This window comes from Propithecus coquereli, unplaced genomic scaffold, assembly GCF_000956105.1.
Source record: "Propithecus coquereli isolate 6110/MARCELLA unplaced genomic scaffold, Pcoq_1.0 Scaffold179, whole genome shotgun sequence".
NCBI classification, from domain to species: Eukaryota; Metazoa; Chordata; class Mammalia; order Primates; family Indriidae; genus Propithecus; species Propithecus coquereli.
In genome coordinates, this window is record NW_012142634.1 from 4,376,266 (window position 1) to 4,439,769 (window position 63,504).

Below are 63,504 nucleotides of genomic sequence, written 5' to 3' on the forward strand. Positions count from 1 at the left end.
TGCCTGCCTTACTAGTCTTTGCCAACCCGAACCCTGCTGACTACTAAAGAGACCACAGTGTGGACTGAGAGTGCAGACGGATCTCACATAGCAGGCTACAGTCTTTGGGTGAAGGAACAAAAGAAATGTCTGCGTTTACACAGTTCCCTTGTGCCACCCGTGGTGACGAGGTCTTATAGAATTAGGCCTCCAGAAAGAGGAAGTCCGCAAAGACACTCCTTTTCTCCCCATCTCTGTCCATCTCTCCTCAACGCCCCCTTCCTCCCAGCGCCAGACCTGATATCCTCCTCTTTCCCTCTAGATACTTTCCCTCTTCACGGCTTATCCTGTTCCCCAAACCTTGCTGATTTTTTTCGCTCTGCTTATTCTATCAGCTCCTGAGAAGTGAGTCCTCAAATGACTCTGGATTTGTCTATTTCTCTTATTTCTGTCAACTTTGTCATATCTTTAAGGCTATGTTATTTATTAGGTGCTGGACATCATTTGTGAAAATTATAGCTATCATTTGAGGCTCTGGATGATGGTAAGATTTATTTTTGCCTCTGGCAGGCAGTTAGGGTCGACAGAGACACCCTTAATCCAATGGTTTTCAACCAGAGGTGACTTTGCCCACCAGGGGACATTTAGCAATGTCTAGGGACAGTTTTGGTGGTCAGAATTTGGGGAAGGACAGTGCTACTGGATCTGGTGGCTGGAGGCTGGGGACGCTGCTAAACATTGCACAGGACAGTCCACAACACAGAATCACCTGTTCCCTGATAACATCAGCATCAGCGTCAATAGCACCGAGGTGCAGAAACCTTGCCTTAATCTAATGAAAAATTAAGCTGAGGCCGGGAGGGGGGCGGTTCATGCCTGTAATCCCCACACTTTGGGAGGCCAAGGCGGCAGGATTGCTTGAGCTCAGGAGTTCAAGACCAGCCTGGGCAACATAGTGAGACCCTGTCTCTAAATAAATAAATAAATAAATAGCCGGGAGTGGTGGCACACGCCTGTAGTCCCACCTACTTGGGAGGCTGAGGTGGGAGGATCACTTGAACCTGTTAGCTGGAGGTTGCAGTGAGCTGTGATCATGCCACTATACTCCATTCTGGGCAACAGAGTGAGACCCTGCCTCACCAAAAAAATAAATAAATAAAGATGATTAGAAGCTGGGCTTCAATCTTCATGAGGCTTTCTCTATTTCCAACCCTACTCCTTGGGCGCAGCCTTGTGGAAGTCCCAGATGAAAGCCTGAGGTGATTACTTGGGCTCTTCCTCCTTGGGAGCCCTGAACTCCAATTTTTGTCCCCCTACTACGAGACTGCTGGAAGTTTATCTGCCTCTTAAGCTGGGCAAATGCCTCAAAGTTCAAAGCTCTGCTGAACTTTCTCTCCAACGTCTTGGCCCTCACATCCTCACCACGTTGGTAGCTCACCTTGTTTCGCCCACTTTTCCAGCTGTTCTTGATCGGAGGGCTGATCTGCCAGTCTGCACAGCAGGAGGAGGTTTCCTCTTAGTCTCTTCTTGAGGCTTTCAAATATGCAGGCTTCAGGCCTATTACGACGCTAATGAGTTTCTTCTCTGTTCATACTTTGCCATTCTGCATGGAGGGGCGGCTCTAGTCCCACGAGAGGAGACATGATTCTCATCTCTGATAGTTACTGCCACCAGCAAGAGCTACGGGGTGAGGAAGAGGCGGGTTCTCATTAGTTATCTAAGAAACAAACGTGCCTCATTCTTAGTTTTTCCTTTCTTATACAAAGAATCATATTTTTCCTCTAACATTATTTTGGTCCCACTCCTTAGGGAAGAATAAACATGTCATTAAAGTGCTGAGAACATTGGTCTTTCCCCCCAAAGCCTGACTTACATTGCTAGAAAACCAGCCCGGCGGTGACTGGGCCAGATCGCAGATGCGTGTGGATTCGATTATTTCTGACTCACAAATTTCCCCAATTTTAGAAAATGAGGGTGTCTCATTTAGTCGTGGAATGAAGGAGTGAAGGAATGCTGGCTGCGTTCTAGTCAGCCAAGATAAACACCTGACCAGACCAGCACCACGTCCCGTCTTTGCTTGCTTTACTTGGTTTTCAAATAAAGTCTTAGTCTTTGTTAGCGTATCCCTTGTATTATAAGAAATACAAAATAATGAAAGATATACTTCTTCAGGTGATTCATCCTAAAATGGAGCCCACGATCGGCTTCTCGAGAAAGCAGGAAAGGATTCCTCCAGGCAGAGGTGAAAAATAGAAGGCACAGTCATGATTCGCCCCCTACTGGTCAATGGGGTGAAATCCCTCACTGCAGATTTTCATAATTGCTGTTGAGTTCTTCATTAAGAATCACAGCACTGAAGCCGAATTTCATTAATCCAAGGGGAAGCAGCTTGCTAAAACAAGTCACTTACGGGGGAGGCTGGGATGAAAAGCCGTATCTCAGGACTCCAGGGCCAAATTTAACAGCCACAGTCTACCAAGGTCCGAAGTAGCCTTAACCTGTACTCATAAATCAATCCCTCTGGAGATTTCAAACCTTCAACTAGCTTTGGGAAAGCCTTAGCTCTAAAGAAAGATTTTGAGTTTCACATTTCAGTGGATCACAAAAAAAAAAAAAAAAAAACGAATCACATCTATCCGAAATCAACCATTTACATTTTATAGTAATTAGTAAATTACTCTTGGGCCTCATGTTCTTATTTGTACCATGTGTGCACTCTCTTTCATTCTAAGCTGAAACTTTACCCTTAAAATTGTTCATGCAATGATTATATGTAATTTTATTTTTAAACTATATATTTTCTTTCATTAATTTCTTTAATTTTTAATTTTTTTATTGATATATCATAATTGTGAATATTTTAGGGGTACATGTGATATTTTGATACATATATACGATTCATAATGATCAAATCCGGGTAATTGAGATACCCATCACCTCGATATATTTCCCGATATCTTGATCATTAGGATGAAATATAATGAACTAATAATCAATATGGAGGCATTACCATGTTTTTAATATTTTTAAATCCTGATAGTTTAAAATGTATATATTTGAGATAAAGATCCTTTTGTCTTTTTTGTCTGAAAGAAATCTGTGACCCAATAATTAGTCAAACTCATCTCCAAAAAAATGTTAATGTAACTGGGCACCTATTGGGAGACATTTTAAAATGATGCCAGCTGCTTCTACTCAGAAGGTAGACAGAGTCATCTTAGAGCTTTCATTATTCGGGCAAGAGCCTTCATGTGGATTCTTTTAATTATGAAAACTTAGGGCAAGCAGGCACTCGTTGCGCTGAGTGAAAACTGACATAAAATGTTTTTTAAAGGGTTGATGAAGCCTGTCCCTCCCTTAATACCTCTTGATGAGCAAAGCTTATTGTCAAGGAAAAAGGGTTTGAACTTGTCTAACAGTCCAGGAGCCTCCCGGGGGCAAAATCTGTGGATCCCAGGCTTTGCTCTCTGGGATTCAAAGACAGAGAAACTCGTTGGGATGGATGGAAGGTCATTGATGGGAAAGAACGCAAAGGCCCCAAGGGGAACTGTGGGAGAAGTCTAAACTGGAGAACAGCGGTGTTGGGGGGTAGGGGTAGGAAGATGGTAGGGGGGGTTAATGAGAGTTCATGGGAGGACATACCCTGTAGGACCAAGAGTGGATGGCCACAAGTGAGAATTAGTTGACTGCATTCGGCTGTATTCTGTTAAAGTTGGCTAGGACTTTTGTCCAGGTGAAGGTGTTCAGAAGAGTCTTGTTATGGTGGTAAGCACCTCATTTGCATCACAACTGGGTGAGGATGTAGTGGAGGCTTCCCAGTGCCATTCCTGGGTTTTCCACTTTCCACATTCTGCGAATTTGCAGGCTCTGATGTTAGCAGAACATTCTCTCACCCTTCTCACAGCCATGTTCTTTATGCTAAGTAAACTGCTTATTTGTTTATACTCACAGGTGTGTGAGTTTGCAACCCAGTGAACTGGAAGGATCCACGTCTGTCATTCTTGGACCTCAAGCCTGGGCCTCAGTCTTCATGGGGAGTACTTGCTGGTTCCAGCATAGTGTGTGGCTGAGGAGGGAGCTCTGTATCCAACTGCTCAATGTATCAGTGTGGTCCAAGAGGGTGCGGAACTCAGACTGTGGAAAGTGGCCCCAGGTGGCGGCCTTAGGGATCCAAGCCAGGTCAATGCCAAAGGGGAAAGAAGTGTCCATCTGACAAAGAAGGGCCAGCTTTCAACAGCAACCCTGTGGGTGCTTCCAGAGCACTGGCTGGTGAACCAATGAGACCTTCCGTTCTGTCTCTCTACCTGGCACCTGCAGCAGGATTGATTCCCACAGACCTGAGTGGGCTCCTGAAGTTCCTGGACAGTTCAGGGAGGAAGGGAGAGGCCTTCAGATAGAGGCCCTAGACTTCTTGTTAATAAGGTCATGTAGATGCTCCAGCAATTCATTGGAAAAATTAGAGACCTCGCTGTATGTTGGCCCCAAAGTGTTGGTCGAAGCAGATCAAACTAGTTACCAGGTCTCCTGATTTGCCTTATTTAGAGTCCCAAGGAAAGCAATATATCATTTTATTTTTTTGGCCAGCTGCCCTCCTTGTGCGCATGGCCCTGAAACGAAGCTGGCATCATCCTCAAGTGCTCTGCCTTCAGTGAATCGTGTTGTTCAGACCTCTTCTCGTCTCCACAAGCTCTGCTGGAGGGATAGGCGTTCAGTAGCCATGTTTTGTACCACATGACTCTGCTCTGTCACTCTGGCCCTCGCTGATTGGGCTAGGGGTGAGTACCTGCCCCAAGGCAGGCAATCCATGAGCTAGTCAGTGAACTTTAGCACCTGCTGCTAACAGGTGAGTTGTCAGTTACAGCTATGATTTTAAACACTTAACTAAAATATGTAGAAAATGAGATACGAAAAAATTAGAACCTTCCTATGCTACTGGTGGGAATGTAAAATGGTACAGCCACTTTGCAAAACAGTCTGGCAATTTCTCAAAAGGTTAAACACACTTAGCACATGACCTAGCAATTCCACTCCTAGGTACATACCCAAATCAAATGAAAACATATGTCTGTACAAAAACTTGTTCAGAAATGCTCATAGCAGCATTTATAATAGCCAAAAAGTAGAAGCAACCCAAAAGTCCATCAACTGATGAATGGGTAAATGAAATGTGGCACACCCATACAATAAACGTTATTCAACAACAAAAAGAAATGAAGTACTGCCACATGATGCAACATACATGAACGTTGAAAACATTCGCTTAGTGGAAGAAGCCAGTCATGAGACAAGATTATTAATATCATATGATTCTGTTCACATGAAAAGTCCAGAATAGGCAATTCTATATAGAGAGAAAGTAAATTTGTGGTTTCCAGGGGCTGAGGGTGCAGGGGGGTTAGAGGGAAATGGAAGTAAATGCTACTGAGTTTCTTTTTGGATGATGGAAATGTTCTAAAATTGGTTGTGGTGATCGTTGCACAACTCCATGAATATACCGAAAATCATTGAATTATACACTTTATTTTATTTTCATTTTGTTCTAGAGATTTATTCTTAAAGACACCGATTATCCTGTTTAAAAGTTCCTGGTGAGGGCACTTGACTGGACTGTTATTTCTCTTACGTTCTAGAAACCAGCTCCCTTCTCACCTCAACTGTATGATCCTTTCTTAGCCAAACAGGATTAAGATGGCCCATCCGTCATTTGTCAAGAGGAAGTCTGAATTCCTAGGAGAGGGGAACTTGGAATCAGTTATTTGGTCGAAGTTTGCACAAATCATCTGAAGATGCCCGGCGAGGTTGCCAGAAACCCAGCAGTAAGACAGATCAACAGAAGAGGTGATGGCCCGGGGAAATCCTCACTAAGGAGTTGTCTCTCTGTCCCAACAAATAGCCTGGCATCCGGACACTTCCTAAATCCATTTCCTTCTCCTCAACTCAGTTCAGATTGCAGGGAGCTGCATCTACTTGGGGGAGACAGAGACAGGAGTTCCCAGGAGCTAAAACAGACTCTGGCAGCTGCTGAGGCTGTCTCTCGCTCCCTCACCTCGAAAAGAAGTTGCTCCCACCTGTGAAGACCCACAGCTTTGACCCAGAGCTGCTCCCTGCCTCTTCCAGCAGTTGTGGGGTGCCATTCCACTCGGGTGCCAATGGGTCCCACCCAGGGACTCCAAATTGTGTTACCGAAAGTTCGGCATTTGTCCCCAAGGCTGCATCAGAAGAATGAGCATAAGTGGTTTGAGGAGAAGGAAAGAGGAGTTTATTAATTTGCCAGCAAAAGAGGAGGTTGGCAGACTCCTGTCTCAAAGTACCAACGCCCTGAATTGTACACTTTAAATGGGTTAATCGTATGGTATGTGAATAGTATCTCAATAAGGTTGATGTTAAAAAAAAAAAGACATGTAAAGGATAAAACAGTGAACAGTGGGAGAGGAAGCTAAAAGGTTCTGATGTAAAGAGAGACCATTGCAGCCACAGAGAGCCTGTGTAAGCCAAAGTTCCTAGTAGACAGAAGGTGTATCTCTAGGGAGGGATTGAAGGAGGAGGCAGGTGGTAAGGTCTTCTAAAGCTGTCTGATTTTACAACCAATGCAGTTGCCACCATCTCTAAAGGCTCTTCTATGACCTTCCAGAACTCTCTGCCTCACACAGCTGCAAGCCAGCTGAAACACATCCTTGTCCTGAAGAATGCAAGAAATCAGCATCAACAGCATCCAACTTAAGAGTTAACAGCACTGTTCTCTTTATTTGCACATTGCAGTGGTCATTTGAAGCTAAGTAGTTCCAAGAATCTATAGCTCATAAAGAGCCACATGATAGACATTCCTGGAACTTGTCTGCTGGGAATTTCCATGGAACTGATTTCCAACCTAGTCCTTTCTGCTGGAAGTCTGTGCAGGCACAGGTACTGTGATATTGGTATACCCTTCCTGTATTAGTGGGAGCATGGTAGGAAGGTGCGTGGGCATCTGGGGTTTTGTGGGACTGAGCACATGTGACTTTGAGGCTCTAGGACAAGAGCTGGCCCTTGAATCTTCTCTGTCTAGCCCAACACCCCATGACCTTTGGTTGAATTTTCTTAAATTTTATCTAGATATGTATAAAAAGACACCTGTTTGTGCCTTGATTTTGGAATTGGACTGGCCTCCTTGATCATTAGGCTTCCAAATATATAATGTTGAGGAACCCCGAAGGGTGACTGCCATGGTTAGGTACCAAATGCAAGGGGGATTAAGGGTCAGTGTGCTCGTGCAACCCCCATCTCTGCACTTCCTTGTTTTACTAACAGCAGGTTCCAGCTCCCAGAAACCATGCTGCTTCCTGGTCTCCCTTTGCTGAGGTCATTCTCCCTAAAGGCCCCATCTCGTGGGAATGGCTAGTGGTTTGCCAATTTGAGTTTGCCTCCCTGATGGCATCATGTGCCCTGATTCTGATGTCCTAATCATCATTGGGAGAGAAGAGCAACTTCAGGAAGAGCTGGAGGCTCAGTTTGATGGCGGCTCCTTGGCCTCCCTCGTGCTGCCCTCTCTTCAGCTCCTCTCCCCTCAAGGCCTGGCCTGGGACTTTCCTGGATTCCAGGGCTCAGAGATCTTTGCAATGAACCCCACTGATTGAGGTCCTTTATGGAGGTCTCTGTTCCTGCCTGTCCCAGCCACAAGATCCCTGCTTGGACCACTGTAAAAAGATGCCATCCAGACTTGAGTGGCAGGGAGGTTATAGAAGTGGAGAGAAGAAACCAGAGTGATGTGCTATTAGCCCTGCCCCGGACCTGCCCAGATGCCACCTTGAGGTTGGAGAGCTCTGGGCCTGCTTCTTGCCCCTTTCTCCTGGTCATGGGGTGGTATGAAGGGAAGAATTGGAGAAACAACGCTCCCAGTTATTGACTGTCTTGGCAAGTGGGTGTACTCAAAATTACATGTGCTACTTCATGTAAAGTACTCTTACTGTCGCCATTTACCTAAGGGAGAAACCGAGGCTCAAAAAGGTTAAGAACCTGCCCAAGGTCGCACAATCATTGAGTGAGGAAGCTGGAAACTGGGATTGAAACCCGGCCTACCTGACTCCAGAGCCAACCTCAACCACTACCCTTAAAATTCCTGTGATGAACAGGCCAGCAAAAAGAGCATGAGGGTTTCAAGGCGAGTTTTGTTTACACCAGGGGATCCTGGAGGCAGCCCACTGACTTCTTTAGAATAGAGGAGTCAGGGCTGGGGACTCCGAACGAGCTGCAACAGGGTGCTCTTGGAGATCTTTGAGCAGGATGAAAGCCTTGGGTGGGGGTGTGGGGACAGAAAAGGGTTGCAGCCAGAGGGAGAGGTGCTGCCTCTCCCAGCTGCCTTTTCTCCCGGGCCTTCATCGGCACCTGTCCCCCGCCCAAGGCAGGTACAGCAGAGTCAAAGAAGCCCAAGTCACAGCCCTTGCCCTTACAACGCTCCCAGGGGTAGCAGGAAGGACAGGAGGGACTGGAGACAGAATTAAATATTTATAGCTCAGTGGGACTTGGAACTTGCTAACTGGCAGCCGGGAGGCTGAGTCTGGCCTGCAGATGGGTTTTGGTTGGGCCTGCCTGGTTTTAAAAAACATTTAAAAATATTTAAAAATTGAGAGATTTCACAGGAACAGATTTCTGGTCTTTCTTGAAGATTGGAAAGCGAAAGCTCTTACAACACTAGACCCCTGTCCCCGCACGTCCCACCAGCTGGGGCTGGGTGTCATGTCTGCCTCCGTCCCACCCCCACTTGTGACAGCTGGCTCTGTCACTCCTCCACCTGGCTGGCCTCTATGAGCTTCGCGATTGCACCCCATGGAAGGCTTGCACTGGGCTAGAGCTGACTGGGTGCTGGGGAAACCCTGAGGGAACCCCAAGATTTGCATTCTAGCTTCCTGGATGCTATCAGGTGCATGCTCACCTTTCCATGTGCCCTGCAGGCAACTGCGAGTTAAATTTTGGGTTCAGGAGAAAGAGGGTCCTAGAAACATAGACCCGGAGGTGACTGGGGTCTGGGAGGAGGAAGCTGGGGAACCAGTGAGAGTGTGAACAGCACGTATCAGCCAGGCTTCTCCAGAGAAACAGAACGTACCTATACTCTGTGCGTGTGGCTTTTGGTAAGGAATTGGCTTACACAATTGTGGAGACTGACAAGCTGGAAGTCTGTAGGGCAGGGCAACAGGCTAGAAACTCAGGCAGGAGCTGATGCTGCAGTCTTGAGGCAGAGGCAGAATTTCTTCTCCAGGAAACCTGTTTTTGCTCTTAATACCTTCAACTGATTGGATGCGGCCCACCCACACCATGAAGCATAATTAATCTCCTTTAATTAAAGTAAACTGATTGTAGATGTTAACCAGATCTACAAAACACCTGCATGGTAGCATCTAGTGTTTGATTAAATAGCTAGATACTCTGGCCCAGCCAAGCTGACATATAATACTAATCGTCACATGGTGGTGAGCACAGTGGGGTGAAGGAGGAATCTGGGAGACCTTTTAAGAAAGGGAGGGAAAAGAGGGGAGTCCAAAGGGTCTGATGGGAGGAGAGCTGGAGAAATTGTGTACCGACTACAGCGACGTGCCTGCCCACGGGAGGTTTCGGCAGGGGCGATGGGGTGGATCACAGCGGGTGGCAAGGGGGCCTAGCTGGCTGTTTCTCCATGTCTGATAACAAAGTGGGTAGGCTGGGAGGGGCGAGAAGGAAGTGGGTTTTTCCGGTTCATGCTTCTTGTGTGCTAAGGAGAAAGAAGGGGCCAGTTGAGAGAGAAAGAGATGACAAGCAAGGAACAAGCAAGGGGCTGGTGGCAGGATCGCCCCTCTTCCGACTAGAGACCTTCCCTCCACATGGCTAGCCAGGTCCTCAGAGCAAGCTCTGGCTAGGGAAGCTGGGACAGGAAAAGGAGTATTCTAGAAAACGACCCTTTCTACCTGGAATGCTTTTTCCAACTCCCTCTGCACATCCTTCAGGCTGCTGGCTTCCAAGTGCACCATGAACTCTGGCCCTGCTTGTCTTGGTCCTCCCCGTTGGGAGGACCTGTGGCCGCCTCTTCGTCCCCTCCACTGAGGGTGGGATGGCAGCACGGCGGGCTTCTGCTGCGCTCTCCTGTGGTCCTCCCCTGGGACTGACACAGCTCTTCCTGGTCTCCACTGGTTCTTACTGGGCAGCGCTGGGCAACAGAACAGGAAAGCAGGGACATGCCCATGACTGGAGGAATCACATAACTGGAGTTTTTAAATTTTTTTAAAAGCAACAAAGTATGACATGGGAAATTCAGATCTTCCTTACGTTTCTTTTGTGGATTACTATTTTGGATTACATATCGATAGAGGCACCAGAGTTTTTTCCCACACGCCAGGCCTCCAGGGGCTTCTCCAGCCCTGTTCTCCCCGCTCCGCACGCACACTTCCCAGAGCCCAGAGGAGGTGGTGCGCAGGCCGAGACCGGGAGAGGCGCTCAGGAAGAGCCAGTGTAGTCACAAAGGGGGGTGTGCCTGTCTGAGCTTTTTTTATGCTGCCTGAGAGTTCAAAACATGCTGGAACACGGAAAGAAAGGTATCTGCCCAAGTGACTAAGACATGTTCCAGCATTTTCCCACAGGCTCCTGCGCATCCTAAAATAACTACAACCCTGGATGCTGTCCGCTGGCATATGATTACACTTGTATAATGTTACAGGACAGTGGGCAGACGGGCCACACTCACCCGGGGCTCACAGGACACACAGCCCACGGTGGAGTCCGTGCTATGCTTCCTGGCCCGGCATAAGGAAGAAATACCAGGGGCAGAGACCACAACAGACACAAGCACGGACTTACCAGAATCATCCAGACCACCAAGAGGGGCCTTGGTCAATGCCCACCTTTCACAGATGGGAGGGGAAAGGCCCAGAGAGAGGAAACAACTTGCCCCAAATTACGTATCTGGGAATTACAAGGGAAAGCTGGTGAAAGAGCTGCCCCTCAACTCCATTTCCTGATGGTGGCATTTATTTCTGAAGGAACGTCCATTTAGCCTTGGAATCGTGACGTCTTAAGTGAGGGGGACTTTTAAGACCCTCCTGGCCGTTCCGGGTCCCTGTGTGCCCAGGTCTGGACAACACCGTGGGAGTAAGGCAAGCTCGGGATGGCCCTGCCACCCTCGGGGGACTTACGGTCTCGCTGAGGAAATGACTAAGGATGTTGAGAGTGCTGGCAGACTGAAGGGCACCAGCAGTTTTGGGAAAGGAAAGTCTGAGAAGGAACTCGGTTCAAATGGGGGAAATCTCACAAAAAGGGGGCCCCACGGGGGGCAGGATCTGGACACACTGGCAGGGAGGGCTACTGAAGGATCACAGAACCGCTGACACTCAGTAGGTATCTGGCCCCCCAACTCCTGAGGGGCCAACAGTTATGTTACTTAGAGCCTTGCAGCCAGCTCCATGCCCTGCCCCCGTGCAAGGCCCAGGGGCCACCGACACAGGCCAGGTAACTCCTGTCCTGCTGCCCGTGCTCCATCTACTGTGGATGATTGAAAATATTCCAGCTACACTAAAGAGCAACTTATTGATGATGTTTAGTGATAAAAATACTATCAACCTAATTCAGGAACCACTCAAGGAACTCTAACGTTGTTTGAAGTCCATTGAGAACAGACGCCCAAGTCCCAAAAAGAAGTGGTTATATTATCTTTGGTTCATTTTAAAAATAGTCCAGTAGGCCTTTTTTTTCTATTTACATGTTCACATTTCTAGAATTAGTGGCATGTCGGCTTGTATTCCCCAAATGAGTTCACCCAGGAATGATGTTGGCAGACTCCCATCGGAATGACTTCAGCCTTTCTCAGCAGGCTAAGAGTGGCAAGTACACCAGTGTGTATTTTTGTGCAGCACCGTCAGGCACCAATATTAAACTCAGTACAGTCATGAGAAATTCAGCTCAGGGGCTTTTAAGTCAGCATTCTCACTGGGACTTCCAAGGTCTCAGGCCTTTTCCTTTTCCCTTTCTTTGGCAAGCAGTGAAGAAAACCAAAATCCAGCACATCTCCACATTTTGGGGCTGTGGTCCTTCCCAAGCTTTAAAAAATCACTGGCACAGAAACAAGGATCTTGTACTCAGTGGCTTCTGAGTGCCTCTGGTCCCTAACCCCGAAGGCTTCTAGGAACCCAATCTGGGAAGACAAACCCGGTCCTGGTCTGGTTTGGTGACTCAGAGGTATCAGATAAAGATGACCCCAAGACTCTTAGAGCACATTTCCAACCCTCAGTGACCTGGACTCCAGGAACACTTTGGTCAGTCTCGGGCAATAGTAGGAACTGGCCTCCCCGAGAACTTTCCAATTATTCCAGCCTCCTGGTGAGGTCTGAGAGTAGCCCGAGGCCAGGTGGGTAGAGATGCTGCCTAAGTGGCACCTTGGCTGTTGGCTGGGGCAGTCTGAAGGGGTGCAGCAGGCACGTTCCCATTACCTGAGTGCACGGCCCTGAGTCTTCCCAGGTTCCAGCTGTAATCTGAGACTGAAAAGTGGCCAAGACAAATCCCTTCATGAGCCAGGCTGGTAGAGATGTCGTGAATCCCAGAGTAGGCTTGTAAATTCATCTGCCATTTATTCTGACTGAAGCCAGGAACAGACAATCTCAATGCTACCACTATTTTCAAAGGTTTAGAAACCACAAAACACGTTTTGAGTTATAGTATTACTTTATTTTCCTTTTTTTAAAATGTAGCATTAAAGTCGTCCAACATACAGATAATTCCTATGGCTCCTTACACATTGTGTTCTATCTAAAGTTAGGTATTTTATTTATGAGATGAAGAAAATCATCCCACTAAATGGCAACATTTCTGAAAAATAAGTCTCATATTTATGTGATGGGAAACTGACTCCCCATCTCCCCCCACCAAAAAACTTCTTCAGTCCAGAGCTACAGGAAGACAGCTCACGGCCACAGCTAACATGTGGTACCCATGCACAGAGAGGGCCCCAAAACAATAAGCAATGGAGTTTAACTTCTGCAACAACAAGCGACTTCTTTCTTTGTACAGAATAATATAGAAGAAAAGCATCATTTTCCTTTTAGCCCTTTTATTAGTGTGTTTTGCCTCCACCCAAGTTACTATGTACCAACCTACAAATAACAGAAACCAACCGACTTCAAGTCCCTGAAATACATGCAACTTAAAATTCCCTAAAGCTCACATCGGTTCCAAGTCTCTGAGTCTGGTTTGTACGGGGCAGAGACTACGGTGCTGCTGGGTTACCAGCTGTGTCTGTCGTGCTGCTGGGGTTTGAAGTTGCTGCTGCTTTGGCTTCTGGCTGCTGGGTTTCCGTTTGGGGACCTTCTCCGCTTCCGGCACTTTTCTCCCTCTTGTCTGCTGCCATCTCTATGATCGCCTGCAGCGGCTGATCGGTTCCAAGGTTGCTGGGCTGGAGTTCATAAACCTGCACTTGACCTGGGACATCAATTGCTTTCTGTTCAAGTTTTTCCAAGATGGTCTGAACCTTCCTGACACCATCTCTCCTGGCTTGACGCACATCAGCTCGTCCTTCAGGGTCCACCGAATCCAGGGCCAACAGCTCTTTGGTCAAATACTCTTCGATCATCAGGTACTTTTTGTCAGTCTTCTTGCCTTCGAAGTTGTCTACAGCCTGCTCCAACCCTTGCACCTTCTCCAGGATGGCTTCCACTTTCAGCACACCTGGATGTTTTGGGGGGGCCTCAGCTTCTGCTGGTTTTAGGGGTATAGCTTCTGCAGGGGCAGGGCTGGGGGCTGCCCTCTCTTCTGCAACCACATTCTTGGGAGAAGAGGGGACAGCAGAAGGGCCAGGGCTGGGAGGAGGACAAGGAACTGGAACTGAGGGAAGCTTTACTTCCACCTTCTCAGAGGGAGGTGGGGGCTTCTGAGAAACAGGTTTAGAATCCACCTCCTTGCGGATCACTTGAATCGGGATGTGTCCAGGATGGAGATCTGGTCCAACTGGGCCTGGCTTACTTTCTGGTTTGTTTTCAGGTTGGGGAACAGGTGGAGATTCTCGATGGGTCATGGGCTGCTGAGAGAAAGAGAACAGGACATAAAGATGTTTTTAATAACTGGCTGAAAGTCACTGACAGTTGTTTGTAGCTAATACAGATTAGAAAGAAAACTGGGAAAACGGATTTTTTTAAAAAAAAGTTTAACAGTATAAAGATTTTCAAAGTCAACCAATGGGCTGTTACAAAATAAAAACATGATATTAATTACGCAGGTGACCAAACCATTAGTTAGGCTTCCACTGTTCACCTTGGGTACCAGTTTGTTACCTCTCACCAAATATTCTTAAGGCAATGAAAAGAAAACCAATATAATTTTCAAAAAATGGAAATAACAAAAACTCATGCTGACTGCCAAACTAGGTTAGCTCAGAGCAGAGTCCTGAGTGACTCCAGCCTCAGGTGATGCAGCCATGGACTGGCTGACACTGGTCCTCCCTCCTTACGCTGCGTAGACAGTCTCTGCTCACAGTGTGACCTTCTCATCTCCTGTTTCAGAAAACATATAATCGTTTTTTTAAACCTATGACAGCCTAGTGGTTTAGGCCCAGGCTGATGTATTTTTTGAGAATAAGCAAGATGCTCAAAATAGTTAATACTGTAAGAATTTCGCTTCAGCACGTTTGTGCCAGAGCCTAACACTCAGCTATGATGCAGCATCTCCACGCCGACCTCTGGCTGCAGTTTCTCATGTGACTGTTTTTTAAATGAGCTATGCTCAAAACAGAAATATCTTGGCTCTTCTAGCATATCAAGGACTACCTAAAACCTCTTTAAAAATCTCACATGCCCTAATTTCATCAACTGGGAAAGAGTCAGACTATATTACTTCTAAAGTACTCCCAATTTGAAATACTAAATTCCACTATAATGTTCAGTTAGGTCACAAGTCTTTGAAAGCTTCCCAAAAGGGATCTTTGAACAAGCTATAAAAGGGAGGTTACTATAAACAAGGTTAATGGGGGTAAAAGTAGTAGTAAATATTCTTTCATTGATTATGAGAATAATATGTGGGAAAATACCTCTGTCTCTACAAATAGTACTTCCTTCCTAGGATTACTGAACCCAAGTATGGACATGGTATGACCCTTAGCTATCTAAACACAAGCAACCTCCCCTTCCATCAAATCTCTTCTGCCAATCAGATATCCTCAACTTTGGCCATCACCACTCGCAAACCAATCACACTGCCCTTCCTTGGGGTTTACAAACAATGGCTGTGTAAGAAATGACTTTGGAAAACACTTAAGAGAGGGTGCCCTATGGCCTGAGCTCTTCAAAAACATCAAGGCCATGAAAGCACAGAAAGGCCAAGGGACCGTTCCAGACTGAAGGTGACTAAAGAGGAGCGACATCTAAATGCAGTGCTCGTGACCCTGGATTAGATCTTGGAATGGGAAAAACTGCCGTAATGGAGATTTGAAAATGGACTGTGGATTGCATAATAGTATTTTAAGAGTGTTAAATTTCCTGAATCTACTAATTCTACTATGGTTATGAATGAGAATGTCTTTTTCTTGGGAAAATATATGCTGAAGTATTTAGGGGTAAAGGATATGATGTCTGCAACTAACTCCCAAATAGTTAAAATACACAGAGAAGAGAGAAGAAATGACAAAGCAAATGCAGCAAAATGTTAACAGTGAACTGGGTGACAGGTATATGGGACTTCTTTGTATGATTCCTACAACTCTAAGGTTGAAATTATTTCCAAATAAAAAAGCTTAAAAATTTTTAAAAGGAGGTGCTCTGATCCAGGGCCCTGGACAGTATCAGCATTTGTAGTGATACCCTACACTTGTTCATAGGGAGCTTTCCTTTAAAAAACTGTGGCAAAGAATTAATTCAGCTGCTCAAGTTGCAGCCAGAGGGGGCCCAGGGCTGCCGAATGTTCTGCTACTAAGCTGCTAAACTAAATGACTTCCTCCTCCAGGAACCAGCATCCCACATCTCCACTGGAGAATAAGCAGACCCGTGCCCACAACCTTCACCAGGCCACGATGGCTTCCCAGTCACCACAGCCAGCTGATGCATCAGCCAGGCAACGTGGTACCCAACTGCAAAGGGAGGAGGAAAGTATAAGACATGGTCCCTGTGGTCCGGTTCAGTGCTGAGCTGAAGAGATAAGATGAACACTTTTGAAATGCACAGAATAATCACATGTTGAACCACAAGGAACTCATACACGGCACCCTGAGAAAGATAAGAAGGCTTCATGGAAGAGACAAGGGCTCTTGTCCCTTGGAGGAGGACAGGGAGAACTTGGATTGTGTGGGCCTTTCAGGGAGGGGCTGAGCATGATCAAAGACACAGCGGGGGTAATGAGCAGAACGGGCTTCCGGAGTGGAGGAGTAACAGTGAGGAAGGAACCAGAGAGGAGACTGTGGCTGGAGCGTGCATATGGTGGGAAGAACCCTAAAAGGGTGTGGTGGGCACTAAGAAACCTGGTCCCAGGTGTGTGAGTTCTGCCGAGCCATTTCCTCTGCCCCTATAGCCACTGCAATGGAAAATGATCAGCCAAGCAAAACTGCAGAAAGTGCTCAGGGCTCAGAGCCCTCGTCCTGCATTTCTGTTGATGACCAGCAATTTTCTAAATCTCACTTTCCTCCAATTACACATAGGCACAGCTACGGGGAATCCAGGGCACTGCAGAGCTTCTCAGCCCCTGCAGAGACGCCACCGGAGCCAGTCTGCTGACACCTAACTTCCATACCTGAGGCCTGTCGACCATGGTGTGCACACGGATGGGTGACGGGGAGTGCACCGGTGTGCTGCCCCTGGCTGGCGAGCCCTCCCGGCTTGATGCGCCCCGGACAGGTGACCTGAACGGGGACGCTGCCCGTAGAGGCCGGGGCTCCCAGTCATCCCCCTGGATCTTGTGGTACACAGGCTGGTGGGTCTGGTATTCACCCTGCTGCGCTGGGTAGTGGGTCTTCTGGGCTTGGTGGAAGGAGGGCTGAGCTGCTGGCCGGGTGACGTTCTGCTCATGTATCACAGGGATGGGGATGTAGCCCCGGGGGAGCTGGTGACTGCCCAGGCTGCTCCTGCCAGAGGAGGGCAGGCTGGCAGAAGAGGACGAGGACGAGCAGTCAGAGGCAGCTGGAGACTGGGACCGCTGCAAGACACAAAAGGTAGAGGGCATGGCCCCATGAACAACCTCTCTGCCTTGGCACTCCAAGTGGGCCTTCCACTGTGCACCTGCTCAGGGGAACACATTTCCTAAGACCTGCCATCAGTAAATGTTTCAATTTTCCAAATGTGGGGTTAAGACTGAGAGGTTCAAATTCTTCATAGCTCTGTAGCTTTTCTGAGCCTCCTTTGATATAGGAAGAGTGTCTCCCCTTCCTCATTGGGCTGCTGTGAAGATTAAGTAAAATCCCCTGTGTACATGCCTGAGCATGAGTCCAACACACAGGAAGTGCACAATACACTGTATTTGTTGTCATTATATGTCATCTCTTTCCTCGTTCCTTAACCCTTTCTCTACTAATCTACAGAGAACGCAGCTGAGTGAGTGGGAGCTGCTGCATCCCCAGCCTCCCCGTGTGGCCTAAGGCAGGCCAAGCCCCTTTCCCTCCTGCGCCACCTTCTATTCACCTAGAAAATGAAAAAGACGTTTCCCCAGCTGGCTTATAAGGGCTTTGTTAGCTTAAATTTGCTAAGATTTCTCTCTGATTGATGTGTCACATTGATTTTTTACAGTAAAAACACTATAAATACTGCTTTCTCCAAGAAAGGAAAAAAGCCTCCCAGTATCCCACATTAACTATGACTTTTCATTCCCAAGCAGGTTGTGAAACTAAACAGATTCAGAGCAGAGCCGAGAGGCAATCATGACTCTGGGTGCAGATAGGAAATGAGAATTCGTGCTGGAGAGCAATGCCAGTAGACACAACTGCAGGCAGCATCTGCAGACAGGAAAATGAAGAGGACTTACTGCTCAGGAATCCTATTAGGGACTCCCCAAATCTCTGCTAAGAACCAGATTAAGAACTACTTTTTAGCTATTAATGCACTGAATCCATCAACACACCCTGAAGTGTTTGGTTTCAGGAATAAAACCCCATCTTAAAGCAGCTGCCTTGTTGACTCATTTTTTTGGTTTTTTTTTTCTTTTTTTTTTGCATGAGGGTCTCACTCTGTCACTCGGGCTAGAGTGCAGGGGCGTCATCATAGCTCACTGCAACCTCGAACTCCTGGGCTCAAATGATCCTCCCGCCTCAGCCTCCCTAATAGCTAGGACTACAGGTGCACACACCACACCTGGCTAATTTCTTCTATTTTTACTAGAGACAAGATCTTGCTCTTGCTCATGCTGATGACTCCTTATTTTGAATTTCCTTTTTAAATGTGGTACACTGTGAGGGCAGGTATGGAGTCTCATTTTCATATCAACATAGCTCCAAGAAGTTAAGCTTTATCCATAAGTACTGAACTGAACAAAATAATACACAACTATCTCTGTGTTTCTGAAATAGAAAGCCCAGTGTGAATAAGGAGCAGTGAAATTAGGAGCTAGAAGGCCATATCTCTGGTCCCTGCTACTCCCATCAGTGTGCATTTGAACCAAGCAGTTTACAGTTTACCCTTCTGAGCCCCAATTCCATAACTATGAAAATAAGCCATGTAATTCCTGCCTTGCTCACCTGAAAAACACACCAATGAAATGTTGGGGGATAACGTGGGACTGTCCACCTGTCTTTGCTGGGTGACCTCTGACGCTGCAGGCCAGGCCCAGCTGCCCAGCATGTTAACAGGTGCCTGGCCCAGGGCACTGTCCTCAGGGGCGGGGACCCAGCCTAAGCAGCACAGCAACTCGCTCCCACCCCCGGCAGGCCTGCCTTACCTCAGGTCCGTGCGAGGCTGGGGGCTGGGCTGCCTGGGCTGCCGCAGCTGCTGCCACCTGTCCACACTGTTTGTCTGGCTGGGTGGCTTCTGGCATGCCTCGCAGAGGTGACTGGGACCTCTGAGGAGCCGCCGCTGCCGCCTCCGTTCGGAATCGCTGTGTCCCAGGCTGGGAATAGGCGTGGAAAGGGTGTGGCTGCCGGTTCTCAGCACCTTCGTGGAGGACGGGAATGGGAATGTAGCCTGGTCGGAGCTGGGGGTACACAGGGTGGCCTTCCCTAGTGAGCAGCAGCCTGGAGCCCTCCCGGGAAGGGCCATTGGCAGAGGACGCAGTTTCCTGAAATAAAAAGAAGAGAAATTCAGACCGGTTTCTTTGGGAAGCCTGGGAAGAAAACACCCCTGGCAGAGGAGAGTATGACACTCTTCCAGAGCGATTTGGGCCCCACGGTGCCAGCCAGGAGGCCAAGCACAGGGAGCCCGGCTGCTCCACAGCCCCTGCTCCTGCCAAGCCTCCCACCCATGCCCCCCCAGAGGCTGCTGCTTGGCTGGCAGCTAAGAATTAGGGGCATCAGGAGAAGGCAGGTGAGTCAAGGTATCTGCTGAGCACAGAGAGGTCCCAGTTTCCCAAACTGGTAAGACAAGTTTCTTCTCTGGGTGACAAAGGGCAGCAGTGTATGTAGGAGAGCCACTGACTGTCTCCCAAATCCTCACCGACCCAGATCAGAAGGTGATCCCCAGGAGCAGGGTTCAATCCCAACTACTGAATGACAGCAGGCTTCTGCTTCCAAAAAGGCCCTCATGTTTCCCAACAACATCGATTTGTATTGGGCCCAAACACAGAACACAGTTTGGATATCGGATCAGGTTCCTCATCCTCCACCACCCCTTAGGTGATGTCTGGTCACCCTGGCCTATCTTCAGCAAGAATCCTGTTAAGTCAGTTCAGCCAGAATCCTCCTCACCCCTGAAGTTTCCTCTTAGTAATTTTCCATCCACTGACCCCTCCCGGCTCCTTGGCTGTAAATCCCCACTTGTCCATGCTGTATTCGGAGTTGAGCCCAATCTCTCTCCCCCACTGCCAGACTCCATTGAGGTGGTTCCTATACCTATCGCAATGGTTCTAAGTCAAGTCTTCATTAGTGCGCTTTAACGAGCATCACTGAATAATTTTTTTCTTTAACACAACAAAGCCTGTTCGGGAGAGAAACAGTTGGGGTCCCCCTCTTATGTCCTCTCATGAAGTTCTCCCTTCAGTGGCCTGGCTATTTTGGGACCCTTCAGAAGGCCAAGTTCCAGATGTACCACAGGGAAAGATCTTATTTCAGACAACAGGGCTGGCCAGTCACTCACTGGGCAATGCCATTTCTCACCAAGCAGAGGCCACACAACAGAAGTCCTGTCTCCTGAACACTAGAGGGTCCTTTTACAGAGAAGGGGACCTATTGATCTGTGTCACTTGTACATATCTGAGTAGGTCAATTATTAAGGAGAGCGATCCTTCCTTAAAGAAGCATCTCTCTGAACAGCAAACACCAAAGGCAAAGAATCTATGAGCCTGCAGGGTACAATTTCTACTGCTGCAAAATTGGTCAAAAGTAAGGACACTGAAGGCTGATCTGCATTTTGAGTAAACAGACCATTAATTTTGTGATGTTTCTATTTGTGTGCAGGTGTGGGCACCAGGCGGCTGACCCTGGAACTTAGCCCTTTTTGGCCCATCAATTGCCTCCCTCCTGCTGAGACCCTGCCCCTTGGAGGGCCTCCAGCTCACAGGAAAGGCAAGGGTGTCACCGTGTCCTTGGGGACATGGGCAAACAAGCATTCTCAGATTAGAATACCCACGTGCTTAGGGTGGCAGCATTATGTTAGCCTGCTTAACTTTCAGGTCACCCAAGAGCAGGGAGTGGGTCCAGGCCTCACATTCAGAACCGAATTCCTGCTATGAGGCAGACACACTAGGAGGCAGCCAGCAAGAGGTGGATTGAAGAAACCCTTTGCTACTCAGCGCTGAGTCAAAACATGCCTTGGGGCATTTTGTCCACTCACCAGACACCCTTCCTTCTAGGTGAAATCGAGGCCTGTATAAGTCCTTTCGTGTCACCTTTGCTGGCTGTCCTGGGGCCTATTGTTTCTTCCCAGCCATCTGCGCACCCCACCTAGCGGACCAAGCAGTTAGCAAACTCTCATCCACTGACTACCCTGGGCGCACATTCTGCCTCCGTGCTGGTGAGTCCCACGAGGCTACCAAACCAGCAAGGAAGGCACAGTCCCTGCCAACAAGGGGCTCCTGCGAGGGCTTAAGGATGCGTGAAGGGGGCGCGGGGCACTGAGGTACTGGGAAGGGTGGAGGCTGGCCTAGATAGGGTCTCAGTTCTACTCTTAGCCCTGCTGGGAATCTTCTGTGAGCCTGGATAACTCTCCCACTTCTGTAAGCCTTTATTTCCCTTTCTAGAAAACAGAGCTGGCATCACCCGCCATGCAGAAATGCTGTGAAGTTTTGTAAGAGCACATCAAGAGGGCAGCCCGGAAGGCTGGCAACAAATGAGAGTTTCCTCCCTAAACAGGCACAAAATTATGCTCTTTAGACTACAAAGTGCCAATGGAATCAAAAGTGAAAGACAAAATTAATCAATGGTGACACAAGTCAGAACGGTGGTCACCTCTGGAGGAGATGGGAGTGGCTAGGGAGGGTCTTGAAAGGACCTTCTGAGGTGACGGAAATACTCTCTCTCTGGGTGGTGGTAAATGTGTGCGTACCTCTGCAAAACCCATCAAACCGCACACTTCCCTGAAGCCCACAGCACCAATCCCCTGCCACACCCCACCCACACTATCCGGTTTTAACTGGAGACAGCTTCAAGCACAAGTCCATCTCCCTGGCAGCCAGATCCTTCCAGGGCCTGGAACCCTTGGACAGGCCTGGCTGAGGCTTGGCTCCTCCCGGGGAGGCCCCTGGATCCAGAAGGCACTGAAGAGCTGTGCATTTTATGCATCTCACTGAATCCATTTTGCACCTCAATTGAAAGAGAAAAGGGAAGAAGAAAGAAGAGAAGAAGGAGGAACAATCCTGCATGCACAAGGAACTGTGGCAGCCAAGCCTCTTCCTGGAACCATATTCAGCCTGGATCTTTCCAGTGCCTTGTCTGGGTCAGTGAACAGAGAACGTGGTCGCTGTAGGGATGGGGTGGTGCTGTTGGAGCAGCAGCCAGAAGCCGAGCTTGAAGGTCAGCACTAAGCTGAAGATCGGGCTGGAGGCCCCAGGGCCCAGCTGGAAGTGGGGACCAATATCCACCCTCCTGAGTGTTCTGACCACTACAAGAGATGCCCCAGCAAGGTGGGAGGGAGTGGAGAGGAGAACTAAAACATATCAGGCAGTGAGGGTGAAGTAGGACTGAGGAAGTTGAAGGGAAGGGGCCCCCAGGAAGACCAGTGGGGCAAGGAAGCCTCCAAGAGACTCATGTCTGAGCATGGGGTCCACTGAGACCATCGCCGCCAGTAGGCACAAGCTGGAGGGCAGGGATGGTAGGATGGGCACAGGTGGCCTGGGATGTTCTTCCTACAATCCTGAGATCTGGACTCCTGGGTCCCTGTGAGTTAATGACCCACAACGTCATATAATAAAAAACCACATGTCTCACTGTAAGCATTGCATCTAAAAGAAGTTCAAGGCTCCCCTTCCACTCTGGTGGGGTTTTGTTTAGAAAAACACTGCTTTAGGTAAGTTTAAAAAAAACATAAATTTTGCAAAACAGACAATTAAACACTTCTATATGAATGAATAATTTAAAATAAAAATTAAACTCCCATCCATAACAAGGTCTGTACTGGAAATGCAGATGCCACCTTCGAATGTTCCTACTCCACTATCACTAGAGTCATGACAGCAAATGCTTCTGTTTTTGCTAAGTAAAAAACACTGCCTGGAAGAATTAAATTGCCCTTCCTCTCTTCTATGGTGTTTTCATCACAATCTAGCAAAAAAAAAGACATTATTTAAATGAAAAAAGTAAAAGAAAAAAATGTGTAATATTTATAATTCCCCTAGAATGTGACTAAAGCATGTCTCTTTAGTCCATTAAGTGCTCTCAAGTTCAAACACAAGTCCAGACGCTTGGTTACATCAGCATCTTTGTGATAAGACTCCACTACTTGCCCCATTGTGACTTTCGGGGACCTGGGAATCCGCTCCCTCAGGGTGGGGGCAGCTCTATGTGATTGCATGACAGGGACAGGGATGCAGTCACGGTAACCAAGCAGATCTCTGCCGCCACCTAATCACAGCCGCAGCAGCTCAGCTCATTATCCTTATCTCCGGGTAAAGACATCAGGAATATATATTACACAAAATCCAATTAGGAAATAAGAGCCCAAGGGCTGAGTCCTGACTTCCACTGCTTATCTCACTACATTCATCAATTCATAAAATGAGTTGGTTACTTCTTCCTCCTTGTTTATGCATTGCATTAAAATCCTCTGAGGTGCATCTCAGGGTGCCAAACAACTCCATGAGATGGCCAAGATAAAAACTAAAAAATTACCCCAGATGAATCAAAATTTGCCCTATTAAGTTCAAGATATTATTATTAGAGAAATCCTGAGGTCAGGTTTTGAGCTTTGGTGAGCTGTTGGGCTTGTTTGCTCAAGAGCACGTCTAAACTGTGTGACTTGTTTTTAACAGAAACATGGGCTCCATGGGGACAAACAGGAGACCTGGGGAGGGCTGCACTTGGTTCTACCCCTGGCTCTGTACCTAAATATGAGTGTTATGCAAGCAGCTGGCATTGCCCCTCTGGACTTTAGTTTTTTCACCTGTAAAATGAAGGGGAGGCCCAAAAATGTTCTACAAAGCAGTGGTTCTCAAGTTCCAAGGGGCACTGGAGCATCCAGGAAATGCAAAAAAGAAAGGCAGACTCTAAGCCCAATCCCAAGAAAGCCTGATTCAGCAGGTGTGTGATGAAGCCCATAGAACTGCACTGAGAAATGGTGATCGAAAGTTCCTTCCAGCTCTGACACTCTCTGTGGCCTGATTTCCAAGGTCCCATCTAGCTCTAAACATCTACACAAAGCCTCCAAACAAGGAAAAGTTAATGTCACAGAAATCTAAAAATGACCACTTTTAACTGAACTCAAATCATATCAGAAATCGCTGGAATCCAAAGCACCCCGAAGTTTTTCATGTCCCAAATAAAGAGGAAGCTGCTGACCCCAACCCCCATGCCTTTAGAGCAGAGCAGGAACAACAGCTCTTGGGCACCTGCTAGGTGTCTGCCTAGCTAGGTACACCATGGGCACACGCACATTCACAGGACAACCGTGGAGAAGGGTGTGCCTTGACCCACCACAACTGGTCCCCTGTACACTGAGCGGCCTCCCTCAATCTTGGCTCAATGGCACAGCACTCTTTGAAAAGTGGGCTCAACATCTACAAGCTGCAGCTCCACTCGCTTTGGTCTGAATTAAGAGTAACGGTAATGAAGGCAACTCTGAGGGCTGTCCCGTAGCACTTCTGACTCAACAGCCCTGGAGTCTTAATTAAGTAGGACACAGACTCTATTAACTGGGTTTTTAGGCCAGAAGAGCCTTCACAGGGTCAGGTGTTGAGCTTTACTAGCAATACTTCAAATTGTCTAAAACAAAGAAAAAAGATGGAGGAAAATAGGAATCTTGGAACTTGCATATGGCCAGGACCCGGAGCAACAATAGGCGGGTTGGTTCAGCTCTATCAGGGAGGAAACAAACAAAACGAACTTTCTTCTAAAGCACAAATAGAACTGAGCTTCAACACCCTACGAAACGTTCTGCTTGCTATGACAGGCCATGAGTGAATTAAGTATTATTGCCCATTGGATACATAAACAGCCATTTGCATCCCTATGGCCAAAGTCAAAATTCCTTCAGTTCCCACTGGATTGTGATATAGAGTCTCCCCCCGGCCCCCTCCAGCACTGTTTTGGGCTCATAATAGATTCTGGGCAAATTCTGAAAAATAAGTTAAGTCCACATTCCACCAAAGTCCATTTATAGCACATCCAAGGAGTTAGGTTTTGTCATGAGACTCCTGGTGAGACCAGAGGTCTGTGCTAACCACAAACTCTGTAAGCAATCACAAGTCACAGGTTATTGGAGGCTTTATCTGATACGCCTGTTATTAAAACACATACATTTTATCCTGGGATTAATGAGATGGATGTCCCTATGTATTTCTACTGGAGAAAACTTTTTTCAAAGAAAAAACGAACACTGCTTCTCTTTGCAGCTATGTCCTAATGAACTGGGACAAACCAGCATGAGCCCTGGTCTCTGAGCTGCTACCTGGGTTCCAATCCCTCCCTATGCTCACCAGCTATGCGGACTCAGACATGACTCCCTGCTACTAAGGCTCAGCTTCCCCAGCTGTAAGAATCCCCACACCTCCCAGAGATTTTTGCAAGATGTTAAGTGAAATAAGGCACGAGTCTTTGTAAATTCCGAGCTGCTCTGTGCTCTAGACAATCATGTTCCTTCATTCCACAAATAGTTACTAAAGGATCCAGCTTTTCTGGAGCAGTAGTTAGTTGGGCTTATTGTTTACAAAGCCTAATTCTTCAGTGGTTCTAAGTTGGTTATAAGCAGGTTAGAGTTAAAGCCCCTTTATCTGAGAGTCTTAAGAGCACTAATTAGCAAGGATGCTACTTTCCCTACTGAGGACTATGCCTGAAGTTTCACAACCTGGAAGCAAACATAGCCAAAAACAACTCAAAGAACTGAGCCCTAAACTGCCCTCTCCCTTCAAAAGGCTCATCAGCTGCTCTGGGGAAGGGGCCCGCACCGCAGACAAACCCACTGCTGAGGAGCAACACCCAACTGCACCTATTGTAGCTCCTTGCACATAGGGGAGAAAAGCCAGGCCAGGCTGGCGCACAGGAGGATCTGCCTGGCAGCAGAACACCTGCTGGTGTCTCCTCAACATCCTCATAAGCGGTCCCCAGGCCAGGCACGTTGCAGCTGCTGGGTATTTCCCCTGCTGGGGGTGTGCTGGGGACTCCAGGCAGCATCCAGCCTCTTCACAGGCCCCACCCAGCAGCCCTCAAGGATCCCCTGCAGCAGAGGAGGGAACCGGGATGTGGGCCAAGGTCACACAGGAAGTGAGTGCACAGGCAGCAGCTCAGGGCAAAGTAGAAAAGACCTGCCGCCTCTTCAGAGAGAAAAAAAAAAAAAAAGAAAAGCAGGGCCACCTGCTTTAATCAATCCAAAGCCACAAACCACAGATGGAAAAGTACCTGAAATTTCCATACCAGGAAGCAAACTCTGTCTGATTTTAGACAGAGCCCAGGAAAAGAGATTCTCCCCATCTGGTACCTTTCCAAGGATTTGTCTCATACTAAAAGCGAAAACACTGGTCAATCACTTGGCTATTCCATCTGCTAGACACCAACCACCCAAACGTTTGTGAGGTATCAGCGTGTAGGGCACCAGTAGGTATGCATTGTGTATAAAATACAATTTTCCAAAAGGAAAAAACCTCTAATTCATCAGCTGCAGCTCGGGCAAGGGTACCCTCTCTGAATGATGATGAGATCTTTGGGGGGAATTCCTGGTGGGAATCCTCTCCCCACCCCAAGCAGCTTCTCAGTGCATTTCTCCCACAACTACCATATTCCCCCCAAGAAGGGCAGTGGCAATTAGAAAACCCCTCCCTCTCCTTCCATCTGTGATGACATTTATAACCCTTAGAGCTGGGTCCAGAACAGCTGTGCAGATGACCAGCTCCTCATTACGGTGGCCTGGCTTCCTCCCAACACAGACTGGGAACCGAGGCCCTGCCTGGCACTGTTCTTGGGGCTGTATAGCCATGGGTGAGAGACCACCCCCATCCCCAACTCCTTGGCTTCCCCACACAGTGGGCTGTTCAGGCTCTACATGGATCTTGCAGCTCACAGATAGGCCTGAAGTCTTGTTTCTTAGGAGGAGGTGGGGTGGGGAGCAAACACAGCACTCCATACAGCACAGTGCAGGAAACACAATCTCCCCAGCCTGTCCTGGGCAGAGGATGGGGCTGGGGGCCTGATCAGGTCCAGAAGGCCCACAGCCTTCATCTGATCCCCGTGTGTGTGTTACTGCCCATCTACACACTACACTCACAGGGGGCACAGGAAGCCCCAGGGAGGGCTTCTGAGGACCATGTGGACACTGGTCAATGGGAGTCAGTTAAACTTGGTACAAGGGGGACAACAGGAGGCCTAGCTTCTAAGATACAACACTTCTATCTGAGAACTGCGAGATCCATGTACAGCCTGAACGGTCCACTGAGCGGGGAAGCCAAACACCTATCCACCAACACCTTTCCATTCCAGAGGCGGCTGTGTTTCCAGGGGTCATACACATGCGTCAGCTCAAGCTTTGGACTAATCACCTTCCACACGCCATCTCCCCTCATCTCCCAACCCTGCTGGACAGGACTGCTGCTATGCCTATTTTATAGGAGGGCAGACTGAGGCTCAGAGAGGGTGAGTGATTTACCTAAGATCTCTAGAACCCAGGTTTGTTTGATGATAAGGCCAGGTATATGCTAACCTTCTTGCTACTCCTGTCACACCTGTACACTGTGTGACAACATTTGTGAGACTAATGTCTTCAAAACCTTCATCTTCCCGGGGTAAAATGCAGCAGGGGGAAAAGCATTTCATTTCGCCCAGCCAAGCTGGGCTGAGGCTCAGACCTGGAACATTCAGTTCAAGTGTGCTCTGGGTCAGGGAGCCAGCACAGCGCTCTGTGCTGAGTCATCGGCCCAGCCAAGGCAGGGCGAGCGAGAGTGAGGGCACTCAGCTCCAATCTGAGTCACCACAGCCGCAAGACTGCACCCACGCCCAGCATGGGGACACTGTCAGAACGGAGCCTCCGAAGGGAGAAGACCCCATTCAAGTCACATACGAGAGCTGGCCCCACTCAGATGCTAAGGGTCTGCTGCACTGATCTAGAAGTTTCGACCAGGGAAGTGGCTGCCTTTTCTGCACATGCAGGTGGTTTCCTACCCTCCCACTATGTGGATATTTAAACCATTCATTCATTTATTCATTGTCAAAGAAGAATTTTTTAAATAACTGAAAAAATATATAATTCTACTTTAATGAACACTGAGGAAGTTATTTTGAAATAGGAAATGTTTGTTCTCCAGTAGGAAGCTACGGAATTTTCAGTGGAAGGTCTCACCTCAACTCACTAAGGGCACACCTCTGTGCAGGGAGCTCTTGGGCAGCTGAGCCGTTTACAGGTTCCTGACGCAGGCAGTGAGCAATCTGCAATTCTAGAATTTTCTGAATTGAGAGTGAATAACAAGCCTCATGTATACAGTGTCCAATCTTACTGCCAGCCACACAAAAACAACATCTTCAAAGAGACTCCTTTCCCAGCACTGGGGACTGCTCTCTGTGGCTACGGATCAGTGGTGTCTGGCTGCTGCCAGCTCCCAGTCTCTCCCAGGCCTGCTCGAAGATGCTGCGTCACTGGTGGAAGCAAAAAGGAGCTTTTCCAGACCCATAAGGATGAACTTAGGGAATCAATACTTAAGTCCTTTGTGCAGAAAAGGCCATTCAGAAAGTGATAAAAAGGAACAGGCCTCTGGGGGACATTCAGGAGCCCAGGATAACACTGCAGTCTTAGGAACCAACAGAAGGCTTCCTGTGACACAGATCCATCTACACTCACTAAAGGCAGCTTTTCTTTTATTTATTTATTTTTTATTTTTTTGAGACAGGGTCTCACTGTCACCTGAGCTAGAGTACAGTGGCATCATCATAGCTCACAGCAACTTCAAACTCCTAGGGCTCAAGTGATCCTCCTGCTTCAGCCTCTCCCAAGTAGCTGGGACTATAGGCACACACCACCATGCCTGGCTGATTTTTCTATTTTTTGTAGAGATGGGGTCTCAGTAGGTTGCTCAGACTGGTCTTGAACTCTTGGCCTCAAGTGATCCTCCTGCCTCAGTCTCCAAAAGTGCTGGGATTACAGGCGTGGGCCTCTGTGCCTGGAAAGGCAGCTTTTCTTTAACCAGCCTGTACGCTCTGGGGCCCAGGCCTACGTTTTACCCTTCTCCACAGAGAATCATTCGTTCAATTTTTTCCGAGCCTGTAGACCCTGCCAGTCACCAAGAGGCAGAGAGATGAAACAGATAGACTCTACCCCCAGAGCTCCCAAAAGGGAAGGGACCCCAAAGTAGAGCAGGAAAAGTGCTGAGCTTTGAAAAAAGATTCAACTTAAAGTCACGAGTCCAGAGCAGGATAGCCTGCTTCTGACCAGAGAGAAGTAGGACATCCTTTGCGGTGAACAGCATTCCAAGGGGGCGGAGTTGTCCTCTCCATGGTGTTTGACACTGTGACTTGCACACTGTGGGCACTCAGTACATTTCAGATGAGATGAATGAGTGAGTGAAGACTTCCGCCCATCTCCCAAGTTCAGATCCAGGCTCAGGAAATGGGCCAAAATTTCTGCTTAACTGCACAAAGATGAACTCGGTGCTGTTTATTACTTAGGGTGGTGCCTGGGGAGCCTGAGTGGGAAGAGCCAGGCCCATTACAAGCAAGGCTGCCTGGCACCCCTTCGGGAACCCAGGTAGGGTTAAAGCCACAAAAGTCATTCTGTTTTGCCATAGGCCAGGACATTACCCCTCCAAGTCTGTTTCCTCACCCATAAGACACACGTAATAGTTTCTATCTCAGAGAACTGTTCTGAGGATTTAAAGAGATACAGTTCGTAAAAGCACCTACCCACATCTGGCACATATATATAAATATGTTGACAGACAAAAAAATGTTACATTCACTCCTTCCCAAAGAAATTCTTTCTGATTAAGCTTTTGCAAGGTGCCTGGCTTCCTAAAAAGCTGCCAAGGTCCCAAAGATATCCTCCTAGAAATATGTGAAGACTTAATACCACCAAATAGCTCACATAGTATCTTAAGTGCCACATGAAGGACAGAGATCAACTCCTGCACCTGCAAAATGAGGGGCTCTGGAGCCGAGCCTCAAAAGTCCTGCTGTGAGTCTACGTTCTGAGGCAAAAGCAGATCAGGGGTGTGGACTCGATTCACAACAAGAAGCCAGAGAGAGCCTGGAGAATAACAGTCGAGAGTGACAAGATGATTCATAGGTTCGTCAGTACTAGAGGGTCCCAGAGGTTCCTAACAAGCAAGGCCTTTGTCTTCAGCTCCCAGTTTTCCTGTGTAACATCTCTTAAATATTTAAGAGCAATATTAAAACAGCCAAACTTAGAGAAAGAGTAGGTGTGGATTATGTATGGCTTCCTATTTTGAATGATAAACATCAGAACATCATTTTTAAATGTCAATAAAAAGTAATAAACATGTAGAGTGGTTTATATAAGGCAACCATGTGTCATTCCAGAAACAAGGACGGCGCTAATCAAGCCTCACGGGTGGTATGAAGCTTTCTGACTCACAACCAACCCCGATAGCATCCAACAGCTAAGCCTTCCCAGCCCTGGCTAACGTCAAACACCGCCACAGTTCCTGTGTACTGGCTCATCTCTCATAAAGGGCAAATCCACTCTACAAAACAGGAGACAAATTATGTTCCCAGAGGTCCAGTTGGTTCTTGTAGGAGCCAGACACAGGCTGTTCTTCAGAGGGAAAATGAAGGCCTGGATGAGCCCGACTCCTAAGGCATCTGGCCACGCTCCTCATCTGCCTCCGCCCACCCCTCAACAAATCACTGTTAATCCAGTTGCAAAGGAATTTGCTCAGCCATTACTGCAACTTGCTGGAAATATGAAGGAGAGAATGGCCACTCGTTTCCTGATTGTGCTCTGACTCTGTTAAGAGGCATAATGGCTTACAATCGATCTGGAAAGAGCAAAATGATCTCATCTTCAAGAAAATTCAGGAGGCTCTGCTGAACCTGAAGCAAAATAAATGGCTCTCTCTACTTCAATCATACCTCAAAACATTTCCAATTTTCTTTGTAAGGATGTTTCTACCTCCCTCTCACAGCACCTAAGTATAATCTGTCAAATTATTATGGTGAGATTCTGCAGGGAGAGCAAGACAAAAAGCTCTGGCTTGCTTCTTCCTGGGGTATAGGAGGGTCTTGGGACTGCCCTGAGTCTGACCACCTCCCCCACTCTTGTACTGTCACTCTGCCAGACTCACATGGTGCTGTCCCCACTCCCTCCCCATGTCACGCCCACATTCACACCTCCAGAAGCCCAGGCATCAAGAGAGTTTCTCCAAGAAAAAAAAAACAAAAACAGAGGCTGGGATAAAGGCTATGCAGGTTAGATGATAAGCAGGCCCCTCTCAAGGGATTCCAGGGGCTACACGTAGGCTAAGCTGCAGTTCCCCCTCCCCAAGGTAGGACCACAGGCCTTCTGTGGCTTCCAATGTCAGTCTGGCAGAATCAGAACCACCAGAAAAGCTTTTTAGACGTGTAGATTTCTGGGCCCTACTCTGAGCAATTGAGATTTAGTATGGGGATGGGCGGGGGGAACACAGCTGCAAATTGTGTTCTTAAAGGGCTCCCGTGGAGACTGCCAGGCTGGTGACCTTCCATAAGCACAGAGCTAGAACAGCCCTGCTCCATCTCAGGGAGGTTTGTCAGAGAACAGTACTCCAGAGTATCTGCCTCTGTTTACTCAGGGAGGAGAAGCTGCACAGAAATTGTGCATCTTCTGACGCCAAAGTGAATGCCAGCTTCTGCCAGGAAGGGGCCTGGACTGGTACGAACTTGCCAGATTAGCGGGGAGTGCAAGAGTGCAGAAAATCAAAATCCGAGAAGACTGCAGGTGGGGAGGTCCAGCTGCTTAGAATGGTGCTGGAGGCCGCCCAACATCTTTGCCTGTAGCTGTCCTGCCTCTGCAATGACTGTAAGACACTCGCTTTCACTTGCTCCCCCTGTAAAAACGGGGATAAAAGAATTGCTCTAACCACTTCAGGGGAAAGCAGAGCATCAACTGTGAGACGAAAGAGTATAAGACTAAATAAAACACATAGTTCTAGTTTTTTTCTTCTTTCCACAAAAGCCACTCATTTACTAACATGGTTAGATAGTAAACATTCTGAGCAGAGTCCTCTCCAAAGAGAAAGCTTTCTCTTGTTTTCATGCTCAATGAACAGCCCTTTAGTGACTAACAGCACTTCTTCTTGAAGATGGGGCTGCTTAGAAAGGCCTCAGCTCAGCTCCTCCAAAATCGCCCTTTGTTATATGACAGGGCCCTTTCTTCATCATGCCTCAAGAAACCACTTTCTAATGTAAAGTAATATTGCAGGATTTTCCACTACAGTCTGGAGTCAGCTGTAATTCATACACGTGAAAGTGAATTAGTCATCCAGATATTCTGTGTGGATCAAAGCACAGATTGAAGGCAATGAAGCCCAAACAGCTCATGGACTGAATGTTAATTTTCTCCTCATGTTTTTGTGCCAAGCTGACAAATCTCAAGTAGTTAATGTGGTAAAGAGAACTCTTTTCTTAATTTGATCACATTGAGTCATCAAAATCCAAGCAACTACAGGACAGAGGTCAGTGACCCAATAACTTGGTGACCAGGAGGACACAAAGATAATCAAGTATTCCAGCCTGCATGCTTCACAGCGTCATAAAACATTCAAGCCACTTCTAACTTCTGGACAGGTACTCGGCCTCTTATTAGGACTTTCCTTATATTAGTTCTCTCCTTACCACTGGTACTAGATGGGTACCCCTTCAGAAACATACTTGAACTCTCTGGGTTTCTTTATCAGTAAATAAAGAAGTTGGCCTGGCGTGGTGGCTCGTGGCTATAATCCCAGCACTTTGGAAGGCCAAGGCAGGAGGATGGCTTGAGCCCAGGAGTTCAAGACCAGAATGAGCAACATAGCAAGACCTCCTCACTGCTATAAAAAATTTAAAAAGTAGCCAGGCATGGTGGTGTGCACCTATAGTCCCAGCTACTCAGGAAGCTGAGGCAGGAGGAGCACTTGAGCCCAGGAGTTTGAGGCTGCAGTGAGCTACGATTGAGCCACTGCACTCCAGCCTGGGTGATCGAGCAGAGACCTTGTTGCAAAAAAAAAAAAAAAAAAAAAAGTGGGGAGACGGGGAGACAAGGGTAAGGGGCAGCAGGGACTTTCCTGTCTCTAAAAAAAAAAAAAATGCTTAACTAAAAGATCTTTAAGGGCCTTTCAACTTTAAAATGTTGACTGTTATATTTTCAAATTAACTTTTCCAGCATCAGACTTCTGATTTAGTATTTCTGAATTTCTGTTTGTTGAGAACAACATTAGTAATTCAACCTGTTTTTTTCCCCCTTAATAAGGTTTATGAAACCACAGCCTAACCCATCTACCAGGTGGATACAGGAAAATCCCAACTTGTTGGGTAAGTTTCATGTTGACAACAAAGTGCTGATAATGTTTATATTCAAACTTGATCTTCATTCGCAACAAAGGGTGACAGCAGATTCTGACTGTCTCTGTGTCTACAGGAAGGCAGCCTTAAAATAATAGTTGTATACCACACTAATGATTGTCTACAATCCATGCAGACTGCAGTAAGGATGGTATGAACTGAGATTAGGTTTCACTCAATAATGGACTGAACAGAACACAAAAACGTATATATATAGGCTGGGCGTGGTGGCTCACACCTGTAATTCTAGCACTCCAGGAGGCTGAGGTGGGAGGATCGTTTGAGCTCAGGAGTTAGAGACCAGCCTGAGCAATAGCGAGACCCCGTCTCTATCTAAAAAAGATAGATAGAAATTAGCTGGACAACTAAAAAATGTATATATATATAAAAAATTAGCCGGGCATGGTGGCACATGCTTGTAGTCCCAGCTACTCGGGAGGCTGAGGCAGAGGGATCACTAGAGCCCAGGAGTTTGAGGTTGCTGTGAGCTAGGCTGACGGCACAGCACTCTAGCCAGAGCAACAGAGTGAGACTCGAAAAAAATATATATATATAAAATTGTGCCCATCCCAGCTAATTACACAGCCTCTTGTACTAGCTCAGGAATAAATATACAATTAATTTCTTGTAAATGTAAACTGCTTGAATGTACAGTATCTCACTGTTGGGCACCAGTTTTAGAAATATTTTTAAGAAAAAAAAGTGTATAAAAATGAAGGGGGACAATACAGGGTCTTTCTTCTAAAATAATGGTTTACAAAGCACTTTTAATTCGGTGAGTATTTAAATCTTCAAAATAATTTACCAGCTCTTTACTGCATGTATTATTTTGCCCACACAGCATATGTTACTTTAAGTATATTTATTTTTCCAAACTCTTAATTTGAAAGAGCCCAAATTTATAGAAAACTGCAAGAGTAGTACTGCTAATTATAATTTTTTAAATTAACAGACTCATTCCAAATTTATATTTTCAAAGTTTCATGCTACTGAGTGTTAAGAAGCATACATTCTTGAGTATATGTAAATGAGGCATACTTCTGTTATTCACAAGAGTATCACTACCCAGTTATTTGTGAACTGGAAACAAATCCTAAGTATTTTAATACCATAACAAGTAAGGAAACTTATGCCATTATAAATATATACATACATAAATATGTGTATGTATGTATATATCTCATTCTTCTCTCCAGTGTAAGGCAATGGCCAACTATGAAAGAGAGTCTCATCTCTAGTTTAGGAACTAGGAGAAAAGCACCCTGTGTTTTATTTTACAAGTCATGCTAGAAAACTTTCTTAATGAAAGCAGTTTCAAACAATAACACAATTTCAATTTCAAATACAGAAAGGAAAAAATGTTTTTACACCAGCCTTTTGAGTCACTCGATGCCTTAGACAGGCGAGTAAAGTCCCCTCAACCAAGTTGTGGAGCTTGAAGAGTTAGTAAATATTCCCCAGGGACCACCGCCCAAGCACGCGAGAAGCGCCCTCGCGTCCGCCTAGCCGGGCGGGTCAAGGGGCTCCGGCCCGGGGGCCGAGCGGGCGGCAGAGGCCGCGACGAGGCCCGGCGGGCCCCCCGTGTTGACCAGGCCAGCCGTCCCACTCCGCGCCCGGAGCACCGGGCCAGCTCCTGTCCCCCGGCCCTCCGCCCCACCCCCGCACCGAGCCGGTGGACTGGACCCGGTGCCACCGCGCGGGTCGCACGTCCCGGGCCACCCCCTCCGGGCGCCTCCTCTCGCCTCAAGGCCTGTCAAGGGCGGGTCCGGGGGGGAGACTCGTCCGGGCGCGGAAGGACGCGCTCGGGAGCGGCAGGCCGACCTCCGGTGTGTGTGGGGCGGCGCCAGTGTCCCCCGGGAGGTGGCCTTCGCCGACCCCCGGGGGCCGAGGCGTCACGTGACCCCAGCCCGGCCCAGTCCAGCCGCCCCCGGCCCGGGCCTGCTCCCCGCCGACCGTCGAGGGCCCGGCTCACCTTGGGACCCTCAGGGGGCACGCGCGGGTCGTTCCACGTCGTGGTGCGGCTGTTGTGGTCCACGAAGAAGGGCCAGCCGGTCTGCGGGTCGATCTTGATCTCCCAGCCGGGGGGCAGGGGGTCGCGGTCGCCGGCGGCGTTGCCGGACGCCATCTGCATCATGGGCGAGTGGGTGGCAGCGCTCATGCTGGGTCGGGGTCGGCCCCGCGCGGCGGGTGCGGGGTGTGGGGCGCGGGCCTAGGGCGCCGAGTCGCTAGCCTGGCCGCCACGGGCACCTCCACGCCGCGGGAGTGAGAGCCCTGCGCGCCGCCGACGTGTCCGGGAAGCCGGCGCGGGGCACCTTTATGAATTAAAGGAGGGGGTGACGTGGCCGGAGAGGGCTGGAAGTGTCTGGAAATAGCCTCCCGGCTGCCAAAGGGGAAGGAGGAGATAAAGGGAGGTAGCAACTGGCCGGCTAGAAACTTCTGGTCCCAACCAGAGAAGTTGGCCGCGGCCGCGGGTTGGATGCGGAGCTCCGCCCTGAGTCATCGGCTATAATCGTGGCGCGCGGCGCGCGCGGGGCGGGACCGGGGGCGGGGCTTGGCGGCGCCCCTCCCCCACTTCCTCCTCCTTCCGCTCCAGCGCCTCGGGCCCCGCAGCTGGCCGGTGTGTGTCCCGGGAGAAGTTGCCCCGGGTGGGTGGGATCCACCTGCGGGTGTGTCGGGGGACGAGCTGACCCGGGGGCTTCCTGCGGCGCCCGGGGCGGGTCTCGGGTTTCGGACTAGTTCCCTCTCCTTGGCGCCGTGTGGGCGTTCCTGGGGCTGGGAGCCCGGGCGCCAAGTGCCCACTACGCCCCCTTCCTAAGAAACAAAGTTGCCTTAGAGCTGGAGGAGTCTCGCCCCGGCACCAGCTCTCCCGCGTACACTGATACTCCGAGAGTTACGTTTTAATCATTTTCTTCCCTGAGCTGGAGGGCTATCCCGGAGGCGCTCTGGAACGCTCATCTGACACGGCAGGGAAGCCGGTGGAAAATGGAAGCGCAGTGGAAACTCACTTTCCTTTCTCTGGAAACTTAAAGGAAAAAAGAAAGCCTGCATCAGCTGATGGTTTTATTCTCCTTGAATCTCGTATTTCAAATATAGAAACTTTCCTTGCAGTGAACAACTTTAAAGAAAAATCACACTCTTTTGGGTTTGAATCTTTTTTATGGTAGAGTTGGTTCTTCCTAAATCTTGACCTTCATTTGAGAAGTAGGGACCAAACCCAACCACGAAATTTTTTTGTCTGGTTGATTCAGTGTCATTTGCACTTGGCAACCTGTCAAAGGACAGAATTACAATACATTTAGTTTAAAGATCTTTATTGACTTTATTTGCAGTTCTGGAATCGGGCAACATCTGATGCCATGAAATAGAATAAGTGTTCCATGAACTGAGCAGAAGAGGTCTGTTTTATAGACAGAGAAGGGCTGAACAAGGTGTAAACAAAGAAGGAAGAGTAGATGGGTCCTTTCAAAAGTTACTTTTCCTTGTAAGGAGGGGCCAGGGAGACAGAATAATAGGAAAAAAACTGGTTGGTTAACATCAGGTTACATATTTAAGATTACTGTACAGTTGAGCCTTGAACAATGCAAGGTTTGACCTGCGCAGTTCCGCTTATATGTGAATTTTTTTTCAATCAAAGTTACACCGAGTGTGCTTGCCTTTCCTGCTTCCCCTTCCACCTCCTCTACCTTTTCAGCCTCTGCCACCCCTGAGACAGCAAGACCAACCCCTCCTCTTTCTCCTCCTCCTCCTCAGCCTACTCAATGTGAAGACAACAAAGATAAAGACCTTTATGATGACCTAATTACACTTCATGAATAGTAAATAAACTGGGTGCAAGGGCTCCAGCCTGCAAGCCCAGCTATTTCAGTGGCTGAAGCAAGAGGATTACTTGAGGACAGGAGTTTGAGACCAGTCTGGGCGACATAATGAGACGCCCTCCCTCCCACCAATCTCTTAAAAAAGATGAATAGTAAATATATTTTCTTTATGGTTTTGTTAATAACATTTTCTTTTCTCTAGCTTACTTTATTATAAGAATACAATGTATAATACATATAACATGCAAAATATATGTTAACTGTTATCTGCAAGGCTTCTGGTCAACAGCAGGCTATTAATAGTTAAGTTTGGGGGAAGTCAAAGGTTATACACAGATTTTCAGCTGCACAGTGGGGAGGAGGGTGGTACTGTGTTGGTTTGGATAATTAGTTAGGCAGTTCTCTCTCCAGATTTCTCAGGTCAAATAACTTAGTTTGGTAACATGGAACTTTAGCATGAGTAACTTTATTTTGATTTTTAGTCTGGTCTGTTGGGGCCTAGTGCAGGAGCTTAGTCCAAAACAGTAGCCTCCTATAATTTTTATTTAACAAATATTAATGAGCACCCCAATTCCCCTGGAAGAGAGACAATGTGCTACAGAAAGAGAAGTTTAGGAGGTTCCATTTAAAATCTTTAGTTAAAATGCTGATCCATTCCCTTCTTCAGAAACACTTTGGACTGGCTGGGTGCAGTGGCTCATACCTGTAATCCCAGCACTTTAGGAGGCCAAGGTAGGCGAATGGCTCGTGTCCAGGAGTTTGAGACCAGCCTGAACAACATAGCAACACTCCATCTCTAAAAAAAATTAACCAGGTTCGGTGGAGAGTGTCTGTAGTCCCAGGTACTTGGGAGGCTGAGGTGGGTGGACTGCTTGAGCCCAGGAGCTGGAGGTGGCTGCAGTGAGCTATGATGGTGTCACTGCTCTCCACTCCAGCCTGGGTGACAGAGTAAGACCCTGTCTCTTAGAAAAAAGAGAAAGAAAGAAAGAAACACTTTGGAATAATATTGGGCCCAGTTTTCCAACTCAGATTCAGAGAATATCCTGGAACCCTCCTGCCCTCAGATTTCTGCTTCTGGAGAGAGGCCTGCCAATCATTTCCAATGGAATGCTTCCCACTTATAAAGGTCTGTATATCAGCTTTGAAGTCCAAACACTCAGTTGTGTGAAAACACAAAGGTGATTGGGCCCCAGGGTGATTTGGGCCCAGGTCACCAAACACACAAGAGACTAGTGTATAAACCTGAATGCCAATGAACTCATTTGCCATGAGAAATATCACTGTCGAAGGAACTGGAACCCCAAGTTCACTAGTCAGTGTCTGTCTTATCCTTTCTTATATCTGAAGCCCTGAGCACAGAACTGGGCCCAGAGTCCATATTCAATAAATGATGTTTCTTGAATATTAAATCCAAAGTGAATTTTTATTTCTATCTTCTTCCTTGCTCAATTTGCTCTCCACTACGCCTGCAGTTTACACACTGGGAGTGTTCTTTGCTGGCCATTTTGTCCCCCTATAGACAAGGCATCAGGGAAGCAGGTTCCTCTGGGATTAACATAGCTGCTTATGATGGTGTACTCCACCAGGGATTTCCAAGGGGTTTGTCCAGAACGGAGCCATACGTTTGGAGAGCTGGCTAGACAAAGCTCCTTCAAACTATGCTGGCTGACAAGTAGCATGTCTGTATGGTGGGTTTTTTCACAAGGGCTTCAGACACTTGTCCTGCAGGCCTCCTGGCGTTCATTTGCCCAGGCCTGAAGCTTGAGCATGACCCTGCATGTCCCCTTCCCGTTCGCCATTCAGTCGTCACCAAGTCTGTGGATTCCACCTCCTGGACATTCCTTGACTCTGTACACTCTTGTCTGCCTTCAGTGCCACCCACCTGTCCAGGTCACCCTTGCCTCTATCTGGACCCTGGCAATAGCCTCCTAGTGCATCTCACAGCTTCTGACATTGTCCATCTGCAATCCATTGCCCACATGGCAGCCAGAGTGACCTTTTTAAGCACAAAAATGGACCTTGCCCTTTCTCTGGCTGGCTTCCTATAATGCCTTCTTTGCCTCCACACTCCTTGGCCCTCCCTCCCCTCGCCCTGGTGCACACCCTGGCTGGCCTTGCTGAACTGTATCATGTACACACTGACGTAGCCTTCGCTGCCTCTGCACCCTCTGCCACCTCTGCCTGGACAGCCCTTCTTGCCCACCTCCAACCTCCTCCCGCTCCCCTTGCCTGGCTGACTCCCCTTCATCGTTAGATGTTATCTTTGACATCACTCCGCCTGGTCTGGGTTGTGTGTCCCTTCTACATGCTCCCAGCCACATCCTGTGCCACGCTATCAATGGCACTGCATTGTAATTGTTTGTCTGATGGTCAGAGGTGATCATGCATTGAGTTTCTTCGGGGCAGGAGCAGAATCTCAATAGCCACTGTGTCCCCTGCCTCTAGCACGGTGCCTGACAAATAATCATTATTAAAGCAACAACAGCAATTGTAATGGTTGCCATTTATTGAGCATTTACTGCATGCCAGGTACTACGATAAGGACTTTATGTCGATTATGGCATTTCATCTTTGTGGTGGAGGCTGTGATGTGCTGCCCGGGTCCCCTTTCATGAATGAGGGATTAATTCCCACTGCTGGGAGTGCTACAGGAAGGCCAATCGAGGCCGTCTTTGGCCCGGCTGAAGAAAACTGTCTTGCCTGGTCACACCTCCTTCCAGGGACAACCTGCAGACAGTGACTGATCTACCAAGGGGCATAAGAGCCCAGCCCCTTTGGTCCGACTCAGGATGGGGCTAACGGGCTATCATAGCTCCCAAGAGCTCCCTGGGGTTGCTGCTGCTTCCTTTGGGACGGATCACAGCTCAACTTCTCCCCCCACCCAGTCCTGCTTCCTGTGTTGCTAGTGAGAGAATTCTCCGCTGAGGTCCTGCTTGCTCACTCTTAGAGTCTGCTTCCTGGGGAAACAAACCTGGAACAATGCTCTCACCACCCTTCTGGGTGGGCGTTATTGTGACTCTCCTTTTGCAGAAGCAGGAACTGCAGTTTAGAGCTGACACAAATCGCTTGATTTGTGGAGGTGGGATTTGAATTGAGGCAATTGACGTTGGAGCCCACGCTATTAGCCAGGCACTCAATAAACGTGATAAGTAAATCAATGGCTTAGTCCCGCTAGTCACCGAGGAAAAAAGGTTGAAAGCTATAATTGAGAAACAAAGCTTCGTGCACATGATTTTTCTCAACCTGGAGGAAACAAGAGCCGCAGCCAGTTGCTGTGTAAGGTCACAGATCTGCCCTATCGATAATGTGTCTGAGCCTGGCTGACTCATAGCACGGGTCACAGGCAAGGGACTCAAGCTATAATGATGAGTTTGAAATGAAAATGTCACCCAAAAGTTTCCTGAATCTGGCTGATTTAATCCATTTCTAATGGAACACATGAGCTGGGATGGGAGAACAGCCAGTTCTCCCCGATCTGTACAAAACGCTGATCATCCCAAGTCATTTTTGTTCACCTTTGGGATGTTGTCAGAAATCAGCACATGCAGCCATGCACACCCTCACCAGCCATCCCCTCCCAGGGCGTCCTTCCACTGGGGGCAGCATAGATAAGGGGGGGCCAGGATGGAGGTCATGGCCCCTCTCTAACATCCTGATGACAAAGCAGTATCTGGAGAGAGGGGCCAAGGTAGTAGGTGTTAGCACCAAGGGGGATAGGTCTGGTTATCCTGTGGGGACTTCGATGATAAGCTCTATAAATACACCCTGGTGGAGGTGGAGGGGGAAAATCAATATGGCTTAGGGACAGGGTTTCAGATTGCAGCACTAATTTTGCATCTGTTTGTTATTAAAAGTTAAAGTCTGTGCTTGCTCCAACCCAGCCTCCCTCTACTCTCTGACCTTATGTGGCAGGTACATCCTGTAACAAGCATCTGGGCCTTTAATCATAAACTATCCTGTTTTGCTATTTGACCGTCTACTTTTTTCCCTGAAAGGATAGCAGGAGCGGTGGAACTGGGGACTTTAGCATTAAAAGTTAATTTTTTTTTTAATATTGGGCACTGTCAGGTCCTGATGTCATTTGTCTGCCCAGCAACCCTAGGAGGCATGGGCTTTTATTAAACTCTTTGCATGGTTGCAGAAACAGGCTTAGAGATGTTGACTAACTTGCCCAAGTTCACCGGACCAGTAGGTAAAACCAGGATTTGAAATCAGGTCTGTCTGATTCCACGGCCCATGCTTAACCACAAGCTACAGCCCTCTGCCTTTGGCTGCTTCCCCTTCGCTGAGCAGCTGTACTGGATTAAATAGTGTCCCCCGCAAATTCATGCCCACCCAGAAACTCAGAATGTGACCGTACTTTGCAGATGTGATCAAATTCAGATGAGGTCATAGTGGATTAGGGTGGGCCCATGTCCAATGACTGGTGTTCTTACAAGAAGAGGAAATTTGGACACAGAGACACAGATACAGGGGAGAACACCATGTGGGGTAATGGAGACAGAGATTGGAGTGATACTTCTCCAAGCCAAAGAACACCAAGGATCGCTGGCAACCGCCAGAAGATGGAAGAGGCAAGTAGGAGTCTCCCCTCGAGTCTCCCAGAGGCAGCATGGCCCTGCCCACTCGTTGATTTCTGACTTTCGGCCTCCAGGACTGTGAGATGATACATTTCTATTGCTTTAATCCACTCAGCTTGTATTACCTTGTTACAGCAGCCCTAGGAAATGAATATAGCAGCCATACTAGCAATCTTTATGGCCCAATTCCAATGTCACTTCTGTGATCATAGTAAGAGCCCTCCTTTGAAAGGAACATGATTGACAAATTGCCTCATTTTCATCAAGTGTGGCGGTCCAGTGGAAGACTTTCTTGATTCTTCATCTCTCTGCCAGGCAAAAATTAACCCTCTTCCCGTTTGAGCAACTGTCTCCCCTGAATAGTACTAAATTCTCAGCTCATTTGAAATGAAGCTCTTAAATTTGCTTTTAAATGAGTTTTTTTCCCTTCCACCTATTAAGATCATCCAAACCTTAAGGTCAGGTTTCAGTTCTATCACCCTGACTAAACATAAATGAAAGGATAGTTTGTCAAGCCAAAACCCAAATAATCATAGAAATGTAGGAAGGTAGTGAACAATGTCTAGTTACCCATTTATTCATTCGCTCCAGCAAACATTTGAGGCCTGCCTCTGGGATTACAATGGTGAATGAAACACAGGCTTAGCCCCTCTAATGATTTTTTTGGAGGTGAGAACCCTATGAACAGTTAAATTACCTTACAGCCTGATAAATGCTGTAGCAGAGATATGGCTAAAAAGATAGAAATTCAGCCTGGAGAATCCGGGAAGGCTTCGGGGAGGAATGGAAATTTGCGTTGAAGAAATATGTGTGAATCAGTAATACACACACTGGATATAGAACTGAAGACGCTAAAGGGTAGTGTTAACAGGCATTAGTTCACCAGGGCAGCTGTAACAAAGTACCAGAAACTGAGTGGCTTGGAACAACAGAAATTTATTGTCTCACAGTTCTGGAGGCTAAAAGTCCAAGATCAAGGTGTCAGCAAGGTTGGCACCTTCAAAGGGCTGCAAGGGAAAAATCCGTTCTGTGCCTTTCTCCAGCTTCTGGTGGTTTGCTGGGCATCACCCCAATCCCTGCCTTCATCGTCACATGCCATTCTCCCTGTGTGCCTGCCTGTGTCCAAATGTCCCCCTTCTTATAAGGATCCCAGCACAAGTCATACTGGATTAGGGGCCCACCCTACTCCAATTTGACCTCATTTTAACTAATCACATCTGCAATGGCCCTATTTCCAAATAATGCCATATTTTGAGGCCCTGCAGGTCAGGGCTTCAACATGAATTTGAGGGGGACACAGTTCAACCCATGATAGGTACTCATGGTAAAAAATAAGCCTCCCTTCCTTCCTCTGATGTTCCCCAGCTTCCCCAGTTCCCTGCTTTAGAGGCATCTAATGTCCCCAGGTGGCGGGTGTTCTTCCAGGGGTCTTCCATTCATTTACCAGCAGATGTGTACACATTCTTCCCACTCATAAATGATAGCACACTACGTGCACTGGTGTCTATCTTACTCCTTTTACTTAACAATATCCCTGTGAGGGCTGGGCAGCTTGAGCTCAGGAGTTTGAGACCAGCCTGAGCAAGAGCGAAACCCTGTCTCTCCCAAAAATAGAAAAATTATCCGGGTGCAGTGGCCTGCGCCTGTGGTCCCAGCTTCTTGGGAGGCTGAGGCAGGAGGATCACTTGAGCCCAGGAGTTTCAGGTTGCAGTGACCTACGATGACACCACTGCACTCTACCCAGGGCAACAGAGCAAGACTCTGTCTCAAAAAAAACCAAACCAAAACAAAAAACAATATCCCTGTGAAATTTTCCACATCAGTTCATGCAGAGGTTCCTTATTCCTTTAAGTGGCTGTATAGTACTCTATAATTTATTGAACCGATCCCCTATTAATAGACATTTAGATAGTTCCCAGTCGTCTGCAACTGTTCGTAAACAATGTTGCAATGTACATTCTTGTGCAGACATCATTTTGCATGAATCTACGAGCACATCTATTAGCACCTGGAAGTGGAAGTGCTTGGTCATCGGGCCAGTGCATTTTAAAATTTGAGTTATTTTGCCAAATTCCTCTCCAGGGAGGTCAAAGAAGGTCAATCTTTCACCAGCATTGTTCAGAGTGCATATTCCCCATGATCATGCCGGACAGTGTTAGCTAATGTTCTAATCTTTGCCAATCTGATATATTCCCCTTGTGCTTTTAATTTGCATTTCTATTCTTAGGAGTATAATCGAGCATCTTTTCGCATGTTCAAAAGACATTTGGATTCCTTTTCCGTGAATAGCCTGTATCTATCCTTTGCCCAGTTTTCTACTGGGACTGAGGAGGAATGAAAAGGACTTTTACAGATGCAGGAGTGGGGATAAAACAGAGGCACTAGATCATTGCAGGGCACAGGACAATGGGGCCTGGCACTGAAAAGTGGTCTGAGTAGTTCTACCTGGGCTCCAGGTACTTGAGATTTCTGACCCAGGCCTCCCCTCCTCCTCCTCCTGCCTAAGCAGCAGCCAGCTCCAGAACCAAGAGGGAGTCCGGAAATTAAACTCTGGGTTTAGAAATGAAGATTTGAGCTCGGAATATAAATTGGCTGAGAAACCACTAGGCCCCTCCTCCAAGCCTGGTTTACCTCCAGAGGGATGGTTTAACTGGGCTGGGAATGGAGGAAAATGAGAGGTAGGAGCTTGTTGCATGACTTAGGAATAGGCTTGGGAGAAAGACGAAGATTGAAACAGGTACATATGACATAAAATGATGGTCAGAGACCAGTGTCAGGAATTTCTCCCTAGGCCAAAATATTCTTTTGCATTGTTCTTTCATCTTTACTGGCTAGGCCTGGGCTGAGTTCAAACTCAAATGGACAGACAGTTCTGTCTAAATCTGTTATTATATTGGAAGGTATGAATGAGTGCGGCTGAAGAGTTGTTTTCAGGATGGAGGAAGGATTAGGGTTGTGCTTTTGGGTTCTCTGCCACCACATGGTTTGCACTCTGGTTTAAACAGTTATTGGTGACACATTCTCTATTGTTTCCAGAAGGTGAATGAAGTTGCTTCCAGAGGGTCTGTTAAACCTCATTGTTATATTCTTCTACTCTTCGGGGATTTATTGAGCACCTTCTGACAATAATCCCTCAGCTAAGCTCCATGGAAAGTTTTAAGGACGTGTAAGAGCTGATCTGTGACTTCCAAGATGGTAGACTCTAGTCGGGGAGGTAGGACTTGGCTGTGCCACAGTGCCCAGATATTTGGTCAAACATTATTCTGGATATTTCTGTGAAGATGCTTTTTGGATGAGATTGACATTTACATCCATGGACTTTGATTCCACTGAAGGATTTAATAAGGGAAAAAAATCTGTGGACTTTGAGTAAAGCAGATTGCTCTCCATATGTTGGGGGGCCTCATCCAATCAGTGGAAGGCCTTTAACAGAGCAAAAACTGACTTCCCTGAGCAAGGAACCCTGCCATCAGACTACCTTTGGACACTCTTCCCTGAGCGTCTAGCTTGCCGGCCTATCCTGCAGAGTTTGGACTTGCACCTCTGCCATCTTGGGAATCAGTTCCTTAAAATAAATCTCTCTATATATTTACACATCCCATTGGTTCTGTTTCTCTGGAGAACCCTGGTTCATACAACTACTGACGAGTTGCACAATCCTCAAGGTCAGCGGTCGCCAACATTTTTGGCACCAGGGACTGTTTTCATGGAAGACAATTTAATTTTTCCATGGACTGGAGGGAGGAAGGATGGTTTTGGGATGATTCAAGTGCATTACATTTATTGTGCACTTTATTTTTATTGTTATTACATTGTAATATATAATGAAATAATTATACAACTCACCATAGGTTGGGGACCCCTCTTTAAGGTGATATTTGATGTAACATCAGGATGAGAGAGATTCCAACTAAGTGAAGCTTCCAATCAGAGAGACCTTGCACAGGAACTGGACTGGAGACTTGAACAGGATTCCGAAGCAAAGTCAAGCTTGACTGGGTGGAGGAAGGAGGAAGGGAATTACTTATAAGTGGGGAAATACATTTGTAAGGGAAAATGTATGGAGCTAGGCCCGAGCAGGAGACCAATCTTGGGGGTCACAAGTGTTCCTAGCACTGGTACCTCCTCCATGGCAGCTGTCACAGTTGCAACTGGACCCTTGCTGGTGGCAGTATGTGTTCCATCCCTGTATCTCTGTCTTTAGACCATACACTGGTATTTTTTGCACATACACATTCCCCAGTGCCTATTAGTTCCATTCTTAGCACAAGTTGGTGTTGAATAAATATTGAGGAATGAATGAGTTCACTTTGCCCTCCTGGTGAATTATAAAATCTATGGCAGAATTAATTCTCTACCCGGTTACAAAAGGTATCAAGAAATCGGCAATGATTACTATAAGAATTGCTTTTTCCTAGTGGGGAGACAATTTTATTTCTTTCTATTCAAAATATGTACTCATAAATAATTCAGACAACACATAAAAAATATAAAATAGAACATCTGTAGTCCTGTTGCCCAGAGATGAGATGTAAATGAAATAATGTTAAACCATAATTGATTGTAAAATGTTATTACTGTCAATTTTTTTTTCTTGAGACAAAGTCTTACTGTGTTGCCCTGGGTAGAGTGCAGTGGCGTCAGCCTAGCTCACAGCAACCTCAAATCCCTGGGCTCAAGTGATCCTCATGCCTCAGCCTCCCCAGTAGCTGGAACCACAGGCACACGCCACCATACCTGGCTAATTTTTTCTATTTTTAGCAGAGATGGGGTCTTGCTCATGCTCAGGCTGGTCTCAAACTCCTGACCTCAAGCAGTCCTCCTGCCTTGCCCTCCCAGAGTGCTGGGATTACAGGCGTGAGACACCGTGCCCAGCCTATTGTCACGTTTTCAGATCGTTCCTTGTTTTTGAACCAAGAGTCTCATATTTATGGAGCACTTGCTGTGTGTCCAATGTGTAGAGTCTGAAACACAAAGGTAAACAAAACAGTCAGAGGGCATTCTTCCTTGTCTTCTGAGAAAGTTTGTCTCTAACTTCATTAGAGAAAGTTTTACAGACTCTGGTGTTTCTGGGTCATTTCTTGGCTGCTGGATACACACTCTTATTGTTGTTGTGCTTCGCAGCACATTTTTCTTTACCCAAGCTGTGGTAAATAAACCTCTCAAAACATTTCTCCAAAGCCATTTCCATTTTATAGAAAATGGGTTGTTAAATTTTGAAGGGCTCTTGTCATTGCTTCCCTTAGACCTTTCTGGAAACTCAGCCTCCTTAGTTTAATGATTTTTCTAAATTGTTGTTGTGTCTAAAGATCACATTCTTTTACTGGGAAGCAACTATTCACACTGACAGGCAAACTGGCTTCGTTGTATTACTCTTCACAAATAAAAAGAAGCATTGTTATTAGTAAGTAGAAAGGAATATTTAACACCATTTTCCTTGTTTATGTTTGGATTTTTTAAAATGTTACAATTTTTAAGCACATAAATAATATATAAAATATATGCTTATTTGAAAATGTTTGAACAATTGTGTAAAGGAAGTGTTTCATCCAACATGTCTTGATGTGGCCTTTTTTTTTTGCATTCTCAAGTTGTTCTTACAGGATCTTATGGGGTTGTTCATAGAGTCTAAGCCTGGAGCTTAATCTGCCTGCGCCTGGGGAAAACTTGTTATGATTTTCCAAAGTTCCTTTGTTTCCCAGATTCATTTTATTTAAAACCTGTGGGTTAGCCATCCAGCTATCCTGTGTTGCTGATCGGCCTAGCATACCAAGCTCTGCTCATGAACTGAGCAAACAGTTTTTGCCCTCAAGGGTTCTGTAACCTCTGTACCCTCTGGGAAAAGCCTCGTGGCCCAGAGACTGCTCCAGGCCCCAACATAGGCTGGTAAAGGCACATTTTGAAAGTTGGGAAAAGCATTCACTGGTTAGTGCCAGCTCACTGTGCGTGCAAATAACAAGGCCAAGTCATACTTGTGCTGGACTCAGTCACCGACTTCATGTGGTAGAGAAGGCAGTGATTTAGTTCTTTCTCCTTTTTCTTTCCTTTCTTGTTAACCTAAAGGGCAGAACCAGATTTGGTGGTTAGAATCTTTAAAAATTCATTGATTTCTCTCGAGTTACAAAAACAATTTATATATACTCTATCAAAGTTGGAAAATACAGAAGCCATAGCAGAAAATAAAAATCTCACAAATGGGTGGAACTTTTTTTTTTCAAGAGACAGGGTATTGTTCCAGGCTGGTGGAGCATGGTGCCATGATTATAGCTCAGTACAGCCTTCAACTCCTGGGCTCAAGTGATGTTCCTGCCTTAGCTTCCCAAGTAGCTGGGACAACAGGCTTGCACCACCACATCCAGATGATTTTTATATATTATTTTTTAGAGATGGGGTCTCACTATGTTGCCCAGGCTGTATTGAACTCCTGGACTCAGGCAATCCTCTGGTGGGAACTTTTAGGGAGATAGGATTAAGGTTGACATCAGGAAGAACTTGCTGACAATTAGGAGTGAGCTCCTGGTCACTGGCGGTATTAGCAGATCGGAGGACTGGATGATCAGCCTCTCTAATGATTTCTGGCTCCAATTTTTGTGACAGGGGCAGCCTGTCCTCAGCCTGCTGGGTTCCAAATAGCATGCACCTCCCCCTGGCCACCACCACCACCACAGAGCAAGGGCGGGCAAAGTGAAGCAGGGCTCTGCGGAGTGGCGTTTGCAGAAGAAGGTTGTAGATCCCAGGGAGGGAATTATCTCTTTGTTCATTCATTCATTTATCCACTCAATCTTTAAATATTTATCGAGTGCCTACTATGGTCTGGACACCACACCAAGCTCTGGGGATGTTCTGTGAACCACACAAACCCTAGACCAAGTTCCTACAAGGACATTAAAATTGTACAGGTAAAAATTTAATCACATGCATTAACACCAAGAAGGAGCAGCGTAAGATGCCTTGAGAAATTAATCAGGGAGGGAACTATCCTAGCCAGGAAGTCACCCATATGCTGAGCCTTGTCAGATGAAAAGGAGTTAGCTGGGCCGGAGAGTGTGGGGAGCAACCACTCCACAGCATGTGGAGGGTCTGTGTTAAGGAACCTTCGGGAAGGAGATGAGGCCGCGAAGTGGGCACATGCTGAAGTGGGGCTCTGGCTGATAAAGTAGGCTGGGCAGAGTGGGTAGGGCCAGGGAAGCCTCCAGAGGGGTGTGAGAATTTTATCCCAAGGGTAACGGGGATCATTTGCAGAATTTCAAGCAGAGGAGTGACACGAACAGTTTTGTGTTTTTAGGAAATCATTTGGCTGCTGTACGGAGAATGCTTTGCAGGAGGGTACGACTGGAAACAGATTCGGGTCCCTGTGTAAGTTTAGAGGCCAGATAAGAGGCCACCACACGTGTTTAAGTGAGAGATGGTGTGGCTGGGATTAGAATAAGGATAATAGTAACAAAAAGTAGGTTTGACAGACTGTGCAAGTAGGTGCCAGGCGCTGTCCTCAGCATTTCACCTGCTCGATCTATTCAGTCCTCACAAACACCTAGGAAATGGGGCCATTAGGATTGTTGGTGTATAGAGAACGCTGAGGCTCAGAGAAGTTAAGAAACTTGCCCAAGGTCATACAATTGGTGGGTGGAGAGCCAGGATTTGAACTCTGGGGCTTAATTACCACATATAACAGCACCCCCGCCCCAGGCTCACCTATACTGGAGAGAACTAGATAGACTCAAAACATCCTTCAGAGTAAGAGGCAACAGAACTTGGTGATAGATTGGGAGTTTCTCCCATGAGCCCAACTGGACGATTAGTTCCACTTGTTCTCACTGGGGCAGCGAACTCGAAATGAAAAATGGTTGTAGGTGTAGCTTAATGAGAGAGAAGTTGCAGATCAGTTAATTTACACGAAGGTAATGATAATAACAGAGAACACTTACACAGAGCTTTCTATGCACATAAAGCTCTTCTAAGAGTTTAATCTCTAGAGGATTCACTTAATCCTCACAAGAATTCTAAGAAGGAGGTGCTGTTGTTATCCCCATTTCACAGATGAGGAAACTGAAGTGACGAGAGCTCGAGGAACTTGCCCAAGGTCACACAGTAGAAAGTGTCAGAGGGAGGACGTAAGCCCAGGCAAGCCACCGGCCCCCCAGCTTCCAGGGGCTTCTGCAATGTCATGGTCCCCCTACCTAAGCCAGGCCTCACCAGAGCAACTCATTTCTCTGAGTGAAAGCCCAGGAACTTGTTTTTGCTTCTGAAGTCACTCTATAAATGTGGTCACTGAGACATAAAATTGGCCTAGGACATTTAAATAACAAAGCCTGCAGCCTGGCACATTCGGACCTCACTGCCCTGTGTAGAGATCCCCAGCCCGCTGTAAGCTGCTTGTTGGTGTGGCCTGAACTGGGGAAAGGGGTGTGTTTTCCAGACGTCATTTTCTGAATTGGTTGGGAGGTTGTTTGTAGGAGGATGAGGAATTATTTGATGAGGAGTCCACAGGGAGACTTTTCTCAGGGTTCCGATGAAATCTTTTCATTATGCAGATGTGACCTTCTTGGTGCCTAATAAAGCTTTGCTTAATTTGGACGCCTGTGAAATTATATTTGGAGGGATTGCTATTAAAGGAAACCAGTGGAGAAACAGTCGTTAATTACTCATAAGTTGGGATCTTTCTGTAATGGAGAATACAGCTTTCCTAAAAGTCACAGACAGCCCCTTGCGGCTAGAATCTGAAGAGGGAAGGATGCGCCTGTGCTCCCTCGCCCCCTTGCCCAGTGAAGCCTGAGACCCGGCCTCCCTTCCTGAGTTTCTGCTGGGTTGGCCCCTGGAGACACCTCAGTCCTCATTTCAGATCCTTCAAGGTCTCCCCGCTGCTCCTGAGCAGACCCCAAGCTCTTCCCAGAGCCCACCTAGCCCGTCGCGGTGTGCCCCAGCTGACCTTGACAGCTTCCTTCCCCCCCCCCCGCCCCGCCCTGCCCTGCAGTCCCACCCACAGATCTCTCCTTCCCCACAAATACCCGGTGCAGGTTTCTACCCTTCTCCCTTCTGTTCATGTGTGAACTCCATCTCACCCTTCAACACCTGCCAGAAATCTTCTTGGGGGGACTCCTCCATCTGCTCCAGGTAGGAGTCATCCCCTCCAATAGTGCCATGGGTGCACTTCTAGTGTAGCCTTATTATGCACAAATTATTTGGTTATCAGTAACTTCCTCTCTAAACAGAGAGGCCAGGGATCAAGTTATGTGTCTTCATTTTTCTTTCCTCTCCCCACCTGTGGCCCTTCCATCCAGCACACTGCCTGGTGAGCAGTAGCCATACTTCCTGAGCTCTGTCCCACCTGCTGTCTCATCTTAGCAAGACTGTCCTGACCGTAGCCCTGAGCCAAGGTGCCTATGTTTCGAACTATGTGAACTTTGCCTCCCCCATGTCTGGGCTAGGAGTGGATCCTTGGAAGCCAACCCATAGGCTTTGGCACGTGACCTGTGATGACTTGAGAAAAAAGATGAACCAAGCCATCAGGCTCTGCTTTTAGGAATGTGAACGAAGAAACATGGGAAGAGCTGGCAGGAGCAGACAGGAGAGGTGTGGCTAAGTCACATGAACGGGAGAGAACAGGCGTGAACTTGGGGTTGCCTGCCGCTGAAGTATCCAGGGCTGCCGTGGCTCCTCCTCCTCGTGTGACCAACAGGATATTGCAGAGGGGATGGTTGTGACTTCCAAGGTAGATCATAAAAACAATGCAGATTCTGCCTTAGTCTCTTGAATTACTGCCTCGGGGGGAAGCCAGTCACCATGTTGTGAAGACATTCGAGCAGCATGTGAAGAGACCCACATGGGAAAAAGCTGAGGCCTCCCACCAGCAACCAGCACTGACTTAGCAAGCATGCGAGTGAACTACCTTGGAAGTGGATCCACCTGCCCCAGTCGAGCCTTTGAGGACTGCACACCTGGCTGACGTCTTGACTGCATGACACATTGAACCAAATCCACTCAGCTAAACTGCCTACAAATTCCTGACCTAGCTGTGTGAGATGATAAAGGTCTGCCCCTAAGTTTTGGGGTAAAGTGTTAGGCAGCCTCAGATAACTAATATACCTTTTTTTTTGGTCCATTACAACAAAAATTCCTTGTATTAGCTTGTGTGTAACCACTTGCTATTTACTTACTATTGTCTTATGTGGTTGGTGGCCCATCTACATATTAGGGGCAGTTTAATGCCCTGGAATTAGTATCTGCTCCACTAGAAGCACAGAGGAAGAAGAAATCTCTCTCTCTCTCTCTCTCTCTTTCTGTATTATGTACACCAATAATGCATTACATATGAGGGCTGTCTGGATACATGGATACCATGGCTGGACACTTTCCAGACAGCCCTTGTATGTTTGCTGTGTTACCGTTTTTGAAGAGCTTTTCATGCACATGTCATTTGACTCTCTTAGCAATTGACATGGTTCTATTGTTCTAGATCTCAGATGTATTCACAGCTATAGATTAACTTTACATTGAGAACTTTTGCATTAATGCAGAGATAGAGCACATTTTCCAGTTCTTCCACTTGTATATAGGATCAATAGGTTCATTTATTCAACAAATACTGAGTTCCTACTATGTATAGGGAGTATGAAGACATAGAAAGAAGAAATTAATCTTACCTTCAAAGAATTTATAATTTAGTAGGAACATTAAAGCATGTACATAAATAACTAAAATGCTATGCAGAAATGTCAAAATCCCTAACACCTGGGACTGAGAATTGGCCTTGTTCTGCCTGTTGTGCTAAAAGCTTTACACGGATAATCTTCCCTGCTACAATCTGATACCCATGAGGGCAGGGATTTGTCCTTAACTCCAACACTCAGAGTTGGTATTGGGCACATTTTCTTACATTTGGCACGCATTTAATATTTGTATAATGAATCTCATTGTATCCTCACAACAACCTTATGAGAAAAGCAGAGTGGTTAGTGTGTAGGTTCTAGAATCCCTCTCCTGGATCTAGATCCTGCCTCCGTTACTTGCTGCGAAGTGATCGTGGAAAAAATTACTGTCTCTGTGACTCAGTTTTCAGACATGAAAAATGTGGATAATAATAGTACCTAACTGGGTGTGGTGGCTCACACCTGTAATCACAGCACTTTGGGAGGCCAAGGCAGAAGGATCACTTGAGGCCAGGAGTTCAAGACCAACCTTGGCAACATAGCCAGACCCCATCTCTACAAAAATTAAAAAATTTAGCTGGGCATGGTGACATATGCCTGTAGTCCCAGCCACTTGGGAGGCTGAGGCAGGAGGATCACTTGAGCCCAGGAGTTTGAGGTTACAGTGAGCTATGATGACGCCATGATACTCTAGCCCAGGTAACAGAGCAAGATACTGTCTCAAAAAAAAAAAAAGTACCTAGTTATAGTGCCTAATAATCATATCTCACAGAGTTATCATGAGGATGTCATGAGATGATTCATGTAACACACTTAGAACAGTGCCAGACACATGATCAAGACTAAAATATCAACTCATTACTGTCTGTATCATGATTCCCATTTTACAGAGAAAGAAATGGAGGCTTGGAGATGTTCACTAAGCCATGACCATGCTTTTAACTGTGTCACTCTAATATCTCCAAAAAAGGTGGTAAAGGAAGGCAGTCTGAGTATGTTCTTGTAAAGTAAAGATAAAGAAGAGTTAGTTCACATCCAAAGATGATGATCAAAGAGTGGACGACCTCTTGAAAACAGTCTGTTCTAAACTAAGGCCAACTGGATTCCAGCCACAAGTTGCTTTTATCACTTCCCCTCTTCGAAGGTTGGCTGTTGCTGGCAGAGAACCCCCACTGGGATGGGGGAGATAGACTTGCTGTTGGCGCAGCCATTTTTGCACGACTCACCAGGTGGTTTATAGCACAATTTAGAAACACCAGGGACAGCAGGATTACTAATCATGCTGTCTGCTGATGTAAACTCTATTTAGGTACAATAATGTTTTTAAATAACCTCAAATACAATTAGCACCCTGAGGATGGGCTAGTTGAATGACTACAGAAATATCATTCAGATAGTTCATTAACTAATTACAGAGCGCTGCAAACAGAACCTACTGCAAGGCAGGGGTTGTGGGGCTGATTCACAGGGCTGAACCAGGGGCCAGAAGGGTGCTCATTTCTCTCTCCTGCACTGGCATCACCAGGTGGCACTCTTGACTGGCAAAGAGAGACTCTTCCCTCCTTGCCATCTCCCTAGCATCCATGGGAAAGTGGTACGGGAGGCCCAGAAATGCATACCAGGAGCACATGGCTTCCAAAAGCCCCACTCCTCTCTCTCGCTGCTCATTGCACTCACAACCGACAACAGAATCTCAGAGAGCTCCAACAGGACAGGCAGGTGGCTGGTCACTCACTGAGTTAATGAATCTGTTGTCTTTGCTGTCGTGAGGTGATGAGCACTGCATGGAAACAATGTTTAGGGACAAAAGGGTCCCCTGCCCTGCTTCCTGGGGAGCACCTGCTGGAGGAGCTCGAGTCCTTACTACATAGGACAGGAGGGGCCACCCTGCCGACTGGGCTGGGTGTATCGCCAACATATGGGGGGTTTTAAAAAATGTTTAAGGTTGTAAAAGTGGGCCAGGCATGGTGGCTCATGCCTATAACCCCAGCACTTTGGGAGGCCAAGGCGGGAAGATTGCTTGAGCCCAAGAGTTTGAGTTATAGTGAGCCATGATCTCACCACTGCTCTCCAGCCTGGGCGACAGAGAGAGACCTTGTCTCAAAAAAAAAAAAAAGTTTGTAAAAGTGTTTACAAAGCATGTAGGAGTCCTGTCGCTTTGGACAAGTCACTCTTTGCATCTTGGTTTCTTCATTTATAAATGAGGTTAGTAGTAGCGCTGTCTTCCTCAAAGAGTTATTGGAGCCAGTGACACAAGGAATGTAAAGTTTTTAGCATAATGCTGGGCAAAAAGCCAAGGCTTGGTAAATTTGCAAGCTATTCTTCCTCTCATCATTTGGCTTCCTGCGTGTGCTTATATAAGGCCTTCGGAGGAGAACAGATTCAGACATCTACTTCTCCCCAGCACGCACCTCTGTCAGCATTCAGGCCCTGTGGTCATTTGGCCAGCCTTGTGATAGTGCTAAAGACTGACTACTCAGAATTTTTCTTCTGACTTTTTAAAATCAGTGACAGTAGCACACTATGTCCTGCCTGGCAAAGGTCCCCCAACAACCCCAGGATAGAACTCGTAGACCCGGTCTGGCTCGATGGCTCATATCTACAATCCCAGTGACTTGGGAGGCTAAGTGGGGAGGATTACCAGAGGCCAGGAGTTCAAGACCAGCCTGGTCAACATAGTAAGACCCCATCTCTACAAAAAAATAAGAAACAATTAGCATGGCACAGTGGTGTGCACCTCAGGAGGCTGAGGCAGGAGGATCGCTTTAGCCCAGGATTTTGAGGCTGCAGTGAGCTATGATTGTGCCACTGCACTCCAACCTGGGTGACAGAGCAAGGCCTATCTCTAAAGAAAAAGGAAAAAAAAAAAAAAGAATTAGCAGACCCCCCTCCCCATCTTGTTTTGAAAAAAAAGCATTCTTTAAGAGAAATATAACTGAGCCTAGCTAGATGTACTACCCTATTTTTCTAATTTCCTCCAAAGTGAGTGCCAGACATTTCTGGGCCAAAAACAGGATTAACATTTCTCAGCCTAGTAAACATACCCATCTGGATTCAGCACAGGGAGCATCGGTGCTACAACCGTTTCCTGTAATCAGCTTGAATGATCCAGGCTGCAAGCTTGGAAATTAAATTCTAGAAGTGTTTTTTCCATCCTGGAAGCCGTTTCAATTACAGCTTCTTTCAGACGAACTTCAGATAAACGGCAAACTTACAAGCCCTGGCACTGATGTCATGAGTCTGCACAATGGGAGGCTGGCCCTGACACAGGACGAGGCCACCTGGAGGCTGAGAGCACCATTGCTGGACAGAGCAGCATACCTGCACTGAGCACATGCAGCACGACAAACACCTGGTGAGACTCGGAACCACGGGGGAGCCAAATGTGGCCCCCATCGTTAAAGACTTATGGTCCAATGGCGGAGATGCATTACCAGGTCATTTCCATGTAATAGTCCAGGAGGTCACTAAACCCTGGTGCTGTGAAAGCCTTAGCTCAGCTCAGGGTTGAGGAAATGACCTCCTGACCTGAATCTTCATGATTAAGTAACAGTTGTGTGAAGACAGGTAGGAAGGGTATTTCAAGCAGGGGAAAGAGAAAGTAAAGCCTCAAAGGTATAAAACAGGGTGTGTGTGTGTGTGTGCATGCGTGTGTGCGCACACCACCACACATGTGCGCACACACACGCTATCCCAGCCAGCCCACTATTCAAGTGCAAAGAAGGGAGTGCCAGGAGACTAGCCGAGTAGACCTTTGCCCTTCACTTTCATTTTTAGCATGAGAAAGTCCTTTAGAAACTGCCCCAGGATCTTGTGTTCAAGACACCAGATTTCTAGGGCATGAGAGTCAGAGCCCAGTGAGCCCTCCCAAGATTTGCAGAGGCCAAGCCTTTGCATTTCCAAGCTCCGTCTTTAGATTGCAATGCGGCCTCAGTAATAGAATTTGGGTCCAGTAAGGGGGTGGGGCAGAACAGCCAGTCCACAGACACTGAGGAAACAGAGCCCAGGGGGAAACTTCAGGACACAGCAGTCAATCCTGGAAGGTCTCGAGTCTCAGGGCAGTTTCAGAGGTCATTAGGGAGGTGGCAATGGGTGATCTGACAGCAGATGCTACCTTGCTGAATGCTCCCCCAGTGTGGAAATGAGAAGAGAGGCTCTTTGGGTTCATGAAGCAGGAGCCAGTACCTGTTCATTTCTTATGTGCTCCACAATGTGGGTGAAGGATGCTTAATGGGAGGGCTCGACATATGCAACCTGCAACATCTGGCCACCGTCAGCTCACCTGCAGTAGCCCCAGCATGGGAATTGGTAGAGAGCCAGGAAGACCTGAGGTCAAGTAAGTCCTGACCTTGCAGTTGTCTGTGGGACTTACATCACTTAATTTCACAAAGTGCCAAATTCTTTGCTGTTAAGAACGGGGACAATCAAGCTTAAGGGTTGTTGTGGGTATAAAACGAATGTTCGAGTGAGGTCTGGCATCACAATGAGTGTTTGATAATAACAGGTTTTAGCCAGGTGCTGTTGATAAAAGGTTGCAGCTAGCGGCTAATCTTGAATTTTTCAGGCTACGTGGGGGGCAGTGTTGCCCTTCAGTCTGGAGGCTTCCCTTAATGTCATCGTGGTGGGCAGCGGGGTCAGCCTGCCCATAATCACACCCTCAGGAAAACCAGAGTCAGCTGTTCCTGAGGCCTCCGATCAGCCTTTCCCACGTCCTGCTGCTGCAGTTTTGCCTGTGGGTCTGGAGGATTCCTGACCTCCTTCTCCACGCAAGGCTGTGGGGAAAAGCACCCCTGGCTAGCAGCGACACCCCTGAGTTTTCATTCACTGCCATAACAGAACTTGGCACTGAACATTCTCATTACCCCGCTTGGTTTCAAAATCCCAGAAGAGGGGAAGATCTGTAAATATTTAAGAGGTTTTTTTTTATGACAGAGGTAATGCAGATTCAAGATTTAAGAAAAACCCACCCCAAATGGTACAGGACACTGAAGTTGAGTTATTTTGCTTCCCCTGGCCCCAGTTTCCTCATCTGTAAATGAGAGATCATATCTTCTTCGGGTTACTGTGGAGATTAAATAGAGGCATAGGAAAAGCACTTGGTGCAATGCTTGGCAGAGAACAAGCACCTGATATATGTTAGCAATTATCATTATAGCCATTGTACCTCCAGAGATGACTTAGAGACTCTTTCTAGAAATATGCTGTGCTTACGAGAAAATACATTTACACACACATGCACACAGAATCATGTTACACTTAATGCTCTGCAACTTGCTGTTTTTACTTAATAATAATTTTTAGAATGTTTCCATATTAATGCATGTGGATTCCCCACATTTTTTTTAAAGGACTGGGCAGGATTATGTTGAATGCATGTACCATAATTTATATGACCTAAGGGGAACATTTAAAATATATAATTATGGCTGGATGCAGTGGCTCACGCCTGTAATCCCAGTACTTTGGGAGGCTGAGGCAGGAGGATTGCTTGAGACTAGGAGTTCAAAACTAGCCTGGGCAACATAGTGAGACCCCCCCCTCACCCATCTCTATGAAAATAAATAAATAAAATTTAAAAAATTTTTAAATGAAAAATAAGATACATAATGACGTATTTGTTCAGTGGTTTCATATTTGAAAGTGCATGTAAACAACCATTTGAAGAACTCAAACACATTTTCAAAATTTATAAATTTGATAAACTTGACCCACATTATGTACAGCCAGTGCTGCTGAGAGACAAACTGGAACCTTAGGCCAAGAGCACCATGGGCCGCAATGGACATGCCTTATGGGGCAGGTTAAAAGCAGTGTAGGTTACTATTCTTATTCCAGATTAATTTGGAACAGAATGTAACATTAAAGGAGATGTAATAGTTGTTTGTTCAAGCTTTTAACTACAATATAAAAGGACCAGTGGTTTTACTGTTATATTTTCCATTTGGCTTCCCAGTACCTCGAATTAAATCAGTGTCCTGCTGTTCAGAGGTATTTTGAAATGTGCCAAGTCTTAATTGAAGTGGAAGTGCCTGAAACCAGAGTTAATACCAGGAGCAACAGGGAGTCAAATTTATGGAGGTAAACTGTTGCTAGCTCTGCGGTTCGACTCCTTTTGGCTCTTGGGGCCAATTGAAATTCCGACAGCAGACTGGATGGCTGGGAGCTGAGCTGGACTGGGTCAGAGGTGCAGCTCTGATGATTCTGCAGAGCTTTGGGTTCCCTTGGAACACAAGAAAAGAGTTATGCTACAGGGTCCAGGGGCCTAGGTCGGATAGCCCCTGGCTTGCCTTCTAACAGTAACTACGAAGCCTACTGACTGCCCCAGACGCTGTGCTGGGAGCTAGAGACACAGTGGACAATGGGATAAGTTGTCTGTGGGTGCCTGCCCTGGTGGACCTTAGATTCTAGCTGGGGATGCTGACACAAACAAGCAAGCAAACAAAAACAAATAGAGCTTGTAATTAGTACCACAAAGGAAATAGAGTGACGCATAGAGAGTAATTAGGAAAATCTACTTTCCATAGGAGACTAGGAGGGGACCCATGAGCTGCAAATTAGTAGATAATAAGGGCCCAGCTCTGGGAAAATGAAGGCAAAAGGGAGAATGAGAGCAAAGGCCCTGGGCTGGGAAAGAGCGTGGTATATTTGATGAACGGAGAAAAGCCCAGGAGGCAGGGCCACAGTGAGGAAGAGGAGAAGAAACTAAGCCAACAGTAGCTATATCTTGCAGGGCTGTCTAGACCACAGCAAGGAGTTTGGATTTCATTCTAAACGCTATGAGAGGCCACAGGAGATGTTAAGCCAACAGTAGCATAGTCTGATTCCTATCTTTTCAAAAAGACCACTTGCCTGTTGTGCGGAGAATGCACTGAAAGGATGGAGACCAGCAGAGAAGGAGGCTGCAGTTTCCTCGGCGAACAGTGATGCTGGTGGAGGCAGCAGCTCCAGCAGCAGATGCTCAGCTTAGTTCTCAATCCCCTCGCGAAGGTCAGAGCACAGATGTTCTCCAGGGGTTCCCAACTGACTCGCTCAACAGTTACCTACTGGACACTTGCTCAGTACGGAGGCAAACGCCTGGTGCAGTAGGGATTATGGGACACATTAAGACAGACGCCTGACTCACTGGGGAGACCAAACACCCCCACATGACAAATTAAATGGTAAGATGCCAGGTCTCAGGCATTGGTGACAACAGGCACTAGAGTCAGAGGAAGCAGGTGAAGTCAGAAAATAAGATTTTTGATTGACTTATGGTTAATAACTGAGAAAACGATATTACATCGAATCAAATAGATACCAAAACCATTAATGAAATAATGTGGGAAAAACTATATTTGCATGCACTCAAATGTTTACCTCACAGGTTACTTACTGATAACAAAGGGTGAAAGTTATCTTTCCAAAGGAGAAATCCGGTGGGCATCATTTCAACCAAGTGATCAAACTTAACATCACCAACAGTGGGACAATCCAACAACACGGAGCTTCTAATGTGATGAATTGAGGACACAAGTTCACTTAGACAGTATTCCTATGAAAAATATTTATCCTGAATCTAATTAGGAGGAAACAAGACAAATCCAAATTGAGGGTCTGAACTTTTAATAAGTGCCCATGTAATTAAAGGATAAATACAATGCAAATAAATCCATGTTTTAAAGAAGAATAGGAGCACAAAGTCAGCCTAGTTATGTTACCGCTGGAGGGGACACGATGGGAGGAGCATTAGATAGATAGATATTGGGTGTGGGTGATGCATTCATTCTTAGGTGGTGTGGTGGGTTCCTACCAGTTTATTTTATTCTTTTTTTTTTTTTTTTTTTTGAGACAGAGTCTCACTCTTTTGCCCGGGCTAGAGTGAGTGACATGGCGTCAGCCTAGCTCACAGCAACCTCAAACTCCTGGGCTCAAGTGATCCTTCTGCCTCAGCCTCCCGAGTAGCTGGGACTACAGGCATGCGCCACCATGCCCGGCTAATTTTTTCTATGTATTTTTAGCTGGCCGATTAATTTCTTTCTAATTTTAGTAGAGGCGGGGGTCTCACTCTTGCTCAGGCTGGTCTCGAACTCCTGAGCTCAAACAATCCGCCCGCCTGGGCCTCCCAGAGAGCTAGGATTACAGGCGTGAGCCACTGCGCCCGGCCAGTTTATTTTATTCTTGACAACGTCAGATGTTATATACATATATCTTTTTAGTGTGAGTTTCGGATTATATCATGCTTTTGTTTTTGTTTCTTTTTACCTCATGTTTTTAAAAGACATTTTGACTAAGAGAATCAGAAATGCCCAAATTTGGCCAGGCACGGTGGCTTACACCTGTAATCCTAGCACTTTGGGAGGCTGAGACAAGAAGATTGCTTGAGGCCAGGAGTTCGAGACCAGACTGAATAACGTAGCAAGACCCCGTCTCTACAAAAAAATAGAAAAATTAGCTAGGAGTGGTGGTGCATGCCTGTACTCCCAGCTACTTGAGAGGTTGAGGCAGGAGGATCCCTTGAGCCTAGGAGTTTGAGGTTGCAGTGAGCTATGATGACACCACTTCATTCTAGCCTGGGCAACAGTGCAAGACCCTGTCTCAAAACAAAACTAAACTAAACTAAACAAAAGCAACAACAAAAAAAAGAAATGCCCAAATTCTACTTTTGGCCTATCACTTCTACCTAGACCTAGGGACTACAGGCATGCACCACCACCCCTAGCTAATTTTTCTGTTTTTTGTAGAGACGGGGTATTGCTACGTTATTCAGGCTGGTCTCGAACTCCTGGCCTCAAGCAATCTTCTAAAGCAAATGCATGCAAATGGAGTTCCTACCGTTCCCTCCAAAGCCCAGTGCAGACAGAGTGGGTAAACTGGGCTGGACCTACGGGTGCCCTTTGTGTCCAGGTGGATTGGGCCCTGAAGCCTGCGTACAGGTTCCAGGGTCTAGTGTTTACTTCCCCAATGCTCAGACTTGAGTTTCAGATTTTGCTGCTGTGATCTGGGAGAAAAAGTCAGTTTTACACAGACCCATCACCATCAGGCAGAACGGACCCAAAGAGTGAGAGCAAGAGAGCACTTAGAGCCCAGTGCAGAGCTGGCGCAGGTCTCAGGAGAGAGGGGAAGAGGAGGAAAGGCAGGGTGGTCCAGCATCGCCAGGGAGGGAGCAGGCTGCCCGCCCCCCTACTCCTGGCAGGTGGTGGGGATCGGGAAAGAGCCACATCCTTATCGAAGGTCCCTTTTACACAGTAACTCTGTACACTGGCAAATGTAGCCCACTCCAGAGATGCTCCTCTTAACCTTGGGGTGAAACCAGGTGTGGGTTGGGAGGAGGACAGGAAGGGACCCTGAATTCCTTTGGGAGGACAGGCTGCTCCAAACAAGGCAGCTCCAGTTTAATATTTTAAAAATTAAGTTAACACAGTTCCTGGGGCTTACTAGGTGTTGCTTCCCTTGCCCTCCCCTCCCCTCAAGGGGCCAACCATCCCCCAGGATGCAGAGTTTTCCAGACCTCTTGTTCATCACGGCAGACAGGGGCGATGGTGCCGATTCCCGCGGCCAGCGGGCTGGTGGCTGGCTCCTTAGGGACGGAGCTCCCTCTGCTGGCCCACGAGCTAGAGCCTCCAGGATGCTGAGCAACTTCAAATTCTTGTCATCATAATACTCTACAACGTGTTTACCACCTACGACGGCTGCCAGTTGCTGTAGATGGACGGCGCTGATAGGGAGTGTGGCGAGGGCTCTCTAACTCTTGGCCTCGGGGCATACTTCCTAATCTCTCTGAGCCCCAGTTATCTCATCTTTAAAGTGGATATAATAATGCTGTATATCAGTCAGTGTCCAGTGAGAAAACCAGAAATTACAGGGCAGATGCTCCTCCACTTATCATGGGGCTACCTTCCAATAAACCCATTGTAAATTGAAAATATCCTCAGTCGCAATTTTCAACTGGGTTTATCTGGACTGTAACCCTGTCATAAATCGAGGAGCATACTGAATGCTATCACTTTTGCACCACTGTAAAGTTGAAAAATCATAAGCGGGGGACCACGTGTAGTTGATGTAAGAGAGAGAATGTGGGGGAAATCGTTAAGCCCTTGTTGGAGGACTGAAGGGACTGCATGGGTATTTGGAGGTTACAGACAGGAACTGCAGGAACCTGGACGGTCGGAAGTACAGAGTTTATATCATCTGCACAGAGTAGAAAGGAAGGCATGAGGTCCTGGGAACGGCTTTCTCCTGCCCCAAAGAAAATAGTGATCACCAACCGGCAGGAAGGAAAGTGTTAGAGGGACTTACCTGGATCGGAGATTCTGGGCCTGCAAGGGGGGAGTCCCACACTCTGCCCCCGCTCAAGGAGTCCTGAGGGCATGCGCAAACTCCTGTGGGAGTACCAGGGAAAGAAAGACCTGCACCTGTGTCTCAGAGCCTCAGAGCCAGGAGGAGCCTCATCTGTGTCCAGCAGGACACAGGCAGCACACTCGAACTGAGGAATGGAAAAGAATTTAATCAAGGATCTACTCACCAAAGTGTGGGCCTGGTTGAATGACAGCAACATGGCAGGGCTGGCGTAGAACTCTGGGACTAGTAACAGCTGGAAGCTATTAACTAGCACTCTTAGGGATGACTGAGCCTAACTCGGTTAGGCTGATGGATAATAGGACCTGCTGAGCTGTATGGCGAGGGCTGTCTGGCAGAGGTGGTGACGGGTGCACAGCCAGCCCACTGTGGCCTCCCCAAAGGCAGGAAGCTGGGGCATTTATTGTCTGTCTTCTCTCTTTTTCCTCCTTCCTGCCAGGACTAGGGTGGGTTATATGGAAAATACTTACGCTAAAAACTTATTGTTGTTTTTCTGAAATTCAAATTTAGCGGGGAGTCCTGTATTCTATCTGGCAAACCTAGCTGGTCCTCCCCATTGGCTGAGCCCAGACAAAAGCCAAAGCATAAGAGAACATACTGATGCAGCCATGTAAGTCACCTTGAGTTTATCCTACAGGCAATAGGGATAATCAAAGATTTTCAGGAAAGGGATTAATAAAACAGATACTTTATTTAATATTCATAGCAACATTATTCATAACAGCACAAAACTGGAGAGAGCCCAAATACAGATTAATAGAAGAATAAATAAGTTATATTGTTTATGTGATGGAATATTATACGGCAATGAAAATCAACTACAGCCATATGCAACAACATGGATTTTTTTTGTTTTTAATTAATTAGTCTCAGTTTATTGGGGTCTTCTTTGGTATAAATTTCTTTTTTTTTTTTTTTTTTTTGAGACAGAGTCTCATTCT

General features: G+C 47.0%; 1 protein-coding gene across 2 annotated transcripts; it reads right to left on the bottom strand.

Moving 5' to 3' along the window:
• Window positions 1-12,617: 12,617 nt before the first annotated feature.
• BAG3 (BCL2-associated athanogene 3) lies at window positions 12,618-35,706 on the bottom strand. Of its 2 annotated transcripts, none has more exons than XM_012642433.1 (4): window positions 35,160-35,706; window positions 18,814-19,149; window positions 16,681-17,082; window positions 12,618-13,987 (listed from the first exon to the last, which is right to left on the bottom strand). In XM_012642433.1, exons 1-4 carry the CDS (start codon window positions 35,343-35,345, stop codon window positions 13,178-13,180), a joined length of 1,734 nt encoding a protein of 577 aa, XP_012497887.1. In that variant the 5' UTR covers window positions 35,346-35,706; the 3' UTR covers window positions 12,618-13,177. The 2 variants fall into 2 exon arrangements, with proteins under 2 accessions (XP_012497887.1, XP_012497888.1); XM_012642434.1 differs by having other exon boundaries at window positions 12,953-13,984.
• Window positions 35,707-63,504: the final 27,798 nt, after the last annotated feature.

Bases quoted from the DNA above. Each gene is read 5' to 3' on its own strand.
- BAG3 (XM_012642433.1), bottom strand. From the start codon at position 35,345: ATGAGCGCTGCCACCCACTCGCCCATGATGCAGATGGCGTCCGGCAAC. The intron at 19,150-35,159 runs GTGAGCCGGGCC...TTTTTATTTCAG, and splicing joins TGCCCCCTGAGGGTCCCAAG to GAAACTGCGTCCTCTGCCAA. The intron at 13,988-16,680 runs GTATGGAAGTTA...TCTTTCTCTCAG, and splicing joins CCATGGTCGACAGGCCTCAG to CAGCCCATGACCCATCGAGA.